Source organism: Pezoporus wallicus, unplaced genomic scaffold (assembly GCF_028554395.1).
Source record: "Pezoporus wallicus isolate ANWC-B61680 ecotype Strahan unplaced genomic scaffold, APGP_CSIRO_Pwel_v1 contig_4847, whole genome shotgun sequence".
NCBI lineage: Eukaryota > Metazoa > Chordata > Aves > Psittaciformes > Psittacidae > Pezoporus > Pezoporus wallicus.
In genome coordinates this window covers 545,082-617,170 of record NW_026642717.1, presented here as the reverse complement: position 1 = coordinate 617,170, position 72,089 = coordinate 545,082, and the positions used below count along the sequence as shown (strand labels likewise).

Sequence of the window (72,089 nt, the reverse complement as noted above, 5' to 3'; positions counted from 1 at the left end):
TATCATGAATTCATTTAAAGACCTAAAAGCTCAACTGTAGTCTAATTGTGACATAGATATCAGTAATACGAAATCTGCTTTTGCAATGCAAATGCCTGTCTATTAGCAGAATCTTGTACATTTGATTCTGAGTTTGGAGCAGCAGCTGTTTATTCAGTTCGCAGGTTTCTTGTGGCTTGTGGTTTCTTGTGGTTTAAACATTTGCAGGGTGTAGACACTAACGAGAGCACTGAATTGTTTACGGTGATCTTTGAAGCAGCATTGCAGATTTGTTACGACTTTTTGCCGGGCCAGCAGAAACATATTAGCCTCTCCTTATGCAAAGTCCCACGTGCAGAGTAACTTCTCTAATCCAGCGCTTCAGGACCATGCCACCATGCAGGTCAATGAGAGTTTATACTGCTGCTGTATGGCAGTTGATCACACCCTTTCTTCAGCTCTTTCATTTGGAGGTTTGTCTTTTCCCCAAAATAGGCCATTCAGGCATAAAGGGGAAAAAAAACCCAACCCAAAACCTCAAACCAACTAAACCAAAACCTAATTTTAAAGTGCTAGCAGCAAAAGCCCATGTAAGATCATTGGACAAGGAAGCAAATTAGGTCTCATCTCAACAACTCATGAACCAGCTCTGTAAAGCCGGCTCTGCACCAGGAATACAGGAACACCCTCTCCTAGTTGGGAACCCATCTCTTACAACAACAATCTCTTACCAGAAACTGTGAGGCAGAGCTCCCCTCACCTTTCCTGTGTACTTTTGTTGGTAATTCCAAGCCAGTTCCACCACTGCCTGTTTTCCACTTCAGTAGTCAGCAAAATGACTTTCCAGGAGCCTGTTCACTTCATGAAAAGCTCCCTTGCATGAGCTCTTGGGAGAAGGGGCTGTTTGTCCCAGACTCAGAGAGTAAGTCATTAGACTTGTCCTAACAACTCCTAACTTGATAAATATTGATTGCAGAGTGGTCCACTAGATCGTTGTTGCCTCCATTGGGAAGGAGAGGAAGATTTAGTTGAAATACGTTGGGCAAACCTCTGGCGAGATATAATTGTTGAAACAATATTGTACTATGGAGGAACAGGAAAAATTAATCTCACATTCCCCTTCTACCTAATTCTCGATTACATGCAGTCTTCCTTAGGTATATGGCAAAAGGGAGCCCTCTAGGGTAAGAATTGTATAGGAAGGACTCAGTTTTCAAGATGTTTCACAGCTGGTTTTGGTTTGTACTTCAGCAGTTATGAAGGTTCATGAAATATGATGATTTATGTTGTAACCTCCAGCTCAAGGGAAACCCAAGCTGCTCACTGAAGGCCAGGACACTGCCAGCAGAAAGATCGCCGTGTCTATGCCATGCTTCTCTAAGCATTCGTCAAAAAACAGGCTGGAAGGGCTGGGAGTCCTTTGTAACGGCTCAGACTGGCCCTTCTCATGCTCCCTAAAAGAGAGCGATGGAGGATGAGAACAGCTGAAAGGAGCAGGATGAATGTGATATTTAAAAATACAAGATCTTTGTACTTAGCAAGTTAAGTAGCTTATGGCTTATGTAGGTTCTCTTCCATGCTATTGACTGAATGCAAGACTCAGACCTGCTCTGGTCCTGTCACCGCAGCCCCAAGGACAGGAGAGCGCGACATCACCTCGTGGGATGGATGTCCTTCAAACCTGACACAGCAGCAGCCTTCCCGTTGCATCCAGCTCAGAGGCAGCACAACTGCTGGGCACCATAGCCTCGTGCTGTTTGCTCAGGCAGGATTTACTGTCATGTCTATAGTGTAATAATACTCCCTCCATTATCCCTGCCATTTCACTAAAGCACATGGCCATACCTCAGGTAAATTACAGGCCCTCAACAGAAATTACTGGGTGTAACTCCCTGGCCTGAGTTAAAAGGATGGTAGACTAGACCTGGGGATTGCAGAACTTCTTCCTGAGCCTGAGAAACCGTGAATTGCCTTGTGAAGCCTGTGGCTTTGCACAGTACTGCAGAGTCTTATTGTTTTCAGTCCATTTTGTTTACCACCCCAATGGCAGTGATCTTACTGGCTTGGGCAGCTGCATTGCTAAAGGATCATATGACTGTATATTCTCTGGCCTTTCCTTCTAACACAGAAATACCATAGACAGTAACAAATTCTTACTGAGGAATTGCTGTCAGGGAGGCAGTGTAAAGTATTTTCATTTTAACAGGATTTCCCAATTCTTTTTTTTTCAACCCTCACACCAAAAAAATGAAATAAGTAGTTTTGCCTTGGGTGCCAGCCTATGGTGGTTCGGTGGTTCCTCTGCCACACACAGCAGCTCAGCACTGTTCTTCCACTGGGAATGAGGTTTCTGTGCAGCGCCTTACTTCAGGCAATGAAATATGAGGTGAGAGTGTTTGGGTGAGGCAGCTGTTTGGGTGAGAAAGGCACCGCAACTCATGTACTACTGTGCTTCTTAATATTGGAGTAGAGCAAGGGTAATAATAGCAAAATCCATTTCTGTTTCTTTCCTGATCAGATTCCATGGCAGTGTCAGAGAAAGTTATGTGAAAACTTCCTCTCAGACCTCAGTGCTGACCTGAAGTGTGCTTTGGATTTCAGGTTTTTAATTCCTCTAAAACTTTCAGCCAGTTTTGAACTGGCTTAACTGGGGTCATCCCTATGTTGATTTGCCCCTCTGCTATCTGCTGGGGTGCCATGAGTGCAGTGAGCATTCTCTGCAAGGATGCTTCCTTCTCTCTATCTCTCCTATCATTTCTCACTCTTCCATCTGACTGAATTTCTGAAGTGCATCCTGGTAACAACAGAAGCAGAGGGGCTTCAGGCACGGGAGCATGGCTCACAGGAGCAGGGAGGACTCATGGAGAGATCCAGCTGGAAGAGAAGACAAAGGGAGCAGTCACCAGCAGGGCAAAACAATTTCAAGAGCTATCATATGGCACAGTGCCCTTACCTTCCCCTGATGGGAACAGCTTGTCTTCATCAGAGAAGTATGAAGGCTTCATCTTGGGTCACCAAATGACATCAGTCTGCCAAAATACCTTCCCTGTTGTAGCACAAATCTGGTTACTGGGTCAAGTATATTCAATACCCAGAAACTAAAACAAGAGTTTGTCTGTGACAGATGCTGATTGCAAAAGGCTTCACCTGGTAAAGAACTGCTCAATTAGTCTATGCGTCGCTCTGAAGGAACAGAGAATGGCAAAAGACCGGATTCTGGGTAATTGGCTGCCACCTCTGGAGTGACAGAAATCAGTGTAAAATGAAACACACAGGTGAGCTGCACAGTGTTTGCAGCCAATATCCCGGTCTCTGGACCAGAGAGGGGAGGTCAGAGCATGACTCTTTTTTTTTCAAAAAGGCTTTTCCATCCCAGCAAGCTCAATGTTCCCAACACTGAATACTTTTTATCCAAATACTCTGTCCTTGGAAAAAAAATCCTTTATAAAGGATTTGGTCAAAACCCAACCCACAACAACCAAATAAACTAGCAAGCAAAAACTCCAGGAGCTCCCTCAGGATAACAATTATGTTGCCTCTTGAACTTGGGAGAGGCATTTCCCATGGTAAATGTGTCTAGGCAGCATGAGGCCACTTGTAAATAAGTGTCATCCACTGTATTACAAAGAGTCAGACTCTGGTACAGATGTAGTAGCTCCAGAGCATTTATGAGACAAAGGATAACTTAACAGCTCCCAATTAGCTTCTAGAAAAGAATACATGGCGCTTAAGGTGCTCCAAAGAAACAGCATGCAACTCTTCTGAAAAAGCAATGCTGCTACTCCTTGTGATGCTTTAGCCTCCTGTGGTGCCAGATGTAGCTAGTGTTTTACTATATTTCTTTCTTCAAATAGCAGTGCTCAGGGGGGATAAACTTTACTTAACCTAATTAATTTTAATCACAGCTTTCAAATCTCATACTGTGCAAAGAATTACAAATTGGAATACATTAATAGAAGCCATGGTTTATGCTGCAAGCTAAGAGGGAAGTGTGCATTTACATTTTCTGCATGAGTTTGCAATTACCATTAAAGTAAAATTCAGTTATGTCCTTTTAAATTACTAAAATGTGAAGAGCAGATTGAGCTGGTCCCATTTGTTGTAGAAAATGACTTGAAAATGGCCTTCATTTCAAAGAATTAAACGATTCTTACTGAATAAGAGGTTTTAGAAAATTATTTCCAGTTGTCTAGAGTTAAGGTGTTTCCAAGCATTTTGTTTAAACAATCTTTCTGTTAAAATAATGGATCACTTAATGTTTCCTACCTGCTTCAGTACAGGTTCATGTAAGGAACAAAGAGAGTTCTCCCACGAAGCCTCACCGATGTATTCCTTTAGGAGTAAGCCAGAGAAACAACATCTCAAATGACCACATCCAAAACATAACTCCGAGGTACCACAGCACTGAGGATCTATCAGTCCAGACAATTTCCTTCCCAATGGGGAGATTCCTTCTTATGTTATGAATAATGGGAGACGGAGGTCAAAAATACCCTCAAAATATTAAAATGCAGCAGCTCTGGGGTTTCATTACAAACACAAAACTCTTCCATGTGTCTCTGAAATTCTAACTCTAGTGGGACCAGGCTAAAAACTTTATGTATGCCAAATGATTTAAGAGCCTTTGTCCCATTTTAAAAAAGTATGGTCTTTGAAGACTGATCCCTTCAGCCACTGGTGGTGACTGGGGGGCATTCCCCAGTGCCCAGCTGTGCCACTGCTGGACCACTCTTAGCAACACCTACTTTTGTATCTGGAAGACCAGGTGTTAAATTTCAGTGGTCTGTGCTGCCCCAAGTGCAGAGGCATCAGTTCCGAGGAAGACAGAGCACAAACAAGGTGGTCTTGGCCTTGCATCTATTGATGCCAAAACAACCTGGTTAATTTTACAGCACTGTGATACCAGATCAAAATGATCTGGCCAACTAGTGCTCATCTTCAGAAGCAACTTGATCTTGTAAGAAACTAAGACTCATTGACTTAGTGGAAATCTAGATACCAAGGTGCCAAACATCCTTTTGAGCATGCAGTTCAGATAAGTAAGTCATCTGGCTCTTTTGAGAAAGCGTTGTCTTCCTAGAAAAGGCCTTGCTTGCAAGAAAAGTTGAATCTTTCCGAAAGGAGTGTTGTCCTCGGGAGTGTATTCTGTGCTGCAGTCTGACAGTGCCCAAAATTGGTTTTCATGTAGTGTTGAAGACAATGTCTGCAAGAGTACAGCAGTGTTTGTATTTACTTCCCTGTATAAACCTCCTGTAACTTATCCTTTTTATTTTTTTTAATTCAAGATCATGTAAAGTGAGCAGTGCAAGAGGAAAACCACAGTCTTGTCATAATTTGTACAGACACAGAAACAGTTTATACCTTTGTATAGCAAAAAGGTCAAAACACATGGCTTTGGGGAAAACAAGCAGATGTATCTATTATAGATGACAACCTTTAGCTAAGCTGTAAACTTCATGCTTATTAAATAATTGATAGTACATCAGAGCTTCAGGAAAGCCATGCTTAATGTGCTAAGCTTAAATAAAACGGCTTGTGATAATGATATTTTGTAAAACATAATATAAAGTACAAATTGACATACAGACCAACAGGATGAAACATTCCAATTTTATTAAACAGATTATTATACCTAAAACAGCACTGAACCTCTGGAAAAGGAAAATTAACCATGTTTTCACTGTGAAATATCACTTCAAACTTGTATTTGCAACAGAAAGCTTGTTGAGGGTTTCTTATCTTTAAAAATGCAGCTAAGATGCTCTGTAGAGTGCTTATAACCACAGAATGATATAAGTAACTTTAAAGGAAATGATGAGCTGATTCTTAACTGATGCAAATCACCAGAGGTCTGTGAGAGTAAGTGGAAACCTACTCAATGGACAATTTCAATTTTAAATAAGATACAGACTGCAGATCTACCAAAATAGTTTCCACATACTTTCTTTAAATTGCAACAAGAGGAGGAAAATCCACTTTTTCACCAAGCCAGTTTCCGTAGGTGACCTTGAGAATACATACTCATCTGGCAGAAGGAAATGCAAAACCATACCTTGTTTTCCTTTCTGTCATGCCCAGGTAAATCACTGGTAAGTTTAGAAGGTTGCACTGCTGTAGAAAAACAGAGGCAGGCTGTAGCTGAACAGAGATGCCTCATCTCCAAGTGATTTGTCTGCATCTTTTATGCCAGCTAGCAGGATGAGTGGTGCAAATGCCACACTTCTGCCTTCAAAAGAGCCCTGTGTGCTGCTGAAGCAGAAGCTGGACTCCAACAAGCACTTTCTGAATCCTTTCAGGGTTAAAACTAAGAAGCCACCATGGGTATGAGGCTTATGCCAGGGTTTACCCATAGCAGTCACCACCTGGAGCAGAAGAGCTCTGCACTTGTCCTTCTCCCCTTTGTTGGCTGCTGCACATACTGCAAGCATCCTCTGGTTGCTGGAGTCATTTCAAAGACTACTCTAGTAATTAATCTGAGTGACTCAGGGACTGTGTTGTTTTTTCTTTTATTTATTTATTTTTAAATGTGGAAAATCTTAAATCAAAAGTACCACCCAAGGTGTTTATTAATAGTAAATAAAGGCTAATTTCTTAACTGCTACAATCCAACTTCCTTTTTGTTTCTAAGCCTGTCCAGCCACCATCAGAGTTAGCCTGGGACTTAAGCAGGCTCTTTGTAGTAGCTGCAAACCCCAACTTTTCCCCAAGCACACATTTTCTTTGCTCTTCAATTATTAACAATGTCTAAATCCAGACACAAAACCATTTTGTACCCATTAGAGAGGCTTTGTGCATTGAACAGGCTCCGCTCAACGTTCCTTCCCAACAATTCAAATTCCAGACCAGAAGGAGGATACCATACCACTGCAATTCCCATTTCCAAGCTGTAAAGCCACTTTCAGCACCACAGATGATTACTTAGTGCATTTCAATTAGCTCAGGAATGTTCCCAGGCCACGGTGTTGAAATGAATTGTGCGCATAACTGAAGACTCGCTCATTGACAATCACATTTTTAAGTTACCAGGCCTGTCGTGTTCTCTCTGTGGAGCAGAGATGCTTCTTCAAAAGCAGTGATATTCCTCTGGGGGCAAGGGGAAAAAAACCCAAGCCATATTTTTGCATAATCACAGCATTCAGTAGTACAAAATTCACTGCTCTGTGGGAAATGGCAAAAACAAAAAGCCTCAGTAAGTACTAAGTGCTCAGTGCTCTGACTTGTTAATGCCAGGGAGAAATTGCCTTGCACAGGTGAGAATGTGAGGCCTACTTTGCACCATTTTTCTGCTGCCATGCCTTTATTCAGGGTCTCATCACAGTTGCAGAGCATAACGTCATGGTTTGAAGGCCTCCATGAGCAATACTAAAAAGAAGCTTTCTTCTGCTGCTCAGTCCTCCTTCAGCAGAAGTCCTTCAGGAAACCCAGGTTATACATGACGTAATTTAGCCTCTGCTGGCAGTCTCAGTACTGTTTAATTAACTGCTTCAAATTTATTATGGTTTCTTGCAGATCCAGCATAAATGCTGTGTCTTGGCTACCACAAAGCTGACATTGAGAAATTCTCCAGAAAAACTGCATGTATTTATTACCACTTACATAGTGAAAATATATTGCTCCTGTCTGCTAGTATGCACAATAAAAAAGGAATAACACATTTTTCTTCTTCACTTTGCTTGAATTTAGAGGCCAATTTGTATCTACCATGTATATTGGCAAATAAGGTCAGCAAGCAGGAAGTTTATAACCCCTCTATGCCCATGTCCAACATTACATCAGAGACTGCAAGTAGAGGATGACTGCGTAAGACCTCTGTATTTGCCTAAATTTCAGTGATGAAGAGCATGGGAAAAAGAACGCTAAGCTGGGCATGAAGAAGCCATTGAACACAAACTGTAACTGATTGTGTCCCTCTTAATTTAGGGTATTGGTGGTGCAGATCTCGGGTACACTCCACTGGACGGGCGTTTGCCTTGGCTGGCTTCCTGGCTGGGGCTGGCAGCACCCTAAGCAAAGCATGTATAGAGATTTCTGCAGGTCTCAAAAGGCGATCCCCCCAGCAAGAGACGAGTCAGGTCTTCGCTAACAGCAACGGCATGCTGAGAGCAAACACAGAACACGGTGCCATCCTGGAGTGTGCTGGGCTTTGGCTATGCCCTCCTGAACTCAGCTGTATTTTCCGGATCACTGAAAGAAACTCTGGCACTGATTTTTATTTATTTAAGGTAAAGAGGGTTTGGCCTCGTTTCTCAAGCCAAGTAGGCCACAGCTCTCTCAAAATGATGGGCCTCTGGGGGGCCAGGAGTAACTGAGCTAGTCAAGAGATTAGCAGAATTTATTATTATGTAGCACTTTAAAGGTTTTCTCCAGATATAAGTGAAACATGCACTTAGTTAAGTTTTGCTTGCTCGCTCACTGGTGTCTCGAGAAAGTAATGCTTTTTTCTTTATGCCTATGCAGTCACTGCTGGATTTGTGAAAGGCAGCTGATCTTGCATTTCCTGTGTTCTACATAATAGAAAAGAAAGAATTCGAGCCTGGTGAGGAATTCTTTCTTCTGATGAGCACTGCATGTGGAGATACAGCTTCAGGCACATTCCTTCCTAACTCCATAGCATTTTAATGCAATTAAGCACAGTCACTTGTAAGGACAATCACGAAGCTATACCATCTCTGCTTAACTCTCTTTTGTCTTTCAACAAAAAAAATACCATACTTTTTAAATACTTTTACAGATTTTTTAACAAGTAACAATGTGTTTGGTTTAGAATGTTTTACCCTCTCCCTGAATTATAAAGTTCTTTAGAGCATTACCAGAAAGTTGTCTCTTAGATAGTTGCATTTCATTAAAAGTTATGATCCTGAACAAGATTAAGCAGAGTCAGCTAGTCTGTAGCAAGCCCCATGGTCTTTAATAAAAGCTTTTTATATGTAGGAGACACATTATCTCATGATGTAATTTCATCATCCTGCTATGCATATCCAAAAGATGTACCCATTCATACATTTCTATCCTACTTTCACAAGAGCTGACCTGGTTTGTAATTGTTTTGCTTCCATTTGTACCAGTTTAATGATCTTAGCTGCAAAATCCAGCTAAAAATAATAATAAAAAAAAACCGAGTTAAAAATAGAATAAGAAGTATCCAATCCTTCTTAAAACCAAAAGCATGAACTGTCTGGCCAAGCTAGATCTAGGAAACCTCTCTTGAAATGTGCTGTTTAACTGATACTTAATCAGCAACAAACTCACTGGGGCCCGCTACATAAATTACTGGATGAACAGGCAGGAAACTTCAATATTACCCCCAGATAAGCTACGCACCTTCTGGGAGGTCAGCTATGATCCCTTGGGACTCTGTTTTCCTGTAATCATGCTTTTTGGAAAGTGATTTGAAGCCTTCAGGTGAGAAATACTTGGCAAGTGTTACACATCAGTAATAAAAGTAGGCCTAATGACCACAACTTTTTCCCCTGCATGCTTCCCATGGGGCCAGAACCACCCATGGAGACTGTTCCGCAGCATTTTGCCGGTGTTTTTACCCTATGAGTTGTTGCAAGATGGGCTCCAGTTGCTGGTTTATCATTATAAGCCTGTACTGGGACTTGTGGATTTAAATACTGATGAAAATCCAGTCACTGGTGGAGATTTTCTTATTACCTGTGCTCGCCACATTGCCAAATAAGCTTTTGACTCCTGGTTGCTGTGATTACATTTTTTACAAGATACTGCAACCTGTGAGACTAGAAAAGTGTGCTAATGACCCCATGTCCTTGTTCTCTGCTTCCCTTGCTTACGCCTCTTGTTTCTTCACACTCAAGTAAGGAAAGGTATTGAGGTTAATATTCCTGTCCTTGAAACGGAATCTATCCTTGCCCCACAGGGCAATTAATGAAAACAATTTGGATACAGAGCCTTTCATCTCTAGGTCACTGGTTTATTTAGTAGGAGTCAACAATGACTCACACCATTCATTTGCCTGCTGGGTGGCAAACACAGGAAGAAATGGCTGTGCTAGCCTAGATTATAGGCTTTTACCTTGCAAAAACACTGCCACAAGTTAACACCCCTGCTGCTCTTTGAGGTGAGTTGCGGTGGCTACAAGACTTCTTGTACCACAGGTCCTCCTGCAGCCTACCTGCAGGCACACACCAAAGCTACACATGGCCTGTGCTGCTTTTCATACTACTAATTCTAGGCATATTCAGATACACCCAGCTATTATATGTCAAACACTAGCCTTCATTCAAATAACAGGGAAAGTTATGCTGTGCACTTTTACTGGGAGAACTGCAGGTCAATTACATATTTGTCTATGAAATGATTTTAAAGTCTAGAACATGTTCAATGCACAAACACAACAGATGGGTCAAATGGATGTAGGTATCATCTCTGGTTTTCCTCACTGGCAGATGCTGCCAAATAAAGAGTTCTTGGGGTATTAACATATGCTGAAGGCATCTGAGAGTAATTTCTCCCAGATTCACCTGTGTATCCTATAGGGAGGCTAACTTGCAAGGCAGACACATGTATGTTCTGTGTCATCTATTTCAGGAGCCTAAATATTGAATTACTGTGGAAGAACACGTCTCTCCCTTGCCTGTAACACAAGTAGGAGAAAGCGTCTTTGTGAATGCTTCTACTACCCCTCCAGTTACCTGCTCTGAGCTCTGAGAAAATGGTCGTTAGGGGAAGAATAACCATATACTGCATAGACAGCACCATACCCTACAACCCTGATCCTTGTTATAGGGCAGGCTGCATATCTTCAAGCCCACAGGAACTTCTTCCATTTGCAAGTAGGCTATGGGTAGGCTTTCCAACTCTGACAAGCACACTCAGCTCTTGAAAATAAAGAGAAACCTGCAGCTTTCCTTCCCATGTCTCTTCAGAGCAACTCAAAAGCCATCACCAGAGTCAAGGTTTGCTTACAGTCATGTTGAAAATTTTTGAACTCTGCTGTGTCTGAAAGAAAGGGGAGGCAGCATTAGTGCATTATCATCACTCACAGAAACAATGATTACGTCTGAACAGATACCATGGGGAACATTAGTCCAAGTAAATATCAACTACTGGATCATAAAGGTTCAGGAGAGCTCAAAGTGCTTAGTGTTCATCATCTGATTCTTAAGGGATTTGTATTTATGCCACGTTAGTAAGTGAACATCATAACCCGCGATTCATTGCCATACTGTACAGCAATATTTTATGCATCTGACTGCAATAACACTGATGTGTTGCAATTTTTAACTGGCTTGTGGAGGCAGCTACTTTTCTACTTTGGACACTCTCAGGCTGGAGCACAGGGCAGACAATGGAGCTGTGAGATTTGAGAAATCTCCTGTGATGATCTTGCAATAATCCTCATAACATAAAGTGCTGCTGTGGTGGCTTGAATACAGATGAATAAATACCTTGCCTGAACGCTTCTGTATTTAAGGCATATTTTCGAGCCACCGCACGCTTGTCCATTACACAGCAGGAGGGGCACTGAGGCAGAGCATAATCAGTCAGCACTTTCAAACTTCTTTTAAGCGCTTTTTAAAACATGCATTTATCCTGCAAACAAAAAGGGCTCTTGGAGCCTGGCAGCACTACAGATAATTTTATATTGCAGTGGACAGCTCTTCTAACAACCACCACCACCAAGATCTTCAATATTAATTTACAGATCACCTTTTAATTGTTTATGATTTCTCTGGGGGGGAATAAGTAATTCTGAGAAATGCTGTCTTTTGGTGCAGGAAGAAAATTCAAACAAAGAAACCTTAAAAGCAGCAAGTTGCTTATCACTATAAACCATTCCCAAGAAACTTGGCTATTGCTGCTGCTGTTGTGACAGTAGTGAGACTTCCTTGGGAAATGTGGAAGAACATACCCCTCTTCCTGCCCCTGCACATGCCGTTAATGGTCAAGGGCTACCATCCTGGGAGCTTGATGTTTGTTAAAGAGCGAAGAGCACAACAGTGTTTGTGGTTGTGACAGAGAAGGGGTCTCAGCCAGGCATGGTTTGCTGGAAGAGTAATACCTCTCAGGCCAGCTGACAGAGTTGGAAAAAGCCATTATTTTTGCAACACCATCATCATCCTGCAGGTGTGAGGGTAATACAACCATTTGCTTCCCTGCCCAGCCAGTTATAGACACCTGGATTAACATGCCAAATAGACTGTAAATTCACTTTCCACATGACAGTCTCCTTAATTTTTCCTGCAAATTTTGGAGATCTCTGCATTCTGTTTGATTTCAGAAAGGGACTTTGCAGGTTCACTTCCTGTGAACCCAAAGCTCTGCTTTCTCTCAGCCACTTCAATACGCAGACTAGAAATAAACACTCAAAGACATAGCACTGCTTAAAAACCTGTAATACCAACACCTGCCATTAGTCTGATGTTCTCCCTACTAAAGATACTCTGAAAATGACTCTCTGCATTGTTACAAACTGTGCTCCCAAATAAATCAAGTAAAGGCTAAACTTCCCTAGAGCAATCTTCTTTGTAATCAGATTTCATGGCTTTCTTCAGCAACTGCCTGATCTCTGTACATGAGCCTCAGTGGCAGAACTAGATTTGTAGGAGCTGAATAGAATTCAGACAAATGTGCGATGTGTTGAATCAGCTAGCTCCCCTTCCAGCTCTGAGACAGGGCACCAGAGAAGGAAAACGTCCCTAGAATCTGAGCTCTCAGACAATTAAAACCAAGTTAGATTCTTAATGTTCATTCCTTTTCTCTTCTTTCTTTCATGACTTACCACAATAGGATTCTGTTAAAAAGAAATCGAGTTCTTAGCCTGAGGTCCAGCTCCGGAAGTGGTCAGATAAAACAAAAATGCTCTATGGAGAAGCAAATTCGCCTGCTCCTCCACCTTGCTGAAGTCACTGACTTGGGGAAAAAAAAGTTGCTGCTGCTGGTAGCTCTCACATGAGTTTACTGGCTCCTTCTGCTCATGGAAAGGACTAGCCCATTCACCTGTACCTGCTCAAAGCCAGCCAAGGCTGAGGTGCAGCCCAGGAGGTGCAAGATACATGGTCCTAAAACCACTGACTTAGAGCAGCTGAGATTGAAAACTCAGTTTGACCTATAGCATTTCTTCGCCAAGGCATGCCATAATATGCCAAACAAACAGGCCAGCCACATTCAGATCCCCAGCTGTGTGGTGAGGCTTTTTCCTCTTTTACTCTTTCAGGTCTGAGAAGTCAGAGCACTCAGGAGAACAGCCACAAAAGCTGCCACCACACCACTTGTTTCACTGCTTGGTTCCTTTGGTAGTGCACTCAGAGGGCTTACGCCAATACTAAGGGAGGCTTCCCTGATCCAGAGATGTTGAGATAGAGTGCACTCAATGATCAGCACACTTGGTTTTTTTTTCTCCAAAACAAGTAACAAAAATCCCTCCTCAGCCATCCCTTGGTATCTACTGTTTTTGATGAGCATAATGACCACTTCATCATGATGATCATTTGGTGATCACCTTAAACCTCACACTTTGCTACAGCTTCAGCGTGTTGCCAGCATGCAAGCACATCTGGATCAGTGCCCGGAGTCCTCTAACAAAAGCCAGCAGCACGGCTCTCACCAGCAGGCTGGCTAACATTTGGCCATTGCACTGTGCTCTGATGTAAGGAACAGCTGCACAGACCAAAATGACTCCTTGTGCTGTCTCTGCCTCTTAGATCCTATCTGAGCACTTCATTGACAGAAACAGTTTATGCCTGACAGACCTCAGAGGATGAGCTAAATTAGCTTCACCTCCTACCTCACAACAATTCCCAGCTATGCTCTAGACACATTGCTAATGATGATATAATAGGACTCTGATTTCCATGCACCAGGTTTAACTTTTCGGAGACAGCTGTTAGAGGAGTCTTATGGTGACAGGCACAGGCAGGCTCCTTTGGGGCCTTGGAGAACAAAGACGTTCACAGGAACATTTCTGCAGTGGTGGCTTGGCAAATATGGCCATCCTTGGTTGTCAGGACACTTCATTCCACCTCTTAGCTTCATCTTTGTAACCTAGTCTGAGTAGTCTTAAACATCTATTGCACTGACATCAGCAATGCTGCATCAGGAGGTTCAGTGCAAACAGCTCTCCTTTTCTTAAGCAGTTTTTTGGCCACCCCTTTTTTCACATTGCAGGAGCTACCAGGACAGTCACAATGGCTCTCTGCGCATTGCCCAAAGGTGGCCCAACAGGTCCACCTTGCTACTCCTCATGAAAAAGAAGATTCAGATACTGCTCACAGGCATGTCTACCTCATCGTATGATCTTCAAGACTCCTACAACTAGGAACTGTTTTCTTCTCATTTTCTGCTATAAGCTAAAATCGTGCCACATCCCACACGCTCAGCCCATGGGTTATATGAATGCAAGTTACTCCTTGATCCTCTGCCTAAATAGCACATAAGAGCAGCCTACATGCAGCTGCTCCACAGCCTCTCCCATTCAACACCAATGTTGGGAGGGAAAAATGCAGCTGGGAAAAGGGAAAACTATGGCATTCCCACCAGCCTACACATCAGCGTTAGCGGACTTGTATTTAGACAGGGAGCACTCACTGCTTAAAGGACAGGAAAAGGTCTGAGGGAAGCCAAAGCACTCCATTCCATCTGCTTCCAGGTTTCCCTCTCCCTGTGCTTTTTGCTTCATGAGACTGGATAGCCTTGAACTTGTTGCAATGATCTGCACCTCTTTCTATCTGTAAAAGGCAATAATTCCCAAGTGTAAGAGTAACTGGGCTGCCTTTGTCCAAGTTAGAATAGGGGTATCAACAATGCACGTGCAATTGTGTGAACACAAGCCTTTTTTATCCCATGGAGTATTTAAAATGTTTAGGTACTTAGTGTAAAGCACACAGCTGTTAATAAAAACCTTTTTCATTAATACTTGTTTAGTATTAAGCCCTAGGATTGGCAGTGCTCTTCAATTATTTTAAGATACAAATTAATAATTAAACCCAAAGTATTTAGTCTAAATTCAGTTCTGCCCTCTCATTAAGGGCAAATCCATGACCCACAATCAGGATACAGGTTCAAAGTCAAAACATTTCCAGCAAATCTGTCCAAGTGCAGTAGAAGATATGAATCATCCCTGCAAGTAGAAAAGCGTTCTGCAGGCACAGAAAATAGCTGATGCACTCTCATGTACGCGCACCTATATTTATCTGTCTCTACAGAACTCAATCCTCACAGGCTTAGAGCACCACTCACCTAGTGACATTAAAGCTAACTATTAAAGCTCAGATTTTGGAAATAGAGACATTTATCAATTCTGATTTGATACATCCAGCTCTCTATGCCTATGCACGTAAGTACATAACACCATGCGTACGTGCGTGTATACACATACACAGACTTACTTTTGTAAGATCCTCCTCTTCAACCAGTTCACCACTGGACAATCTGTATTTTGAGGATTGAGTGTGCCACACCTCTTTTTGCACTTACCCTTTCAAACTTCCCTGTTCGGAGCAGGGCACCTGAAACAGCTTAGTTGTTCAAAACAACTCAGAACAGATTTGAAGCCTGATTTTGTGTTCTTCACAGGCACTGAGAAAGTTAAGGAGGGATGTCTCTGTCCGTGGTATGGCAGTGGAAACTCTCAAGCAGTAAAATCCATTACAAACAAGATAGGGAAGTCCCCTGGAATGGAATTTGTCTGAACTGAACAATGAAAGATGAGTGCTTATATTTTTGTGGAACACGCATACGAAAGATGCTGAATTCTTAAAATATCTTGATACTCAGTTATGAGTAAGACTATTCATCCTACACCCTAATTCTGCACACAGCAAGGGAAGAGCTAACAGCAGAAGAATTTTCTTTTGGTGGTGGGAACAACTGCATGATGATTATTCCCCACCCAGTGTGGGATTCCATTGGAGATCAAGGATGCCCTGGCAAGTGCTGGGGCATTACTACATGTTTGTGGAAGTCTCTCAGCTTTTATTAATTAGATTCCTGACAACACAGTAAAACCCTGTAGCAGAAAGCCACACTCTTCATTCCTGAATCATATGAAATCATTCACCATTTTATGTACAAGTTTTGAATTACAATCTTCAACTTCTTATCAGAAAAAAATACCCAAACACCTAAAAAGAATATTTTGGCAGAACTGCAGAGTGTACAGAAGCATACTTTCAATTATACAATATCTTACAGAACACATACTGTAACAAAAAGCAGAGCCTGTTACCTTTTCTGAGAAGGCAGTGCCCAGACAAAACTAGGTGTTTCACCTCCATTATTAGAGGAGCAGCTTTAACTGGACGAAAAAAAAACAAAACCCCATGAAAAAATTCCTGAAAACTCCAGATAGTTTAACACAAAAAGTACATTTGTAAACAACTTTAAAACAAGAGCCTTATGAAAATACTAAAGGTCACTGAAAGTCAAGCTGTTAAAACTGTTCTTAGCCCAAACCACTATATTCTACCCTTATAGGATTTTTTTTGCTAATGATACAGAGACTTAGCCACACAGAACACTTCACTGTGAAACCTGGGCAAATAATTTTTCAACTTTTGGTAGAATTAAGAAAGGGACCATTTGGAGGCAAAAGTTCAAACTCCAAATTCCCTTTGAAAATTGGAACAAGAGCAATATAACCCAACTACCGACTGGAGCAGAGTTCAACAGTGCATGTAGCATAGCACTTATTTTACAATCTGAGACCCTTTTCAATGTAAACCCTAGCAAGTCATAAGCAACTGCTAGAAAAGACTTCTGTATTATGTACCATCAAGTTAGCATTGCTTTCATTACTCCAAGTTTGCCATAAAGTGATTCTTCATATACAATAATGATTTACCTAAAAACAGTGTCCGTGTTTTACGACAGAGCAAACTGCAAAAACTGTCCTGGGAAATGATTTTGTGTATTATCTACCATGCATGTGAAGTTGAGCATCAGTATTTATGCTGCCTTACTTCATGCTTCAGCATGTGTTAAGTAAGCTGCTGATCACTGCGTGTGTCCATTTTGGTAGAAGGACAGATGTATGTGAACAGCAATGCTCTGGATAACTTGTGCTATTCCTAATACTACAGTTATTTTCTCTGCCAATTACATTTTGCTATAAATATGTGTGCCCTTAAGTTGATCCCAATATCAATTTCAGCTAACTAATCAAATTATCTGCTAAGGTTTTAGGAATGATAACCCTTCCTTTATTTAAATAAAATGAGGGAAGGGTTTCTGACTCCCAAGGGTTTGCCAGTGATAGATTTATTTTCAAGACAGGATGACACTGTTCAGTAAACTGTTCGTCATCAGTAAACTGTTCGTGCATCCACAGATAAGCACAATAGTATTGATGTTTTTTGTCCAGCAGGTAGGAAGGGGAAGAGAAAAATAGTGTGAGGTTTTTACCCTTAATATTTTTCCAAGTTCTGCTCACTGGCTTTTGTGAGTAATTATTAATTTGTAGTAAGTCCAATTTCAGATTGCTTCTCTTGTATTTCAAGAGCTCAGCAGCTATACGGCAATTTTCTGTTTTCCTTTTGCAAGACTGTTTGTTAGTAAAACCCTGCCCACAACTGAGCATACTGAGAGCTTATGTAAGGAATAATTTCTCATTATATTTAGAAGTGCCTCATTTTTGCACCAGTTAAAGTTAATTCATAATCCAAATAACCAACCTGCAGTGTAAACAAGTAGTTATTTTCTCCCACATAATAACAGTAAATAATGACACTGATCATTACATATTCTGCTTGAGCTCATTAAAAGCAATTCTTCAGTCATGAAGACAGCAGGCATTCTGTGATGGACTTCCTCTGAACTATGTTCAAATGAGTGGAATAACTGAGATTCCTGATGGAGATCTAAGCCATTTCCCTCATTCTCTTAATAGCTTCCTCTATTTGCATACTCAACTCCATTTCATAATTTGATTTAAAATAAATTCATTTCCCCAAACCCTTCTCCTCCCTAGCTAAACAAAACTTATTTACATTTATGGTAAAACTTATTTACATTTATGGTAAGTGCTTTTCAGCAAATAAGGTTTAAGAAAAAAAAACCAAAACAACCAAAACCCAAGAAGTGGTATAAGTGAGGGAGCAAGTATTTAAAGGTTTGTATTAATTTGATTTCTGAATTTTCTTCCAAAGATGCTGTAGGGACAAAAGCTTTAAAGGTCTTAAACACACTTTCACACAATTTTGATTCTCCCTCTCTTTTATAGAAGCGAACAACTTTGCCCAGTAAATCTCCTTCCTAAATTTTGCCCAGTAACTGCATGTCATTCCCCCAAGAAAGTAAAGAAAATACAAATTTTTACTTCAAATATTTTATGAAAGCAAGATTACAAGAAATATATTAGTCAAAATGCAGGGCTTATCAAGCACTGAACCAAGGATGCTGGCATCAGTCTGCCTACCATTTTGCAGGTGGAAAAAATACACTACGTTTAAAGGTAAAAGGCATTATTAATGCATCATGAATTACTCTAGTCGGCCAGCATCACCTCTGCAGCTTGATGCATGTTTAAGTCCTGAAAATAATCGTCATATTAATAGTCTGAGATGAGACACTGGAACAAAACCATTCTTAAACAGGGAAGTTTTTGTTTTGCTCATATCGAGGTAATAACCAAAAACTAAAAACAAGATCTTAAAATTTAGCAGCCACTTTAACACTTGTTAGGCTAGCCTTCACACAAGGAGCATGCATACAGCCACTGTTCTTGCTTTAAATTGAGTGCTGTTGGTTAATTCAAGTCACTGTTCTCTCACCTTATTCGATTAACCTGTTGAACTGGATGTCCACCATAGGAAAAAGAAAATTAAACGATGGTAAGTGTAGCAGACAAATACAGATCACACCAAGAAGCTAACACTCATGAGTTGTCATAATAAGGGATAATAATAACAATAAAAAAAATACAGTCTTTTCTGTGCATATTTTTCATTTGAAAGGTCCCAGGAAATCATGATGTGCCTGGCCGTTTCTGTTGCTGATTTCTGATGACGTCTAATTGTTTTTTGCATTGCTGATAGTAAGTTGAGAGACTTTTGTTTTCATCTAACAGCTTTTTATGTTCTTGTACCAGACGGGAGGTATTTTGCTGGTCTTTTTCATCCTGGTCCAGTTCCGCTATTAGTTCTTGTCTAAAAGTAATAAAAAAGTAATTGTTATTTAGAATATATTTCTATTTGTAAGATGACTTTATGCGTTTCAAATCGGTATTTGACTATCAATCTGAACTCATGGCTGGCGGTATTTTGTGCAAAAAAATTTAAAACCTTATTCTTTACTGTAGTCTGGGGAAAAAAAAAATCTCTTCCAAATCAAATCCATATTTAAACTTTAAAATAGCTGCTTGCCATAGCCTCAGTCTCTGAAATTGTCTTTTATATAATGTCTTTCAGATGTAATTCTACAGGTCACAGTAAAACAGCTAAGGATCCACACAGAACTTCATCAATTTATTCAACTCTAAATTTGCTGAACTACATGTATATTTAAAAATTCAAAAGGCAACTTAAAAAGACAAAATTGCAGTAATTTTGGTAACTTTTTACTGAAGTGCTGTTCTATTTGGACTTGAACTTCTTAAAGCAGTGGAAAAGCAGAATCAAATAAATTATTTTTGTAACCGTCATTTCACTTAATTTATGCCATAAGTGCTCAATATGTTTTTTTAGCAACAATTTGAGAGGAACAAATACACTGATAAACTTACTATAAATTATCCTGCAAAACTGATGTAGCAGTTTGTTTTACTATTTGTTTATGAGGTGACAAGAAGGCAAGCTGCCAGCTATATTTTAGCAACAAAATAGTAGAGGAGAAAGTTCATGTTAATTAATTGTTGCCATATGGTTTGTAATTACAGTTAAAGAAAACTTAATCATTCTATAAAGACTGAACTAATAACTACTTTAACCAGCATTGAATTCATCAATCACAATACTGTTTTTTTGTTTTAACACCTATGGGCAATTATGGTCTAAGAAAAAACAGTTTGGGAGAAACATGTATGCAAACTTCCTAGAAAAAAAGATAAAGTAGGAATCTAAAGGTAACAAGTCAACAGTTCTGAAACAGAAATACATTTTAATATAATTTATTGACCTTTAGAGACAACGGAAATAAAACCAAATTGCAGATCTTCAAGCCAGCTTCAGGATCTCCTCATGAAGTCTAAAAATTCTAGTTGCACTTGAAAACTAAGGATGCTAAGCCAAAAGCAAATAGATGATAGGTCAATCTCACTGTAACTTCCCCCCCCCTATTCTGCATGCTATTTCTAATGTAGAAGAGGTTTATACACTCATTAGCTATTCCACAAACACCAACGCAAGCTCCTCATTAACAACTGCTTGCCTGCAGTGGCTCAGACACTGGTGGGTAACAAGCTGATTACTTGGTCTAGCATGGAAGTATATATGACCTCTCAGAGCTGCTCTCAGGCATCATGAAACAGAAATTATAAGAAGCACAACTGAAGTTCTGAAACAGCTATAACTTTGGCCTTAATCCAACATTACATGCAGTTACTTCACTTATAGGCAAACAAAATCTAAGAGGAAAGAGTATTTCTGGTGCACAAGGCTGAGAAGGTACATAATGGCTTTTAAGTAGTAGGTCCTACACCCCCAGTAGAAAAACATCAGATGCGTGTTAATAATATAATTGTAAATGCAATGCTTGAAGTCAGATATAACTGAGTAAAATGAGTAACTTTGACATATTACTCAAAATTCTATAATCCATCAATCAAGTGGTTATCTACAAACTAAAACTGAAATTCTTTTACTGGACAGTATTGGAAATAAAATTCCAACATTCCTTGACAGTCCAGATTCTTCATTTCAGATGATACAAATACTACTAGCATGTCAAATACACAGATGCACCACAGACTTTGAAGTAGGATTTCTCTAGAAGAGTCCTGATATTGATTAAAACTTCCAATTACCTTCTCTAAGCATCTTATTTGTACTGAACAGCTCAGTATTTCTATGAAATGTTACTTCATAAAGCCAGAAATAAGTTACAGATAACAGACTTGGTGTAAAAGAAACATACAGAAGAACAGAAAAGGTTAAACACATTTAACTTACTTCCTCTGCAACAGCAATGCGATTTCTGTCTGAACTTTCATATATTCTTGTGCCATTTTGCAGTGCTGCTCAAACACAGCCATAGATTCTTTGGAGTTCGGGCACGGTGCTAGAGGCTGAAAATAAATCAGACATGTTAAAAACTAATGAACCGACATCCTAGTATACAGTATGTTAGAATGTCTCTGCAGTGTATTTATAAAGGCTTTTCAAAACCAGTAAGCTTTTAAAAATAAGTGTTAAACCATGCCCTGCAAAATGTTACTGCAATGATGTCAAAGTTGACTTAAACCCCAAATCTATAGTTGACACAATAGTCTCTCCATCACAAAAGTCAAAGTAGTATTTAACCTCACACACAATAAATAAGGTATATCCAACAATTTAATTCAGTAACACTCAGCAAATAATGTCTTATTTTGACAGTCAAACTCAGCTTGTATTTGGTTTTAGGGATCATGTTTCCCAGGGCCTGTTTTTAATAGCTTGATCGAATCTGAGTCAACCAATCTCAGATTACATAATATATTTTTTTAGCCTTGGTCGAAAGTTAGACAGAATATAAACACAGGTAAATATGTAGCACTGTATTTTGCAGCCCAATATTCACACTTTAGAATAAACTAAAAGATAAAGAATCTAATAAAGCATGTATTTATTACCTGTAATTGATGATCTAATGTAAGATATGCCATTGGGATGGAGTTATCTGACCCATTGGTCTCTGTAACAATACCAAGAAAATGTTAATGTATTTTGAGAGCTAATTCTCTTCTTCCAGGAAAAAACCAACCCAAGAATTCTAAGTAATTTCACAATACACAGTCTGAATGTGAAAAGGCAAATGGTAACAGCAGTGCTCCAATCCCAAGGCAGATGAATCATTTTTTCTGATAAAGTTAAGAACTTCAAAAGTATGGTCTGTCACACCAAGAAGGAATAAAGATTAATGTTATCAGCCTACACTTCTAAAAGCCATGTAACAGCACACAGATTTCTTAAATACTATTTTTATACAGTTTGCAATCATGCTCTCTATTTATAAAAAAATTGTCATTTCATTCTTGTTTATGAAAGATCAGCCAGCCAGCCCATGCATCTAATGAGTTTAAAATTAGAAGCTGTGCAAATCAATTCTGCCAAAACAAAATAAGCACAACCTCCTGCTCAGTTTTGAAACCTGCTCCCAATGAAGTCTGTTAGGATCTTCCTCACAACATGCTCTAGGGCATCTTCTCTGCTCTGTAGAGATATTTGTGGGTAGCAAGGAACCCAGTAACCAATCTACCTCCTGGGCCTGGCTGCTCTCTTCTTGTATTGCAATTACTCTGTATTTCTCCAGTTCTTTCATTCCAGATTTAACATGGTTCTGAATTCTTAGAGACCCTATCTTTTGGTAGCCCACAATCTGGGGATTACAAGGTTACTGTTAAGCTTTAAGAGATATAGGAGTGAAGACACATGGAGAAACTACTGATTTTACAGCTGCATTATCGCTACTAGAGGATTACACAGAGGAGGGTAGGTGGGAAAAAAAAGGGGCTGCTTACCCATACCCCAATAGCACCTGCCACAGAGTAGTCGTGGTAGAGAAACTAAGGTGTTGCCCTCAAAGACTATGCTATCCTCAAGAGCAGCTTCAAAAGGAAACAGAAATAAGAGGGTAGAAATGGAGAAAAAGCGGTTAAGTGTACGCTTGTAAGGAAACTGGAAGGTGGTAAAAAAAAAAAGAAAATAACCCTAAAACCAGAGACTTAATCACTGCTGTATCTTAAGTGAGAACAGTCTAAAAAGTCCTTCTCTACATGAAACTATTACCATATATGGAATACTGTTACAGCAAAGGAATTAGTGTAATGCTTCAAATATATCAATACATGCAAAATACTTCAAGATGACATTCCTGAGCCTTTCACCACTGCGTCACAGAACTGTAATCCCACCTGCGATTGACCAGATTTGGCCGCATCCCGATTTTATCATTTTGCCTCATTAACTTCAAAACGTACCCTCTTCTACAGAAAACTAAAATGACTTCCTTCTTTAGAAATTCAAACGATTCTTTGTTCATGGACTGCATAAACCTAACAAGAAAAAATATACATGTGGTACATTCTATATTTACCCAAGTATAAGGTGTGTAATTTCTGTGGGTCAGAAAGCGGACCTGACTTTTAGCTCTAGTGCAGTGCTGCACATAAGGCCAAAGACTTGGGGCAAACTGTCTTCACACTGGCATACAATCAGCAACTTTCAGTTCCCAATGAACTATTGACTGGGTAAGAGCTTGTTGCCACATAAGGCAGCAACTGCCGTTAAGTGCTCACTGCCCAAAGCAACACAGGACCCATGCAACACAAAAGAGGAAATAGGGTGGGCTGTAGCAGTGGACAAGAGTTTTGGGAAATTATAAGTGATGAGGCATAGCGTGTGATCAGGTAAAGTGACAACAGACAGAAAGAAAGAAGCACAGAAGCAAAATACAAGAGTATGTTGCTCCCCCCCACTAAAACAGGGTAAGGGGAAAGTACCCATCTTACGTAATCACCTTATATTTGGTAAAATACAAGTGTGCACATATAAACACATGTGTATATATATGCTTGTGCAAAAGTCAGTCCAAATGAAAGTTTCCATTTCACAGTTGGTTACAGGAAAATAATGGAAGAGTGATCAGCCAAAGATGACGCAGATCACATGAAAGAGATTTCAAAATTTGAGGCACTATGAGGTACCAGCTTGAGTTTAAGATTGAACATGTACATTCTAGTGACAAAAATGTAATTCTTATTTGTGTTTCTAAAAAGAAAAATTTGTGGGGACCCACTGTTTTCATACAGTACAGTACTGGTTCTTTTCATAATGGAGTGCATGATGACTTTTAAAATTAAATTGTACTATGTAAATTACATGTATCCTTAATGCAATTTCATAACAAAAGAACAGTGATGCTACGGAAATATTTACAATACTTCTGCAGACACATGTTAATTCATTTAAAACCCAGTAAGATTGTTTGCATGTGTACATTCTGCATAAGCAAAATTACAACACAGATCAAAAATAGAATTAATGAAGCTGATACTCACCTACACAGCATTTCACTCCAGAAGTCAGAACAATGAAAGCTTTAACTGTGCATTCATGCTACAATTGCACAAGACTAAATACTCTAAAATCTCTTTCCTTAATTCCCTAAAACCACACTACAGTCAAAAAACTCATGCTAAACCACCTGCATTACTATCACAGTATGTACAGTACTTTAAATACAAAATGCTTGCAATTTTATGTAACTTAATATAATCTGTGCAAAAAAAGTCCTTCAAGCCAGTGTGCAAAACAAAGCAGTAATGTTTTAATTAAAGCAGAACTAAAACGGACTGCAACTTTCAGTGCTTAATTTTGTTAAATGCCTAGGCACACATCCCATGCCATAATCTAATATTTCCTATTTTTTAAATGCAAAAATTAACTAATGAACAAAGGAGTACCTGCATCATCAGGTGTCCATGGATTACGAGTTGGCTTTTCAGAGGTTGGTCCCGAGGTAGTGATCATTCTCACACTAGGACTAGATGATCTACTGCTGTTTCTGCTCTCCTGAAGTGGTAGAATAAAATGACAAAAGTTAACAGAAAATTTTTTTTTTTAAGGCTTAAAAACCCAACCAAACAAAAAAACCACCAAACAACCAACACACAAACCCTAAAAAAACAAAAAAACTGCAACCAAAACAACAAAACATTAATAACAGAAAAATAAATGTGAAGAAACCCGAACCTATAGTCCTACCAGACACTCCCTTCCACAAGCTTTTACCCTGAAAGCTCTCCAGGTAAGTTTGATGAACTTCACATGCATTGCATGGCCAATTCCATCTCCCTTTCTGCTTCATCTTTACCACAAAAAATAAATTGATATAATTTTGCTATTCAGCATAATACAAAGCAGTGCTGAACAGTATGTTTGAGATCTTTATATAAATGTGTGACATGACGTCTAGTCAATTTTACACTTCCATTCAATGAAATCTAGCAGCTTTGTAACATTACGAAGAAATAAAGTTTGTTTCGAGTGTTTAATCAATGAATGGAACTAAATGAATGCAGCTTAGCAGCTATACTAGACTTCAGTATATGAATCTACAGTTTTCTTATGGTTCTTAAGTTAATTCAGGGGTTCTGCGACTCATCTCCAGAAAACATGAAAGACAGTATTTAATCAATAAGGATCAAGAAATCAAAGCAATTAGAAAATAAGTACATTATCTCTCACAAAGCAAATCAAGAACCAAGATAAAATTATGTAAGAAGCTCCTTTATATACACAGCTTGACTCCTCCAATCCCTTCATTTACCAAAAGTGCAAAAACCTATCATGAAGACTTCATTATCCTACTGAGCTGCTTCTTCAGAATTATTAGTTACAGTTTCTTGTATTTCACATACCCCCTTCACTGACATAAAAGTAACAGAGTAAAGGACTTCAGACTACAAACCCCATTGAGTTTTACAGGGAAAAAATGAAATAAAAAGATGCTATTAAAACATACCTATTTTCAATATGGTGTATTTATAATAAAATTATTAAAGATCCTGTTTTTCAAAAGAACCACTCAAATATACATTACCTACAAACCGTGTTTCTTCATGACTCTAATTTCCAAATATCCTATCTTAATTTGACTTCTAAAAGTCAGGATTTCAGGCAACTAACAATCCAGAGTAACAAGATTTTACACACTTGAAATATCCATTATTTCAACTGCATTATGCCTGTCCTGTAATTCTTATTAATCATTCAGTGTTTTATGTCAGTAGACAGAAAAAGGGCTATAAACTATTGTGGAAATAATCCAATGGATGATATTATCAGGATAATGGCATTTTCAAAAAGCTTTTGTCTTGAAGTCTTTTTTAATATCAAGCAAGGTTTAAGTTGCTTACTGTCATTGTCCTGAGTTATGAAAGAAAAACACACTCTGCTGACGTGAAAGGTCAGAAGACAGAGCATTTAACAGCATGTAAGTCCTTTAAGCACAGATTTGTTGGGTATCTACAGCTGATAGCAAAGGGCACCTGAAAAGTACTCTAGTTACGGTAACTTCTCAATGCTATACCAGATTTCTTGCTGTACCAGATTGTTTTGATTCATCAACAGGAGAAAAACCCTCTTCCTTGATAACATTATTTAGACAAAATTACTAGAGATAGATACAAAAAAACAGTATCCGAAGCATATATAAAAAGCATTGCAAAATTCAAGGAAGTTCCCCAAAGTGAACACCTGTTAGATTACAGAGTTGAAGTATGTGTTAAGTGAGCTGCTTTAGGCCTCCTAGACACCAGCCCCTCTGACAGATAAACCAGAGCCTGTTCTTCAGCCACCCGCTTCTGCTACACTTCTACGGGTATCCTTCCACCCTTGCCTCCTCTGGGTGTCTCAATACACTCAAACAGACTTGTTTTCAGGTATTCTCAAGTAATTTTTGCCAGGCGGCCAAACCCACATGACATTGTTAGCTTCCATTTCCTCAGACTTCCAGTCTTGAAAAACTGCCACACTCCAAGGAATAATCTTGCCCCAGTTTAATTTAAACAGGCAACCCAATTTAAAGAAATCATTGTTACTAGCCCTCCTCAGCTAGGATTTTATCTCACTGTGAAAGGGGATGAAATAAAGTATATCTGTGACCAGTTCTGAAAATGATGCAGACAGAATGATTCATCTGTATAATATCAGATCCCCTAAAATATCACACTTAGGCTGTATGCATGTGGGCATGTACATTCTAAGCTTGCTTCTCAACTGTTCAATAAAGTATGTGTTTTTTTTTTAAATATATTTTTATTCCACTTCAAAGTAAACTGTAAGAGTTATGAAGGCCCAGCAACAGTTACTAAAAAAAAGCATGAAAGAGGAGATAGTTTGGTATTAACTGTAGTGCTGTGAAGGAGGATGTACCAAAACAACTAACCCAATAAAAGATTCACAGGCAAGGACATGGCTACCTTACTAGACACCTGATCATAATCTGCACTACTTGAGTAATTATGCCAAATAATCTCAGTACCTGTATAAATATCAAATCCTGTAAAGACTCTATTCAGGGTAAATAGCAGGTTTCCTGTGTTTCTTCAAGCCCCAAAAAGTTTTTATGGCTGCAGTTCAGAGTCTGCACATCTGCTTCTGTGTTACAAAGGTGTTTAGGCAGGAGCAGTAGTGCTGGACAGGTGGCACAACACAATGTTTTAAAATGCAGGTACGGGGAAATAGAAACGTGGAAGAAATAATTCACTGAAAAAAAAAAATTTGGTGGAAAAAAATGAATAGAGAAACACATGGATGGAAACAAATGGAAATGTAGCATTTGACTGGACAGCGACAGTTGCATCAGCGCTGCTCAATGTCACTTGGAGTAATGTACAGTCTAAGGCCACCAAGCACTAGAGAAGTCCGTGAAAAATCAGACTTAAACACGCTCTCAACACCAAACCACACCAAAAGCTGATCCAATGACAGAAAACCTTTGGCTTCACGTATTTTCCTATCCAAACTGTTGATGTAAAAGGCTCAGTGGAGTAGTAAAATCATCTGCAAAGCACTAGTACTGTCTGCACTTGATAACATGAGTAAGAGCAATGGTGGAAAATGCCTTCGGTGTCTCAACAGCATGAAAAAAGTGATAACCAGCCACAAAACCCCCACAAAAAAATTTCTTCTAACAGTACACAGAAATAAAATACACACACTATCAGAAAACATTCATGAAGGTCAGATTAAAACAGACCAGCAGTTAAGGAGGGAGACAAGAGTCTCGGTCTACACTTTCAGGTAAGCAATCCAAACTATGGTATATTTATTATTAGCAGTATATTATTGGCATTATTATGATGAGGTGTTTTTCTCCACCTTTAAAAAAAAAAAAAAATCCATACCAAACTGGAAAAATCTTCCTGATTAAAAAAAAATAAAAAAATTGGTTACAACAGAATCATTCCCTACCAGCACAGCAGCAATTTTCAGGAAAATCACATTTAACAAAAAGATTTCTGATCAGCTTTCGAGTGTCAATCAAATAGTTTAAAAAAAAAAAAAGTGGCACCACTGCAGTCCTTTAATGTTGAGCATGACAGGGGCTTACAAGGCTTGCGTGCGGGAGCAGAGGCACGCAGTGAGGGGAAGAAGGATGCTTGCAATGAAGGGAGGGAAGGGGAAGAGGATATTCCATTAGATGGGATAACCTATATATGGTCTGGTGTGTATAGGAAGACAGGATAAACTCACCAGAGCTACAGTACTCACATTTTTTTCTGCTCTGGTTAGTAGATTGCTTATATGGATGGCATTTCAAGACTTTTAATAAATTCAAGGCAATGCAGTTCAGAGCTACAAAACCCCATAAAATGTCATCTTAAGTATTTTGCCACAATTACATTGTGCTTGCCTTTTTCATTTTTTCCCTTTTTTTTAAATATACAAACCTATGTACATCAAAAGTAAGCACTAGTTTCAGCAGACTTTTCTATTTCTTCTCACACTAAAAAAGGGATGAAAATACATTATTTGTTTATAGAGATAGTGCAAGAATTTCTTCCCAAGAGCATTTTTCATGCCTGTTAAAATATTCTTTTCTAGATTTTATCAGAATGTTTCTAAACCTGCAAGATAGAAGCATGTAATTCCTATGCTTAGATCTCCAATATGTACACATCAGAAGCAAGAAAACAGAATGTGATGCTAGTACTTCTACAGACCCTCACCAGAACTCAGTGAGGTAAACAAAAAACCTTTTCTGCATCCCCCTAGTCACAAGAGCAATTTAGCTAGAACATCCAGACAAGCAGTAGAACAGCTTTCAAATAAAGAGTATGATAATAGTTATTAAAATCTAAAGTAAATGCTGATACTATATATTTTAAAATATTAACTATTCATTAAAATTAACAGAATGAAAAATTTAGAATAAAAAAGCTATAATTAAATGTATTCATACATCAATCAGTGCCATTTGGTATAACTGATGTACTGTCACTTTTTTTTCTTATGTCGTGCGTAATTTTAGTGCTACAATTAACTGAATAGGCTAACCTATTCGACCAAATTTTGCAGTTGCATTTCTTTCTAACAAACCTGTACCCTCTGAAGATATTAAGATGTGTTTAGGACAAATCCTTTATTTTCTGATAGCTGTACATTGCAAATTCTAATAATACCTGGGGAATTGATGAGGTTTCTGTGGCACCACACTCCACAGAAATAAAGGAGGATCAAATGTTGATCTCCTGATAACTACATGTATTTTACCCCCAAATTATCAGGTATTTTAGATTACTGCAGAAGGTTGTTTAACATGGAAACCCGATTAACCTGATGAATATTCTAAGCTCCGGTTTTCTACATCTAAATAACAGTAGGGATCTCAAAATTGCCAATTCATACTAACGATCAAATAGCCTCTGTGAATTACTGAAACAGACAACAAAGCAATTAAAACCCCACAAAATAAACATATCTGAATGAAGCATTAGCTGTACTTTTCTCATTTAAAGTTTTCTTAGTTCAACTGTTCTTAGTTTAATTTCAATTTTATGAACTGTACCACTGGGTCTGTTACCATGGCAGTTACAATACCAGATGAGAAGTTATGTTGTTATAAAATAGCCTATTGAGACAGTCTTTTTTTAAACAAAACTTTGTGACAGCATCCTGTAAACCTTACAGTATATCTCTCAATTTCTTGTGAAAGTTACAATTCAGGGTTCAGAGATTGGTAATAAAAACATTTATAATAATGATGTACATGTGTTGTATTTTATGGAAAAAGTGAGTCTCATGTATGTGTAACTGCTTCAGAAAATTGTAAGTAGCAATTACAATTGTTTCCTACATGGAGAGAGGTGAAGAGGCTTTCCTGCACAACATTTGCCCTTCACCAAATTAAGTGGTAGACAAAAACTATGTATACATAAAAAAGTAAGAGCTATACAGAAAACACTTCTCATCTAAGGCTCATTCATTAGATTATCCTCATGGAATCTCATTTAAATACAATACAAATGACATTACAGTCTGCCAAGCATCCACATCATTTCTACGAAAGCATCAAAGGTGAAGATTTCCAGACCAATCTCCCTGTACAGATTCAGTGTTGACTCTACTGAAAGATAAGAGACAAGAAAGACCTTACCTGACTGGACTCTGTTCCAGCAACACTCAGATCTTGAATGGATCTACGCCTCTGCTGTCCGTTTCCTGCTGGGAAAAAAAACAAAACAAAAACAAACCAGTGAAATCTATTCAGAACAAAATAAGAAGGGTGCGACTGTTGCAGAGGAGCTTGGAATTTGTACAAATCCACAGAGAGAAAGTGAGAGAGGGGGAGAGAGAGACAGCTGCAGAATTTTAACTCAAAACATGCTGGCCTGTCAACAAAAAGTATACCCTAATACAATAACCACTCCTACCACATGAATAGCTGCTGCACTCTACTCCACCATCTTCTGTCACATGTATTTGGTCAGGCTTAGTACTCAGGGCAGGAGCTGATGACGACATCTATTTCAAGTGCGTTACGTTATGGGGATTTCTAAAACCTAGACCGCGAAGATAACAGGCTGCCAGCTTTAACCTGTTGCTCTTTGGCATGCTTAAGGAACACAGCAATGACTTCTGGCCGTGTGCCGCTCCCCTCACAAAACTTAAGCAGCGAAAACTGTTCCTTCTGGTCTTAGCTCCCTTCTAGGTCCTATATTCATGCTCCAAGAAGTGTGAAAAGGGGACTGCTCGGCTGAATCACATCTCACCATCAACCTACTGAGCACAATGCTGTAATCTTTTCCTTTTCCACTTCCACCTGTTAGCAATTATCCACCAGTGACAGCTACATAAAACAGTTTAAATTTTCACACTGACACGCAATCAAAGGCATTTCCAGGAAACAGTCTCCTTAAAAATAAAAGGAGATTATGCAACAGAATCCCCCTTGCTACTTTGATTTGTATTACGGTGATTGTTTATAGTGCCTCTTGAGAGCAGGTCAGCTGTCCAAAAGGAAACACCAAAACTTTCTGAGTAACAGCTGACAATGCTCAAAATTCTTGCTCTTAGCTCTGCATTACATAACTTTTCTGCTGGAGGGGAGCATCCGAAACACGTACTGCAGCCGGGGCAGCCCCTCGCCCAGCGACCCTGCATGCAGCAAACAACCCACCTCTAACAGGCATCGCAATTTTAACCTTTTAGATACTTCCTATCCGGAATCACTTCCATGACTCCACAGCCTATCATGACAGGTGTTTTGATTTGCAACAGTTACTACTAAAATGTAAGCCTATTTAATAGCAATCAATACATCTAATGTCATCATACTTTAAATTTTTAAATATAGATACTCTTACATGCAGGAACACATTACTACAAACCAGCAATACAAAATTCTCAGTGTCACTTTAACAATTTGTGGCGACATTTTGTAGTCTAAAATTTAAAGAGTACTATCAGAAACAAGCATATGAGACAATCAAAAAGCATCCTAGAACAGGAATATATTTCTTTGCCCTGACTACAAATAAATCTGAATTGCAACTTCTCTGTGGTCTTGATCTTTTGCTTCTGAAATTCAGGCTAAGTATATACTTACCTAAGCAACAATGTCTATATTACATATAATACTTTGATATTAGAGATTGTTTGAATGACAAACCTACATAAAAATTTCTGAACTTGTTCATTTGCGCTGAACTTTTTCATTATCTTATCATTTAGCAAATAAGACCATACATTTAATAGAATTCTGTGCTGTTAACACTTCATCTGGCTGCCACAGCTCATCTCAATATTCAAGATATGGGTGATCCACCCATGACTGATACAAAATTATGTGCACATTTCATTCAACAACACTGTTATAAAATTAGCTCAGCTGAAATAGGCTTGCAAAAATATCTGAAATTCTCATTTCAGATTAGCAACATTTGTGAATTTAAAGAACCCAGGACATGTGTTGCTGAAATATTAGACATGGCTGCCAAAAAGTTAAAATAATCAGGGTGGGGTGCAAGAAAGAAAAGGAAACGCTTTGGGGGCGGGGGAGGGGAGGGAAGGAGGGGCCAAAATTACTGTGTTGTAATAAATGAATACCTTTAAATGAAATATCTTCATATTAGTAGCATGAGAGAAGAGCAAGCTCTACTAGGCAATGCCATTTTAATTAGTATAACTACTGCAGACATCTGGCAAATAGCTTAGACAAAGCAGAAACAGACTACGAATCAACAAATACTTATTGCTCCAGATTCAAGGCAAATTTCAATTGCAACATTATACATCGTTTTTATTTGAAATCACAGAATCCTAAAAATGATCACTGCTATTTATCTATGCTCTCCTTTCACAGTTTTGATTTTGTTTTTACCTCTATGTCTCCTTAAATTTATTTTTTTTTCTTGTTATATAAACTAATAAGAGATTTGCAAATGCACAGAAGTTACGATACGGTAGCTTGATGCACTGTGACAGGATTTCAGTGGTTTACAGGAGTTTAAGATGACAAAAAAAAGATGATCAAACAACATAAACATATTTCCTGGCCTCAAAAAAAACCCCAAGCCCAACAACCAAACACATTTCACATACTGTTATTTTCCACAATGAAATTCAAAAGGAACAGGAAACTTCTACCTTGCCTTGCCCTATGTACTCTAGACAAACCAAATTCTATGACTTCTTAAGGCTTCTGATCACTCCCCCTGCCAAATAGTCACACCAGCCAAGAACTCTTCTCCCTGCCCTTTAGCAGATGTTTGCGTCTCCCTTTACAGTTTCCTGTTGGTGCACCGTACTCTCTCTTCCTCATGCATCTACAAGGCCCAAACTTCTCTCACAGTGCAGGATGATCAGGGAACATAACAGTGCCAGAAGACATTTTAAAGTTAAAACATGGGTCTGAATTCCAGAAGAATGAAGTGATCTGTGGAGACAAAGGTGGGATTTCTGGCTTTTATTGATTTTAAAAGTAGACAGAAAATTTACAGACCTAAAGTATCTGCAATTCCTATCCACTTTCTAAAGCCACTCAAAAAACGTGTCTATTCTGAGTAATCATTTATGCAGTCTCAATGCTGTAAAAATTTTAATGCCATAGCACAGCTTCAGATGACAAAATTACAATGGCAAGTGCATGCTATATGCATGAGATGTCTGATGTTGCCAGTGAAGAAAAGGCTGTACTTGAAGGTGTTATTTGCAAGATATTGCTTAATTAGTTTGTATCAAAAAGGTGCTCTGATTATTTTTTTTATCATACTACAAATTATACTTGATTTTTTTTCTGTTTCTTTAAACATATACCTACTTAAGTCTTCTGTACTTACTAGGGTTTTTATTTTTCATATATATATATATAAAAAAATGTTGGTTCTTATTATCTGTATTATATATTTTATATACTATAAACCGAAAACCAGCCAACCAAAAGATGATACTTCACTTTGCCATCTGGTTGTAGAATATCACAACTAAAAACTCATTTGCCAAGTTCTTACACCAAAACAGAATTAGTTGATCTCTTTTTCAGTTTCTAAGTTTCGCAAGCTAGTAACATAAAATAGCATCTTGAATGAACGGAAGCTCTAAACAGGTTTAAATAAGGGTGAACAGAAAAAAGATCAAATAGATATTTAAAAAAAATCTAGTTCTGTCAACATTTTACCTTCAACTGATCAAAATTTGCATTTTATGACCTTGGTAGCCTATCAGTTCATGGATGAAAAGCAGCTGAGGCAACACATTATGAAAACCCCCAATGATAGCAGACGCAGTACTCATACTTCTAAAATAGCCCTGCCCCAAAGCAGCTGACTCATGGTAACATGCCTGTGTGGCGCCTCCCCTCTCTGGGAAGCAGCTGCTTTACCATGTGCTCAGCAGAACTTCAGGCAGCAGGAGAGATTAGGTCGGCACTTGTGCTGCTCCAAGGAGGAAGATAAGTTGTTTGCTTCACTAACAGACATACCCAAGGAAGATCAGGGGAGCTGGGTATGTGGCAGTAGTGCTAAGGAAATTAATAGGGTGGGATTGAGATGGAGGTGCTTCTCTGGGGGGTCTTGGAAGTATAACTAAAAGGGGAAAAGCATGTTAAAAAGGCCAAGGCTGAAAGCCTTGTGCTGAGAGAGTATGGAAAGGAGAGGTGAGAAACTGGCAACACTATACTGTCTCTAAAAGAATAACTGAGTAATGTACTCATTAATAACTGCTTTAAGTATACAGAAAAATATAATTTAATGGGCTGATGATCACATCCCTGCCACATAACTATTAACCTCTTTAAACCCTCTTAAACCTTGGGATTCTTATGGAAAAGCTGTTCTGACAACCAGAAAACTTTAAATATACAGCCCACACTTATCTGCAGACAATTTATATATTTTTTTTTCTTTTCTGTAGTGCCAGTACTGTCTCTTAGCTTATGTAGTTCTCTCTTCCTACTCTCTGGCTGCAAATTCATCTATAGAAAATAATTATTCATTTCCCAGGTTTCATTCTATGGGCTAAAAAAGCTATGCCTTCACATTCTTCTTTTTACTGTCCATGCCATCCTAGTAGCTCTTCTTGCTAATATTTCAGAGCACACGTTTCTTTCATATGGCTGTTCAGAACAGTATGTTGAATCTGTGATGAAATCTCAACAAGGGCCTGTAAATAGCATTAAGACTTCCTTATTTTTCCTGGAAATGAACTCTAAGATTTCAGTTTTTCACAGCTGCATTACATTAGTGACTTATACTACCTGGGATTAACCTGCATGCATCTGCTAAAGTCCCATGTTATCTTATTAAAAGAATTGTTGCTAGTGTATGACCCACATTGCATGACCCTGAATTTTACCCTATTTCTGTTTTTTCTCCCCAGTCACAACAAAATTCACTCTATGTGATACTAGAAGTCCTCCTCTTTATGAATAGTTGCTTCTGATAAAGCATTAACATTAAATTTCATTATTGCTTATGTAAGAATTAAATACTTTAAGAGCAAATTTTGAGAAAATTCATTATTATACTTGCTCCAATCCTATACCTTCTTTCATTTCTACAGGTTGCTATTTCTCTTGTATCTTTTTCCAAAAGCACCTTGGAATTCCCGTCTTGTCAAATTCAATTAAAATAATCCAGGTAAAGAATAACTAATTGACTTTCTCTGCCTAAGTAAGTAAAACCGGTACAGCTTATTTTGTGAAAACAACGTGGCATTCCATTTCACTTCCTAATTATTTTCTGAACGTTTCAAGGTTTATTGGAAGCCTCAGTGCTGTTACATGCAGCAGACTGTGCACAGACCAGAGACAATCAGCTTCTACAGTTTATTTACAAGGCTCTCAAATGCTGGCACCGCAAAACTTGATGGATCTCTTCACTTTCCTTGCTCTTAGGATCTTCTTTATGTCATGGCAGGCCAGGACTGTTTGAAAATTACAGTGGAAAGCTACACTGTAAATTAGTACACTAGTAAACTTTCTAACTGATTTGTTAGCCTTAATGTCAAGTAAGTTTTCTTTTCATGGGTAGTACTATTGCTCTTTGGAACCCGTTTTGTTTCTTTTTTTTACATTCTGTGTCTTTATATGTAAACTTCAATAAAGTTATTTACAAAATAAACTTGTTTTACAAAATAAACTTTTGGAAAAAAATGTATTTTGCATTCTACTTTAAAATACCAAAGAATGTCAAGATTTACAAGGAAACTTCCTCAGATTACACAAATTTAGAATAGGGTTTTCTACAGTTTTTAATGTATCGCTAGACTAGTGGTAGATAGTATTACTTGCATCTCCTGCCTCTGACAAATAATTCTGAAGCAAGTTGCATACTGCTAATGATATATCAGTTCAGGACTGATTATATTTATTTTCAAGGCTTTGAAGGAAATAAATCCACTTTAATTGTAAAAATAAAAAATAATAATAAAAAAAAGAATGCAAAACGAAAATTATATGCTGCTAACTAAATACAGACTTGGGATATATAAGAATTATTCATATATGCCCCAACTTAAATTATCAGTTATGGTGCCTCATTACACTGATTTTCTTCCTGACAGAAGCCTCTCCTAATAATTCTAGTTTGCATTAACTTAAAAAAAAACAGAAATACCTCATGCAGGCACATTTTAGCTCTAGAAAGTTGTAGTCAAATATAAGAATTACATGGATTACAACTTAATTTATTTAATCACAAGTTTCATGTGAATTTGAAGTTCTATATGTAATGTATTTAAATTGTTCTATTGGGGTGCTTAAACACAACAAAAATCAGGGCAAGATAATTACCCAGAGAGGCAATTTTCAACCTAAGTCCATTTTCACCAACTGTGGTATTGTAATAAAAGACTGCATGTATAGTTTTGCTCTGTAAGACGACTCTGAACAAGAAGATCAGAGAGGAAAAAATCATTCATCAATAGAAATAAATCTGAACTAGAAGACTGAATCCTGATAAAAGTAGGTTTATAGTGAAATATCATGCTTCTCTTCATAGAGACATTATTGAAAAAAATTACTGGAATGATTCCTAGTTCTGTCCTAGAGCAACTGGAGCAAGAAGTATTTTAGCAGTCTGATCATTATTCCGGCATCTTAACCAATTGACCCGTTCACCTGGTCTGCGATACCTGGTATGATGATCTCAGGGACATCCAGTATGTTGCCAAATGAAGCAGTTTTACGATGGCCTCGTTTAGGTTTGGAATAGGCTGAAAAAATACACATATACAATACACATGCAAAACACTAAAATAGCAATAGCAAAATTATTAAATTCCTAATATTGCATTTTTCATAAACTTGGTTAAACTATAGTTCATGCAAAAATGTCATGCAGAATAAACTGCATTGCCTTCCACTCATGCTTACACATAGTAAAGCAACTGTTAAAAAGCAAAAAATGCAGAACTAGCCATCATTACAACACTGTGTAATTAGTTATAGTTAGCAACACAAAAGTCAAACACAGAAAGCAGCATGGCAATAAGGAAGGGAAAACCAAATGTAACTATCCAGAAAGAGAACATATTAAATTATTTCAGATCACCTGCATATTCAGAATAAATTCTTGATTGCCTGAATTTATTTAACATTTTCTATTTTGTGTTGGGTACCAACTATTTTATAAACAATATTAATAGTTGGGTACTTCTGTTTCTTTAGATTACCTCATTTCAAATGAAATCTCATCTGTCTCTGCAAAAGTGCATACTCTATAATTACATTTAATAATTCCTGCCTTCCATTCTTTTGACCTATTAGTGAAGATTTTTTGTTTTGCAAACTGGGTATCACTAGCAACCTTTTAATTTTTGAATGATGTTCGAGAAACGTCATCTATTCTGTAATAAAATCTAATAACACATTTTTTATTTTGTTTTACTACTTGTATAGATTAAGATAAATAGTTCCCATTTTGAGAAAAGTCTGAATACATCTCCCAAAGTTAGAACGTTGCAGCGTATCCATCTCAAACTTAAGTACTGGTTATGTGCATTATCTGATTTACTTTTACACTTAGCTATAGATGGAACAGGAAGATTAAATAATTCTTGATCTGATTTACTCTTAACAACAGCTCAATACTCTCCCAACCACACAATTTTTTTTTTTCAGGTTCACAGCATATTATTTCTGTCACACAGTTCACAAGAATAAAAAAACCCCAACAAAGCAAAATCAAGAGTGCTGTTTCAGCTCTTTTTGAAAAAGTTATAGTCAGATGGGTGTGACCTCATTTCTAGTAGTCCACTAAGGCCTGAAGCGATTTCTTAAAACAAAAAAAAACTCAATTTAGTACACTCAGTATATAATTTTGTTTCAAGAAAAAGAAACCTTACAGTTATTAAACTAGATGAACAAACCTTAGCAGATTCTGAAATAATAATTACTATTCAGGACAATGTACTTAAGGAAGACAAACCAGGAAAATTAAAAACTCACACAAAGGAGGGCTAGTTATCTCCACTAAGGTAAAATCTTATATTGACTTTAGAGTGTCAGCGACCAAAGCGAGTCCTGACACATTTGAAAATAAAACCAGCATGTTATTATCAGGTAAGTACACAGTTGCCTTCTGTGTTAGAAAACCCTTAGATATATTCACGGTGAGATGTGCTACACAATCATCCAGTCAAAGACTGACAATACAAAAGACAAATCTCGAAATAAGGCTTTAAAATAAGAACATGAAAGTAAAAAGTGTTTTCAGGCTAAGATAAATATTATTTAATGAGTAACTTCAGTATTTAGTAAAACAAGATTCTGGAGTAATCATAATACAACGGACAAAAATAGAACAGTTGTGGTGTACAAGAAAGCTAGAATATGATGTAAATTTCCTTATTACTGCTCCTTGATTACCATAATTTTCAGATTTGTAGGAAAATACTAGAATGGCTAAATAACCCTGGACTAACCAAAGAAATTTTGTTTCTTATTCTGTGGTTATATACCATAACAAAAAAAGAAAAAAAAAGCTTCATAAAAGAAATTTATCACCTGGAGTTTGCATAGATTAACAAACAATATATTTGATGAAGAAAAGAGACAAGAAAGTGTTTGCCAAGTATACACATTTTTATTAACTTGCTCTTTTGGGAAGAATAAAGATTTTCACCATAAAAGAATGTATTTATACTTACACATCAATTCCAATTCACTCAAGGATTCGATGTTTAGACACAACAGTTTATAAATATCTGAAGCAAACCTGGCAAAACACCTGTAGCTTTTGTTTTGTTTTTAAACAAAAGATAATGACACTTTGTTAATCTGGCCACTAAAAAATTTAACTATGTTTCTTTTCCTAAAATCTGTCAAAGTGAATTTTAAAACTTATCTGGGAACACGCTGAACTTTAAACCCAACTCAATTTCAAAATATTATAGGAATAACCTTGAAGGAAATGTTATTTTTGAAATAATTTACCCTAGCAGAAATGGTATAATATGATTTCAGATACAAAGGAGAAAGTTTTGCATTTGAAATAGGACTGATATTTACAAGTCTCATAATGATTTTTTTTAAAAAGCTGAAAGTCTAATTCAGCAAAAGTAATCTCTTCCACAACCTTAAAAGTATCCAATTAAAATACGCAACCTTGTCAAGCATACAACCATGAATGAAGCTATTTTTCCCCACAATTAATAAAGGACAATAAAGACAACACGTAAAGTGAATGGTATTTACATTCTCTATGAATATGCACATTCTGCATCTTCCTTTCTCCTTTCTTTCCTTCCAATTCCTTAGTCTATCCCCCAAACATCCTTTAATTTTACCTGTGATGGAAGCTATTCTTGCTTCTATTTCAGACATGTCAGCACTCATCCTTTTGGCTTCTCCTGAAACAAGGGATGACTGTGGTCGTGCACGAACATCTGACAAGCTCTCCACACTGCTCCCACGAGATGGGGGTAAACTCAAGCGGCCAGCATCACCCTGTTTCAAAAGTTACATTTTTAAAAAGAAAAAAAACCCAAACCTGCAGAAGCCCCTCCATGACATATGCACAGTATGTAGGTTAAAATCTATTTCTAATAATGTGCTGGTTAAAAGTGACAAGATTTAACATTTATAATTCAATAAATGGTAATAATACAGCTACTAGTTGCAGGAACCAACTATCTGCAATGTTCTGAAAAGTCTAACTTTATGCAGATAAAAATAAAGTAGAATTAGGCTGATACTGTCACAAAAGAATCTTTGTATTTTTTCATCCCACTTGAAAACAAAACGTAGTATTTTCAAAATTCATGTAACTTTAATCCTTTCATATTATACTAATACTTTCATTCTAAGTTAAGGCAGTAATTTTCAAACACATATCTTTATATATTTAACGTAAGGAATCCCTTTAAAATTAAGTGGGTTTTTTATTTCATTTGAGATGATGTTAGAGACTTCCAGCTTACCTGTCTGAAATCATTCACCACTTTTCATCACTTTTCATGTTCTTTTCTTATAACTAACTGGCTCCAATTTTGTATTTTTGAAAGATGTTACAGCACTTTTGTCTGTGGTTCAAAACTGCACATTGGCTTACCGGCTGCTTAGCTGTATTTTTCATTTGTTGTGCCAATTTTGACTCCAAACGTTTAATAGTATCATTTGTAGAAGCTCCTTGGAAGTCACTTGGTTCCATGTTAGCATCACTCTTGTTACTTGTGTTTGTAGAAGTAATGTCCATGAATGAACCTAAAAATCAGTAACATGGAAAAATATCTGAGAATTTCAATTAAAAATACTAAAGTACATCTCTTCACTTGAGCATTCTCAGAAGCTTAACTCTGCTTTAAAGCATGACTTTTGAAAACTGTTAATGAAAGGCAAGCTGCAAGACTGCAACAGATCCATTAATGTAAAAAGAGTGAAAAAGAATACATGAGTAAGTACTGTAATGACATTCCAAAGTCAATCTTTAGCTTGCTCTCAAATAGTTTTGGTAGATGCTATAGTAACAACACAGCCAGCAATCTAATTCACAATTAATGACAAAGTCCCCCGTTAACCATAAAGGAGCACAGATACGTGAAAAATAACAGGCAATACATATTCACAGTTTCAAGTGGTAAATTGTATCTTGAAGTCATGTGCTGAGGGCTGGAGAACAGCTAGCAGAGTCAGTACAATGTTACAGATGAAAAGATTTTGAAATATATAGGTCACTAAGTTGCAAAATAGCCAAGGAAACTTCAACCAAAATAACAGCGATTTGTCTGGAGATGATTAAAAAAAAAAAAAGCACAACCAAGCAATGGAAAGTAAAGACACCTATGATTAAAAACAACAGAAGTGAGAAAACTGTACACTAAAAAAGTGAGATCAAATAATTTTTATTTCCTATTAGTAAAAGAATTCCTCTGAGGGCAGGACTAACCGAAAAAATCTATCCTGCAATTTGTTCCTTTCTCCTTTCTAGGGATTTCCTTGCACTTATATTTAAATTACTGCATTTCCTGCATCTGAGCATAAAACGACTGCAAGTTTAAATTGTGGAGAACATAACTGAAAGCAGGTGCAGTTTTCAAAAATGGCAAAAGATTTAAAAATGTCAGCTCCTAATCACTGCACGTGAATGAAATCATGTCAACTGCTAGCAACCTTGGGGGGGGAGCGGAATAAAAAGGGAGGACCTGGACATTCAGAGACAGCTTTTATTATAGGTGTATTCTCCAGTAATGGAGATGTAGCACTGAGGGGGCTGAGTACCATAGGTGACACCGACCTCAGGCAGGCTCACTCTGGGAAAAGTGAATGACCCACTTCTGCAGGATCAGCCCAAAACTGACTTCCACAGCCACAGCGTGTGGGTAAAAACACCGTTACTTTGTTTAATCTCGCACTGCAGCCTGGCTCCAGCTTTAACCATCATCTCCCTAATCAAAACCCCCAGCTTTTTCAATTTGCACGAAAAACGCAGTTTAGAGCGGATTTAGTCACGAGCTTGCCAGAAGAACCAAAGCACAGCATTTGAAGGGTATATCCTCCAAAGCCACCCTGCCACCAATTCCTGCCAGCTCAGGCAGCTGCCCACAATGTCCTGTTGCATCTGCGGGCTTATCATGGAATCATAGAATACTTAGGGTTGGAAAGGACCTTAAGATCATCTAGTTCCAACCCCCCTGCCGTGGGCAGGGACACCTTACGCTGAATCATATCACCCAAGGCCTCGTCCAACCTGGCCTTGAACACTGCCAGGCATGGAGCATTCACAACCTCCCTGGGCAACCTATTCCAGTGCCTCACCACCCTAACAGGAAAGAATTTCCTTCTTATATCCAATCTAAACTTCCCCTGTTTAAGTTTTAACCCGTTAGCCCTTGCCCTATCACTACAGTCCCTAATGAAGAGTCCCTCCCCAGCATCCCTATAGCCCCCCTTCAGATACTGGAAGGCTGCTAGGAGGTCTCCACACAGCCTTCTCTTCTCCAGGCTGAATAGCCCCAACTTCCTCAGCCTGTCTTCATATGGGAGGTGCTCCAGTCCCCTGATCATCCTCGTGGCCCTGCTCTGGACTTGTTCCAACAGTTCCATGTCCTTTTTATGTTGAGGACACCAGAATACAATGCACACAATACTCCAGGAACTGCACACAATACTCCAGGTGAGGTCTCACAAGAGCAGAGTAGAGGGGCAGGATCACGTCCTTTGACCTGCTGGTCACGCTCCTTTTGATGCAGCCCAGGATACGGTTGGCTTTCTGGGCTGCAAGCGCACACTGAAGCCTGCCCATGTTCATTTTCTCATCAACCAACACCCCCAAGTCCTTCTCTGCAGGGCTGCTCTGAATCTCTTCTCTGCCCAACCTGCAGTTGTGCCTGGGATTGCTCCGACCCACGTGTAGGGCCTTGAACTTGGCATGGTTAAACTTCATGAGGTTGGCATCAGCCCACCTCACAAGCGTGTCAAGGTCCCTCTGGATGGCATTCCTTCCCTCCAGCGTATCAACCGAACCACACAGTTTAGTGTCATCGGCAAACTTGCTGAGGGCGCACTCAATCCCACTGTCCATGTCAGCGACGAAGATGTTAAACAAGACTGGTCCTAACACCGATCCCTGAAGGATGCCACTCCTTACTGGTCTCCAGCCGGACATTGAGCCATTGACTACAACTCTTTGTGTGCGGCCGTCTAAGTCAGAATCCCTCCTAGATGTTTGATGTTGTGCTGTTGTGTCACTGGTTGCTCGAGATTGACCCAAGAGATGACAGTCTTGCTCAGAATGCGTGGGTAAAGCCCTTCCAGAATCTTCATTAGCGAGGACAGGCCTTCCTCATAGGAGACTGAAAACTCCTAACTTCAAACCCAGGCAGATAGACCTTGTCTAGCTTTGTAAGGTCTTCAATCCAAGAGAAGGACACTTACAAAACCTACGACAGAGGATTTTGCTGTCACCATCCTAGCTAGCTAGGCCATGGCAGATAAACCTCAGGTATAAAGGGTGGGGCCAGCTCTGCGCACGCTGTGCCTCACCTAAAAAATCCACTGCACAGGCTGGAAGGGCTTACCCTTGCTTGTCTGTATGGACAGGCGAGGGCCGAAATGGCAGGTGACACATAATACTGACACTGTAGATTATTGTTACCTTCAAAAACTTCAGGTGCCGTCCAAGCAGATCCAACCTTGCATGCAGGCAACTCTGGTTGCTCGAGATTGCCTCAGCAGATGACAGTCCTGGTCAGAAACTTCCTGATTGCCTAAGCAGCCTTTTTTCCAAACAGACTTGCCTATTCCACATGCCCTTAGTCAACATGCTTGTAGTAAACATGGGTAAAGATCTTCCCAAATCTTCGCTCGCAAAGCCAAGCCATCAATTCTCCAGTAAAGGTACACTTCATCAAACCATTTGGCTGAGAACACTAAATACGATGTGGCATGAGGTCTTAAAAAAAAACAATAGATTTTTGCCAATGCTTAAGTTTTTGGAAAGGTTACCTTTCCCAGTTTGAGCTCAGAATCAGTATGAGAATGTGCTTTATAATCCATCTGCATAATTTCATGTTGTTGTTCTTTTATTTATACAAGCGTACCTGTACTAGTGGCAGAGTTGCTTTGGCCTTCATCTGAATACTGGCAAGGATACTGCAGAGGTTCATCAGCTCCTGGAAAGTACTGTGAAAAACCAGCAATGATTTGATAAAAAAAAAGTAATTCAGAATTGTTTTGAAATTATTTAAATAGCAACTCATAAAATTTGTAAATATAAATTACATCTTAATCTATTTAGAAGAGAAAGAAATTTACTTATTTTTAGTAATGCATTTAAATACATCTATGACTCTTTTTATTAATTTCCCAAAATCTATGATTTAGTATACTTCTCCCATAAACAGGGGAATGATTTCCCTTTTTTATTGTAGTAATTTGATAATCTCTTATCAAAAAGATAGGAGAAAGAAAAGATGCAAGCCCACTTTTTGAGTGCGATAAAAGGCATGCCCTTTATAATTCAACTTTCAAACTTCATAGATTAAAAAATTACTAAAATACTAAAATTTTTATACCCGCATCAAGTGTGTCATTATTTTAACAATTTCCTCCATGGATGGTCGTTGTGAGGGATCCTTGGACCAGCAGCGGGTCATTAGACTCTCAATTGGTTTAGGTAAGTTTTTGATCAGGGGTGGCCGAGTACCTGTAAGTTAAATTAGAAAAAACAATTTGTTAAACTATAAGATGACTGACAGTGACTGATCTCTCTCTGGTATTTTGATAAATAAATATAGAAAACAAAACAGTTAATTGTGCTCTGAAAGAATTGGCCGGTACTTGATTTTCTCTCTTACAAACAAAAAACTGACACAAGTTCTTCTGTATTTCATACAAGTTACAATTACAACAAATAATAAGAAAATTAAATTTTCCTTCAGTAATGTTTTGAATAAATTCATGACCTGACAAAATACAACATATTACCATGGCTAATGAATAAGTTATCATTTTCTAAAGAATAAAGCTTTAGACCAAACTAGGAATCAAGTAGCAACTTCTTTCCTAATGCCCTACAGGAAAAAAAAAAAAAAAAAAAAAGAAGGTGTGTATTTTTAAGGGCTGATTTTGTTCTTAAGAACTTCCTGAAAAATTATTAAGCACTGAAGTACCAATTTCAGGTGACTTTTTCACAGCCTATACACATTTTTGGTTTTGTTATACAATGCTTAATGTAAAATACTATTCAGCTGTGTTTTGGTTCAAGTTTCTACTCTTTTTACTATTTCAACAATGAGTACAATTGCAATGAGTAGATACCCAGTTGTGTTCAATACATGAGTTATAGTGACATTTTGCATAGAAAGCAGCGAGTATTTAAAAGTGTATTAACCACAACAAGTAATACAGAAAGAAAAAAAAAAAGTTGTGGGAGGGGTAAAAAAAGAGAGATAAGTTTTTAAAACAAAAATACAGACAGACAGGTGATTTGTCTTCCCCTAAAGGATACTCCCACACCTTACCAAAGCTTTCCAATTTATGACTACTAACTACATTTATGCTTCCTTGCACAGGTAATGCTTTTATGCAATGCGCTCATCAGTCTTAAACTCAATGACTCAGTAAAATGGAGAATCGGTTTCTTCGTTCAGAAGTGCCATTTGCAAACATCTATCTTTGTTTATTATTACAACTGTAATGCTCATCCAACCTATCACTGTCTGCCTAAACTCGTGTGATCCCTTACCAACCTGACCTTTATTTCCTGTAACTCCGCTAAAGTGATAACCAACAGTGGCGGACATATTGGATGTGTCTGGTTATGATGACTGCAGCTGACTCAAAGTGGATTCAGGGAAGACTGGTAACACCACAAGAGCCAAGGGCTAATTTAAGCAATGCACCCACCAACCACAGTGTTCGTCAAGGTGCAACTGAAGTTCCAAGTCTGGAAGAAACCAACATCTGTAGTCAGTATGCAAATATCACTATGAGTCAACTATCTTACTCCATAAGTAGTGGACAGTCCATGGCTCACTGAGCTCTCTTGCATGGCAGAGGGCTGTGTGCCAGGATCTCCCCTTGAGTAGGGATGTCTCTCAAGGTTACTCCTTGAGGTTGAGAGAATCCTTATGTCAGATACTTGAAGAGATGAATTGGGAATAAGTGTGTTGAAACTTTTTAAATCTTAGCTAAGCAATATAAAGGATTGATTGTGCACATATAATCTTTTAGACATAAACCATTGACCAAGTCTGGATTCAGCCACACCTAAACTCCCCTCTGAGAAGCAGTTTAGAACACAAAGAGGTCCTTTCTGAACCTCATGACTCAATGGAATGTCTCCTTGACAATTCTGTCTGACCCTGTCCCTCTATGCGGTAAGTAATCGAGTGTACTTTGCAAATGAATCTTGTTAAACCACTGCTGTATTTAATAGCAAACTTTGTTAAATAAACTGGTTATATCAATAAACACAATGCTATTTTTCTCTTACATGTGAAGTGCATCATTACATCTGCAACAACTGCTCCTTTCTCTTTTTCATCAAACAGGATGCATGTGCTCACATTATGCTTTTATCCTTTAGTACTGAAGCAATGACACTTAGGCAGAGTGCAGGCCTTCACTACTTATTTGTTCATTACATCTTCCAAACAAGTCTGTGCTTTCTTTGATGTTGATTTCACAAATGGCAGAAACTCTTTGCAGACATTCACTGAACTACACTATCATTACTTTTCTGAAAACTGCTTTGCCATGGTACCTAAAGCCACACTATTAAGAAAGTTACACCAATAGCATGAAGATAACTATGGCCTATTATTCTGACCCACATTGTATCACTGCTTTCTTTTGTCCATTTTAGTCCAACAATTGTCTCCTGTTTATATTCTAAGCTTCTGAGAATGTGTTCTGTATAGTACCTAGCACAGTAGAGTCCTACTCCATGATTGCAGGTACCTAGATAAAAACCTAAAACAATTCAAACAGCAGGACAAAGATAAAAGCAGATGAAAAACAAAGTAACATTTTCAGTGCCTAGTGGCCCTGCAGGAGTTTGACGTTTTCTAGCATTTCTAAAGACAGGTCAAGTTACTTAAACTCCCACATTTACTGCAGATGCCCAATTAGAAAAACAAAAGGAAAAAAAGACAAGACAACTTGGCTACTAAAATATTCACCCAGACAGGGGAGTTGTGGGGGTATTTTTTAGCATATGATTCAGATCACTTTTAAAATGCAGCATCATAAAAAAAAACAAACAACATGGCTTGTTTTGCTTGTTTGGTCATACACTAGTTACAGGAGCAGGAAACGCAAGCATTGTAGCAGGCAAATAACATAAACCCCACACTGACACAAAAATGGTGGTATCTAACCATTAAGTCATTATCAGAAAAATGCATATTTTAAGCATAAAATACCTAGTAATTTAAAGCTAGACAGTTAAGAGTGTTTAGCAAATGTATGGGTCAAATACACAGGTTCAAATGCAATTAAGTATTTTCAACTCACCATTGTGAACTGCCCACATTATGCGGAAAGCTGGACCACCAATCTCATCAAAAGGTTTCCTACGGGTTATTACCTCCCAGAGAATAATACCCCAACTGAAAACGTCACATTTTTCACTGTAATTGCTACCTGGAAGAAAGCCATTGATATAATTTGTCTTTTTTATATAACACATTAAAAAGAAGAACAGTTTGAGCTGATAAATAGCTCTGTATATGCTTCCTTTCACTTGTCATTTGTTTTGCTGAGAAAAAAAAAAGTTTTTTAAAGACGGCTGATTCATGCTAACTTAAATCTGAAATCATTTAACCACAGGATCATTAAGAATGCTTATCTCTGGAAACTTGGAAATCAATCCTCTTCACTTGGAGTCATCCTGACATGATAAAATGTGTCAGTTTTCTTATAACATTTATTAAGTTTCAAAGTTCTCTTCAAAGATAATTGACTATGCTTGCTTCCTCTAAATATTCTTCAACTCACTTCTTCCATGTTAGTTGCAATATCCAGCCAATAACATCTCTGTCATATCCACTGCTCTTTATTACAAGTCTTTAGCAGAACTAGTAAGTTAACATATGTACAAACTGGCAGACTCCTCAATTCCTCATCATCTTATTTCCTTCCTGTTTATTACTCTTACTCTTTTTGTCATGTCATTACTAAAAGTTCTTCAAGAAAAAGTACAATATTTCTAAGACTCCCACTGAAAATGCAGAAGACATGTAGGTATATAGAATAATGAATAAAAATGTTCAGACACTGCAAAGCAAGAATGTATGCTCTGTAACCATAACTTATGCACATACTAAAAAGAAACGTGAATGACATGATAATAAATGTGTGAATGATAACAGATGTGTGCATGTGATAGAGATCTGTTCATCTGTCTTCAGAGGAGGATCAAATTGGCATCAAGTGGCCAGGAGATTTTTTTGTTAATACATAATCAGAAAGCATAAAGACAATTTAATAAATAGCAGAATTAAAGAAGCCTAATTTCATGTGGACATGCACCATACAACATTCAGTTGCAAAAGCCTGCACTCTACCTGTAAGCCATCTTCCTCTGCCTCCATACCTCTGACAAACTGTGCAAAGAAAGCAGCATGTTCTCAGGCCAGTTCTTGCAGACCAGCCAGTTTGCAAAGGCAGATAGAAAAGATGGGCTGCAGCATAAATCACAAATTCTAAGGCACTAACGTCTACTTCTCCCAGCTAGTGTTTTTACAAAATCGTTTAAGAACTTGGCATCTCCAAAACTCCTTACACCTTTATCAAACTAGATAAACATGTGAAATGCTATTCTCCTATTTAAACAATGAAATTTATTTTGCTGATGAGAAGCCTTGAATTAATTCTGAAAACTGAGTCCAAAGGAAGTGAAGGAGTATTCTGTATTGTTTCATTATGTAACAGACCATGGTAGGATAGACACAATGACACAGCCAATCCTCAATTTATCTTATTATCCCAAAGTAATTTTTAAATATTTTTTTCTAAACAGAATACCCAGATTGGACACTTGCTCTCTTTCACTTTATCCCAATCTAAATATTATTTTAATGTAGATAGTTTGATCTGCACAAGTCTTTAGGTGCCCTAATATTTAATATGGGGGGGGGGGGAGGTGGTGGTGATTGGGCCTCGAGGGGTAGGTGGAGGGGAACAAATCTTAATATTAGGGCAACGACTTCAATGAACCCTTTACCACCTACAAATGATACTTGTTGTGCCTTTATTGTTCTTACCTAAAAATGTCAGTACTAGAACAGTACTGAAACATTACCATTTATTCCATTGTTGAATTCTGATGCAGTAGCACAAGCAAACAAATTTTAACAATTTTGATATTTGGCGTGATTACTGTAGTAGTTTAATGACTGCTTCAAGAGTAATTTGATATGCTACCTCACAGAAGCTACTAGATTCCCTTCTTTCTTGTTCTTGTGTAAAGATTTGTGTCACTATCAGTAAAAACTTTCAGATAAAAGTACATAAAACCAGCTGTAAACTGAAGGCTTTTGCTCTGTCCAACAATAAATTTGCAATACAAGAATTCATTGTTCTGCCTTACTGAATACAAAAAGTGGTGTTCCGGAGAAAACACCTCCTACAACTGTGTATGGACATACATAACTCGCTGCTCCTCTCCAGAATAAGGACAGTAAAAGAGGCCACTTAGATCCAGAATCTGGGAAACCATTTCTGCGCAGAGGCACTTGCCAAATATTATATCAAAGCCAGGATACCTGCTTCCTAAAGCAGGAAGATGACTTCTCCAGGCCACTCTGCTAATTGCAGTGGTAATTTAAGGTACTGACTGGCTAAAAGGTGTTTAATTTGCAATCTAATATTGACTAGATTTTTTTCTCTGATAATCATGCAGCAATTACACCTATTAATTATGAAGTGTCATCAGCCTTCCCCAGCTACACTCCAAAAAATAACTTATTTTCCCACTTAACTAAATTAACTGTTAACATCAAGTTCCTCAGTATGCAGGAAAAAGGAAGCACATCAAATCTCTAGATTACACCAAAAGAAGATGAAGATGGAGTTACAAGAAAGTAGAAGACTGAAAATGAAGTCAATTATGTTCAATTCAGAGACACTAACAGGAAAATTCTAATGATAAAAGCTGATCAGAATAGGGAGTTAAGGTAATGACAGTATATTTAAAATGTCAGAGTTTGTGCTATTTCTGAGATTCTTAAGTAATTTCAATCATGGGGAAATGGCCCTCTGGCTATGTTTTACTTACTTATAAAACAAGAGCAGCTGTCTAAAGGTGTTCCTTATGTAAATCTCAGCAATAACACAAATAAAAGTTCCACATGTTATTGTAATTAACTAATACTAACATGATAAGAGTCAATTCAGTGCTGCTCTTCTAAACTCTGCATCATGATTTGGCAATACACAATCATACTGATTTGTAAATAAGTTCTGCCAAGACTCTTTCAGCTGTTACCTCAAACTTTAATATAAACTGACAGAAAGAATAGAAGATTACATGATGAATTTATTTTCTGCACCAAATTAATTTACAGTTGCATTCCTAGAAAGGATACCTAATATTGACACTGTGGATTATTGTTACCTTCAAAAACTTCAGGTGCCATCCAAGCAGCACTTCCCTTATTGTTGGTCATGTGTGTTTGAATATCACAGGCTGTACCAAAGTCACAGATTTTTAGAACTGTCCCCCCAGCTACCAAGAGCAAACTGTCAAAGAAAAATAATAAATAAAAATTTTTAATCATAGCATTAAATAATCTGGTAGTAAACCAAATTTCTTTACCCCAACGATTATATTCTAATACAACTGAATATCTATGGCTTTGCTTTTCAGTGCTTAGCTTCACAATTTGAGAAATAAGTAGGGTCACTTGTGCCTAATATGAACAGATTTTTAAAATAATCAAATATGTTGTAATTTATTAATATTTCTACATGCTAGATTTTTCAATAAGTATCTTTAGACACAATAAATCACTAAGCATAAATTGACAAAATTAGTCTTTCTGATGCCAGAGGTTGCAAAACGACAAGAGCTGTTAACAATTTTACCAAAAGAAGTGCAATCAAGGCTCTCATTAACATCAGTTAACGTAGCTATTTATTTAAATGAAAGCACTTGAAGTTACATATTAACAGCTCTCTAAATCAAAACTGGGAATACAAGAAAGAATTAAAGGGTGGCTTCACATTGTAATTTTAACTGGTAATATCTGCAGGCTACCACCAAATGGGAATGACCCTGCTGATCCCCAAATCTGTTTCCGCCTAATCAGTGGAGCCAGATCTGAAGCTGTAAAATCAATCAGATCAACAAACTGCCTGGGCACAAAACTATTTATTTTTCGTTTGGTAGAAAATGATGGGAGATTCTGGCAGGGGTAGTGGAACAGGCTGACAGAGAGGACTGAAAAAGATGTCATGTGGGGAAACAACTCTAATATATCCAATTAAATATAATGTCAAAACCAAGAAACCAAACAACTGCCCCCACCTAACATTGAACACCACAGCCACTGTAAATTTTGGGCATTTCAAATGCCTCTGATTAGAAGCCCTACCCCTACCAAAATCTTCTTCCATGATGCAGGGCAGAAGCAGGATGTTTTTCCTGCTTAACAGAAAATAACAGTACAGTTCATTTCCTGTAGTGTGCACCATCACTCTGTAACTGAAGTTTCAAATGCACAGTTTTCATTTAGAATACAGAATCATAGAATGGTTACGGTTGGAAAAGACCTTAAGATTAACTAGTTCTAATCCCCCTGCCATGGGCAGGAATACCTCCCACTAGCCCAGGTTGCTCCAAAGCCCCTGGAGCCTTGGAGGCCTTGAACACTGCCAGGTATGGGACATCTACCACTTCTCTGAGCAACCTGTTGATGAGTGCCTCATCACTCCCATATACATATAGTACATCCAAAAAAGAGAGTATCAACTGAAGGTATTTCTTTCAAATGCAATGAAATTATTCTAAATTATCTTAAATTCCAATTGTAAGAAAATATGAAATATGAGACATAAACCTACTTTGGTGGTTTCAGGTCTCTGTGAATTAGAGCCTTTGGTTTCATACTGTGGAGATAAGCCACTCCTTGGGAACACTGTAAACACCAACTCATGGCATGTGCAGCAGTATAATGAGGCAGAGGTTCAGCACCATGCAGCACTGCAAAACAAAGGCACAAACTAAAAAGAACTTTATTGCATATTACAACAGATACAATGGAGTTAACAACATACCAGTCAGAAAGTTCTACAGGATCTAAGTAATTATGAATGTCTCAATACTGAAGCTGAAAATATCCTTCTGCAGACTGTTGAAATACTATATCAAAAATATTTTCCATTTTTTAGTATGTTATTCATATTATTTATGTTAAAATTCAGTATGAAAGGAGTTGCTTGTTCTCAGCTATCCCTGGTAAAGTCAGTATTAAGCAAATGCTCAGGGCTTTACAAATTAAGGAGGAATCTTTCAGATGTTCCACTGGAAAACCTTAAATGAGTTGCATAAAATATAACAAACTAGTATCAAGAAACAAATCAGTGGACTCCAATCTCCTTAAAATTATTTTAAGAATTTTAAAGAACCGCAGAATGGTTCGGGTTGGAAGGGACCTCTGGAGGTAAACCAAGCAGGATCAAGCAGGCCACCTACAGCTGGTTGCCCAGGACTGTGTCCAGGTGGCATTTGAGTATTTCCAAGGATGGAGACATATGTATGAAGTAACATATATTTTAGATCATGCTTGCCCTAATACTAGCAGAAGTCACTACGTTGAAGCGATACTCACCATTGTATAGAGAGCCTCCTTCAGCATACTCCATAACAAGACACACCTTGGAGAGGGGGACAAAAAAACCAGGAATGTTTTAAATGTAGGGGCAGAAAACAGCTTTTGCAAACTGAAAGGAAAAGTTCTTTAGGGGGAACTGCAAAATCTCTGTATCTAAGCTAATGGAAAATTTATCTATGCGATAAAGAGTCAGTTTGAATGGTACATATTTACACATAAGAAACAGAAATCAGTTTTATACTTAGTACCCACTGTAAGTTAAGAAAGAATGACCTCCCTCTCCTCAGGCTTGAAAAGCAAATGCTGCCTTCAAATGGCAATTCATTAGCCTATACTTTAGTGGCTTACAATAGACTTTAAACACTATGTCAAAAGAATACCACCAGTACTAATTAAAAAGGGATGCAGCATTACTTTAACCAATTAAATCACCCATACTAGAATAGCTACGGATACATCTGGCCTGTCACATCCTTGCTTTTCTGCTTTGAGAATTTGTGGGACTGCTTGCAGCTGTGACAGAAAGAAAGCAAATCCTGAAAATTATATATGTAAGAATAGGAACAAGTACAAGCTATGAATCATGTGTTGCTAATGTATTTTCATATTGCTGATTTGCAATTAATAAGACTGCAGATATGAATGACACTACGTATTTAATACATCAGATGCCATTCTGACAAACTGAAGTAAAATTGGTACTTAAAAATAGCTGTGGGGTTTTCTTGAAAGAATTTACTTCTTATAGCAGGGGAAAGAAAAAATAAAACCCTGAAAATATCAACCAATCTACGTATCTGGATATTTCCTTCTGATGGCTAAAACATACTATATATATATATATACACAATATACAGTTTTTTGTATATAAAATACACATCTTGTACAGTGGTGCTTGCATATGTTGAACTAGTCACCTTTGCCATACTGACAAAGATATAACTTACTGGGTTTAGACAGGCTCCATATAACTTGACAATATTGGGATGGTTTACTCGTGACAGTTGTCGAAGCTGCAATACAAATCACACTTCATTTCAAACTATGGAAAAAAATAAGCCTAATGCTTTATTTTCATATTTGTAATTCAAACATCACAACAGCAATTACAGTTTTATACATATGCATAACCCTAGATGGTGATTTTAGGTATTACTATTTGCATTTTAATTTGTGTAATTAGGGTTGTGTCTAACTGGAACTGTATTTGAAAAGAAATTCTGAAGAAATTAAATTTAAAGAAAGTATTTTTTTCATGGTGTAGTAAAATCACTCAAGTCATAAGCACTGTGCAACTATGACCTCTACGAGTTCTGTGCTCTTCCTGGAGCCTCCAATTTTGGAATCCTGACTGCCTGACTACATAAAAAATCTGAATCATATTGTCCTAATTCACAATATAGAATACTGTTCTAGAAAAAAAAAAAACAAACCCAAAAAACCCCACACCAAACAAACCACCCCACCAAACCCAAACCCCTGGAAAATAAGCCAGACAATTTGTTACTAATGTGACATAGTTCCAAGAACCTACTACTGCTTGTACTAATTGACAATCTGACTATTTTCCACTGAATTTTTCTTTACCAGTAGGTAATAGACAGGAAAAAAAAAAATCAGAAGGAATTTTTTTTCCCCCCTTTATACAGACTTCTGAGGTAGCTTATGCTGTTTGTTGTCTAGGGAGATAATGCTATTTTTTTCTGTATACTTCATAAGTTCTAAAAAATGGAATGGAGTATTTCAACTGATGCTTGCCCTGTGTACAGGATCCTGAATGCCAGTAACTACTGAAGCATTTCTGGGATTACCTTCTCAGATCTCTAACAAAAATGGTAATAGACTGATTAGATCTACTCAGTATCAAATTAGACTCAGATTAGTAACATTAAAAACTTTCCATGGTAATGAACAACATATAAATATTTACACAAAGGCTTATTACAAATATGCTTCCTTTAACCCTTCAGTGCGTCACACTCTTACTTCCAAAATTGAGATTTTTTTAAAACGTATTTTGTATATATTGAACATCCTAGACCCTCGCTGACTAAATACCAAGCAGTATGTCATAATATATCTCATTTAAATTACATGTCTAACTTTTGATTTCATAAAACGTTGCATATCTTGGAAAGTTTATCAGTATATCTGAACTACTCAAGTTCTTTCTGAAGAAGTAGACATTGAATTAAAAAAGTGATTGCCCTTAAGTGAGTTACATGCATTCATGAACTTGCACGTAAGTAAAAAGAATTATTAGAATTGTTGACAAAACAAAGAAACAGCTTTAGGTATGGCCTGGAAGTGTTAACCACTGAGATTTTGGTGAGTATTTCAGCTGCACCCTGAATTGGAACATAACTTAGGAACCAGTGTTTCCCCAGCAGTGTGCACTCCTCTCTCCTCTCTTGCTTTCCAGTTTTTATGGGAAGCAAACTAAAGCAGCTGCAATGTGCTCCGACAGCTGTCCTGTTCTGTAAGACAAGGGGTTCAGGCTTCTACTGGGTACCACAGGCTGCGTTTATCTTGTAATACAGACAAGATAAATGTCTGTAGGTGGGTGTGCTGAATGCTCCCATGAATTTAAGAAAATACCAAACCTTGTATTTTCCAGCAAACTTACTGTACCTCTACAATGAAGGCTTTTCTTTCAGATTCACTTTCTATTTGCTTAATGGCTACATCTTTAGCTCGCCATTTTGCCTTGCAGACCACACCAAAGGCTCCTCTTCCAACAACCTAGAACAAAACATGAAACACTTGAGTTATAACTCGAAATGGTTTCATTAGCTACACAGGACTTCAGGGACGGAAAAGAATTTAACTTGGAAACAGCACTTAGGTAAGCTTCCTCCAGAGATCATTTATAGAAGAATTGGAAAACACACAAATATTTTATTAACATGCAGTAAGAGAATGTCAGCAAAGGATGACCTTAATTATTTCAAACAAAATTTGCTCAGGAGAAAATTAGGGGAATGATGGCAAATTTAGTTTTATAGATTTGACCAGTGAAATTACATCTATCTACTGTATTTTTTATTCTTGCTAATAATAGGAATTCAAACAATTGCACAGGACTCTCATACAGTCATGATGAGGTGCTCAATGTGATCAGTTATTCTTATAGGCTTACTAGTGAATTCACTCCTTACCAGGATGGCTTCTTAAAAGAAAAGTGATTTGCAGGCAATCAGTGAATGACCACACATTCCCAATGCTAAAACAATGCCAACTGCCTGCTGTCTGAATGCTTATCCTTTGAGGGAATAACATTTAATATTTTATTTTTAATGTCACCCAATATAGTAATAATCTGGAACATAAATTAACAGTGCTGATCCAGAGAAAGCAACTCAGTAGCTAGGAATGTACAAGCACCAGACTGTACTTGTCAAAGCTCCATGTCAAAGCAAACTGACTATCATTTATGTAAACCATGCTTGGGTTAGGTTCCCACTACATGCTTTCCTAATGAATGAATAAATAAATAAATAGCGAAGCTGATTTCCCTTGAGAATGGGATGGAAAAGTCTGCAGGTGCATAGTTCAAGACCTGCTAAACTTTCACGACGAATATGAGAAAGCCTGCAGTCAAGGGCCAAATTTGAAGACAGGTAAAAAGAAAAACTGAAAAAATAATCAAGAATTTGCATTCAGAAAGATTATAAAAGGCGAAGTATGCTCAGTATTTCTGAAGGGTTACATACAGATAGGAGAGACAATGCCCAGCAATGGCGATCAGCAGCATTTTCCCCTTCTGGTTTCCTTACTACACACAAATAACAATTTTTCTCTTCTACATTACAGCATGCACTTAGCCTTCCAGGAGTTCTTGGCTTCTCACCTTTACTCTCCACAACAGGGGTTCACAGACTGAGTCTACCACAAGATATATGCAGCAGCTCCACAGAACATGTTCCATTCTGCCTAATGTAAAAAGACACCTGAGTGTAACCTGCCCCCCATCTACAGTAGAGGGCCTTGACTCTTCACTTGTATAACACACACCAACTATTTTCTTGCAGTCCACAACTGAGGCTGGAAACACCAAGCCATACGAATGATAGTCAAGCAGCCTACAAAAATAGTACATATAAACAAATTGGAAACAATGAGTCACTGGAAGACCTAAAAGTCCCAAGTACAAATAGTCTCCCTTGGTATTTCCTCTTCTCTCTCAGACCACAGTTTGAATAAAATTGCCCAGTTTCTTGGGTTTCACAACCCCCGTGCCCCCAGCACAAAAACTGCTCATTACAACCCCTCTATCCACCTCACACAGAAAATGACCAGACCTACAGTTCAAGAAAAATTTCATCATTCTGTGTCTGTGCCGTAAGTCTGCATTTCACAGCAGTGCGATATACTGACCACATGGAAATTATCCACCATGCAAGCACACGTAACTCAGATGGCATTCTGCTCACACCTAGGAAGTACTAAGACTAGACAGTTAACATGAGAAGGATGCCACAGAGGAAGGATGCCACTTTGTCGGTGGGACAAAGTGCACTGGCAGCAGCAATTCAGTTCCAAGACAGCTGCTCCCCTACAATACAAAGGAAACCAAACTGACCAAGTAACTGAAAAACTCTCCCCTCCACTTTGGGAAAAGGAGGTGTGCATATAATGATTTCTCCTAGCTAGGTACAATTGGCCTTATGGTACAAGGCTGAGTGAGACTCCTGTTAAAGATTCAATTTCTTAATGTACCTTTTCTTGTACTCTTTCATGGGTTTTGACTACAGCCCAGTTACATTTAATCCAGTGACACTGGTCTGGTAAATCAGGGGTCACAAGTTCTCCTATGAAGATAGGCTGAAAGCTGGGGTTCTTCATCCTGGAGAAGAGGAAGCTATGGGGAGACCTTATAGCAGCCTTCCAGTGCCTAAAGGGGGCCTACAAGAAATCTGGAGACAGACTTTTTACAAGGGGATGGGACAAGGGGTAACAGCTTTAAAATGACAGAGGGGGGATCTACATTAGATATTAGGAAGAAATTCTTAACTATGAGCATGGTGAGGCACTGGAATAGGTTGCTCAGAGAAGTGGTGGATGCCCCATCCCTGGAAGTATTCAAGAACAGGTTATATGGGCCTTTGAGCAACTTGATCTAGCAGGATGTGTCCATGGGGTTGGAACTAGATGAGCTTTGAGGTCCCTTCCAACCCAAACTGTTCTATGATTCTATACTCAAATTCAAAATTCAGCCCATAAGCCAATATAATTACATTCGGTTCCCCTTAAGATGTATCCGTATTTGCAAGTTTAATACCAAGGAATGGTACATGTATTTCCAGTTCATATACTAGAGGAAATGTTATTTTCCAATTTTGATTCATTTTTAAATAACATTTCTATTCAATAAAGAAACTAAGATATACGAGTATACCTCCCAATGTAATGTTTTATATCGTGCCATGAATGTCACAATACTTGGGCTCTAGTCGAAAAGTATAATAAATTGAAACAATCAGATGTACTTTATGAAGTCCTGCCGATGACTGAAAATAAAACCAATAATAATAAAAAAATAACAAACACAACAACAACAATAATAATATTATCTATGTCAGGCATCAAGAGGAAGAGCTTACCAGGCAATCTAAATCTTAATTACGTAATAGAAAGTTGCAAGAGACCATCAGATATATAAACTTTATAGTTGGCAAAAAGAGCTTGATAAATGACTATGCAGTCAAGGTATCATAACAATTTATCAGTGACTTGGTGCCTGCTTAGGCAGAGGATTGAACTTGAGAAGAGGACACGAATGCACTGAATATTTACCTAGGATACAGGGAAAACAGAAGAGCTGTTGAGTAAAGCAGCTCAGCTCTTGGACAGCATACGAAAGGAACAACCGTCAAAAGCAATGACGGATCCAATCCAAACGTGGAGTTTACCATGTGTGAAAGCCCAATCTGTTTTTCCTACTTAATCTGGAAAAAGTACCTTATTCATCATAAAAACATACCTTATAATTGACAGAATACAGCTTATGGTGGATGTCATACTTTCTTCCTTTTAAGTTTTCACTAAACCAACTCCTTGAAAATTAAAAATCTTAGAATCTGTCAGAACAATTTAAACACTATGTACACTTCAACACCATGCACTGGAACTAAGTAACTTAATAGCACAGGAGGGAGGCACTGCCTGAACTTTAGTTTCTTCAAGCTCATTCCTTCTTGTCCCCTGCTGTTGGTGCCACACCATATGTTTGGGCACTAGTGCATATTCTGAATTATATGAAGCACAGTTAATGGAATTATTGACACAACAAATCAATAAACAGCAGTTGATCTGTAGCACTGTGTATGTTTGGAAAATGATCTAAAAATAGACACAATGTTTTGGTAAACGATTTTGGCCCTCTAAATATCTTCTAGGAGAAAAAAGAATAATACAGGGCAGATGACACGGTTAGAAATAGAACACCAGTGCTTCTACATTTCCACAGAACAGAATTAAGTTACTACTTACCACTCGGTTAGCACACGAAACAGATACATTTTAAACTGGCAAAAATGCTTAAAGAGCTTTGAAGACTGAAAAGCATATACAAATTTATTCTTCTCCCTATAAAACTCATACCAATAAAAAGCTATGTTTTACTGTGCAACAAAGTGACATGGTGAAAGAAAAGCGCATGTTTTCCAGATTATGTATTTAGAGTTTTATTTAAAGAATATGAACCATACAAGAGCCCTGGAACCAACATTACCTCTGCCTCTGTATACAAATAGTATCAAATGCTGTACATAAACAAAGATACATGATACTGACTTGCAAGTATGAAGACTATACTGACTGGTAAGTATGTTGACTAGGAATGCAGGAAAGACTGCAGGTACATTAAAATCTTAGGATGTATTTTATCCTAAGGGATGTGACCAATAATATCCCCCCCTCCTCCCAACAACAAAACCACATCTGTTTATTCAGATGTACCCTGTTCCCCTACCAAATGTTGAAACTCAGGAAGAATTCGTTTCACCTTTGCATTAAGAGCACAGGTTTAGTATTCACTCAAAAATATGAAGATGCAAAGTTTACATCTCTGTTCATGAAGTTTCCATGTTAGTTAGCTCTGCATGCTGGATACCTAGTACTTTTCTGTTTTAAAAAAACCTTGCTGGATACATAAGACAGCAATAAAATATAATAGCTCCTTAGTTAGCAGATTCTTTGGAGAATTACTACGATAATTTGCAGTACCTACATGCCATATTTGTTTACAATTTTGAGAAGCAAGACAAGCAGAGTTAAAAAAACCCAACATAACACAAACCAAACAAAACCCATGCTTCTCAATAGAAAGCAGTCTCTAAATTATCTTTATTATCAATATCCCTTTGGTATACTTGCAGATGAAAGGTTTAGGCAAACTGAACTTCGTGTAAGTTAAAAAGGTAAATAGATACAAAGTTCTACAATGCTTTGCAAAACCAGAAACATGTTTTTAAATTTAGTTGCTTCTACTCTTTCCATCTACCACAGTTCAAGCAGTACCAATATAGCATACTAATATTTTCAGGTTTTAACACATCTGCCTGTATAACACATGGAAAGGATATAGATAAAAGAAGTGCCAAAAGAAGCCATGAACAACCGTTTACCTAAAAATACATGCCTACATTTTCTACCATTCATTCAACCAGCTTCAAATTCCAACTTTGGTTCCTCTGTGTATGCTATGCTTTATTAAGCAGGTTGAAACAAATCGGCCCCATGCCACAAATGACTGTGGCCAATACCCTGGCAGCACTTTTACGAAGGAGTTCGGGTCTGCCAATTCTTACAGCTATGTTCTTTGACTTGTTAGATTTTTTTTGTACATTTCTAAATGTTGCTTTCCCTTTCTGGGATTCATACAGCAATGAAAAATCCAAACCCCAAAACTGACTGTCATCCCCCCTCAATCCATAAGCAATCCCATTAACTTTAAGTAAACTAAATAACTTAGATTGAGTTTCCAAGTTTCAACTTCAAAGTTATACAAAACACCATAGGAAAAAAACCCCACATTTCTTAATGAAAAAAAAAAATGTTATTAAAAAGAAACTTATATTCTCAACAAATATACATAACTTCTGCTTGCCACAAACTAATACAGTTGGTCCATATTTAGGGCATCATCTGTTAGGGTACAGCACTTTACAGTTATTATTTAGCAACTTGGCTATCTGAATGTAGTTCTGTCTTAAGAAATCGCTCTCTCTTCAACTTCTTCAGAACATGTCATAGAGAATCAAAGTACCATCATATATTCCTAAAATTATGGGTGTTTCCAGAAATTTTTCACTTGCTCTAAACACACGATCAATCCCCCTTGCACTGATAGCTTAGTCATTCTAAGAAATGTGTGCATCTCAAGCAAAGATAACAATTTATCAAGGTCATACTTCCATTCCAGCTTTTGCGTACTGATAGCCTTTTACACATCTGTCTTTAGTTAAAAACATTAATACAACACTTGCTTTATGTTCTAGTATGAATCCGTTTGTTCTGTTACAGCAGCCCAGACAAGAGATTCCAGTTTAAGACACAAAATATTGGGTTATGAGGCACTCAGGGTGAAAGACTCCGATATGAGCTGGTACAGTCTGGAAATACTGGTCTTTGAAAAACAATCATTCTGCAGTCAGTTAGTACAATACTGCTAGAATCCACTGGGTGGGAAAAATAAGGGACACACAGAGTTTGTTCTGTTGTTTTAGTTTTTTCTTAGGAAAAGGCCTTCTACCCCTGTTTCTGATCGCAGTTACACTGTCACTCAGTTGTGATCTTAGATGCTGCATTAGACATAGAACTTCATTTTATAACCTTCTCATAAATAACACGTCTTATTTTCATCACTAGAATAGAAAAGCCTGTGAGGTTTCTTTCACATACATTCTTTATGAGTAAAATACAAGTTTATTATATAGGATGCAGACTGGTTCATTGGATAAATCTGTACATGTAGAAATAAGTGTGAAGTCTTACATTAACAGTTTAACAAGCTTATTAGCCATCTTCTAACACTTAACTGCACACTACATTTCATCCACATGAAATTCGTGTTGTGTAAACCACCAGTATAAATTCACATTCTGGCTGACATTTCAGGTATTTTTCATTGTAGAAGAATGAAGAGAATCTTCCACTGGTATAACTAAACTAAATTTAAATAGTGATTTGAATTAAATCAGAGATGTATTTAGAGTAAAATCACAGAGGATTCTGGAGTACGTTTTCACCATGTACTAGCTTTTTGCCTTCCCTCCTGGATGCCCAACTTTGCAGCTTGAAGGCTTACTTTCTGAAAAAGGCTGAGAAATTGTAGAGGTGACTGACTTCAAACAAATTCCTAACCATCAGCCCTTCCTCTCGAAAACCAAGCCTTTTGTATTTGGTGTCAGATACCCAAGAATATTGTTCAGATCTCAAATCACACCTGTGATTCTCATCTGAACTTCAAGATTGGCATTCTACAACTGGACACAAACCCCCACGACATAAAACCAATGGAGGTGGTAACAACTCCATGCTCAGCAGCAACTTCAGCAAATGCAAATCTGCTTTACTTTGTAATGCAACGGACTTAATTAGTCACTGCATCTCATTAACTTTTTAAAAATTAACTACCATAAAGGGGAGCAAAACCCAGTCGTCTCACTGTATTCCTCATTCTCTTGTCTCTGAACTGCTCTGCTCTGTAATTGCAATGTACACATGCAGATCTCAGCACAGCTAATGAAATTATTGAACTGTTTCTAAAATGCCATAAATTGCATTTCCTTAGTTGCTGGCACCTTAACTAGGGCTTCTAAAATAAATATTTAGAAAGTTTGTCTGCTCATCTTCAAGAAAAAGTTACCCTAACCCCTGCAGAATTAACTAGTGTTGTTCAACTAAGATTGCTGAAATAAATTTCAATGTATACCAGAATACCACACTCTACCAGTAGATCGTTAACTAATTTATGCTTTCAGACTGTTTAAAAGTAACCTGCAATTACATAAATATGGCAGTGGTTTTCAACCTGGTGACATCAAACAGTCATGGGCAGGGCCACAGCATACATGACCAGACACGTATCTTCTGGCCATGCAGTCCAAGGCATACACACATCATGTGATAAAGAAGTCTGTGTTTTGGTCATGTATGGGATTGTTATCAAGTTACATGACCAAGAAAAGGCTGTATGATTTTCAGGAAAAAGTGGCAGGGAGCATGTTGCCAGAACAATCAAAAGCCATAGTCTGTTCATTGCTTAGATGCGCAAGCTCCTCTGGGAAGAAAAGGCAACAGTTTTTAGCCTAGATTTAAATATGAGATTTTAAAATAGGGCTGTCAGACTGTTAACTTGATTTCAGTGATATTAAGTTTTCAGATAAATTCTGCAGTTTTATTTATGAAGTTTCTAATGATTTGTCTATTAATACCTGAAAACTTCAGAGGTGACATTCTAACAGTCAAAAATTTCCACAGTAAAGTAGGGTTTGTTGTTGTTGAACACAAGTTTTATACTGTTTCTCTCCTTCTAGTTTTGAAGATGCTCCCATTGTGTCACACTGATTTTGATTTGACTCCAACTTGTTCATAATAATTATCTCTATATTTTACTTCAACCTAAGCACTTTAAATAATGAAAAGGCAGCTTGAAGTTGGAGACATGCTTGACTGGTAGGAAATAACAATACAGTACAGTTAGTCATGTGCATGGCAGCTAAAATGAAACATGGTATATTCTTGGATTTATCCAACAGAGTTCAACCAAACTTAAATGAAAGCACACTTATAGATCTCACATTTATTAGCAAGTCCTCAGGGCTTGCAACTATTCCAGAACTTCAATATCTATTAATAAACCAGTGGCAGAGTGGGACTGCTATCTGCTGACAAGACAGCCTTGATAATACAACAGCAAAGCTACGATTATACAAGCATTCATTACAGCTCTTAACAGTGTAGGTCTGTTGACAACCCGTTTTGAAACATCTGAATTTTGCCAAGCATATCAAAACCTGACCATTTTGAGTCCTTACAGCCATTTAAAAGTCATTGAAAACTTCCAAGCCTGAAGTGAGAGCACAGAAAACCCTCAGTAACTATGTGTTTTGTTATGACTGTAAAGTTGACTATTTGTGCTGAAATTGCATTATAAGTAAGAGGCCAACACCCACAGTTGAGAAAAGCAAGGCCTAAGTATGGTCTCTAATTCACCTGTTTTATTGTAAAGTAGATCTTATTTCTTCATCTGTGCAATGACTTTTAGACTGCGTTCAGCACTGCGATATCCCCATTGCCTACAAGAATTTCTGGGAGGACAGGTACCCCGAGTATAACTTCAAATGCTACATCAGCTGTCACCAGTTTCTCATGGAGCAAACACTTCATCAGAGCTCCGCTGCTTATATCCCATGAGTTTTGTCATCTCCAACAGAATACTACTTTGAGGATAATGCAACAATCATATTAAATAAAGCACAAATTACTGTTTAGGCATTTTCTCTACATACATTTTTGTGCATACAGCCCTGTCTTTGAGGGTGCTAGACAGGTATGCAGGCCACAGACAAGCTCCAAACACTAAGCCTGAGAATGATAAATTCTAGTTACACCAATTACACACTATACAGCTCCACATTTCCTGCATGTAAAATGGCAATATAATCCTTGCTAAGAGCCTTCCCAAGGGTGTCATGAGGATTAAAGATTTGTATAGCATTTTATTAATTCAAAGTTCTATGCCTAACATGTGCTACTCTGCTCTACGAGCCATCATAGGGCATGTTTTTTTATGACAGATAAATTCACGTGAACTTTATTTTCTTCTCTGGGTAAGAAAAGCCATTTCTCTCAAAACATGTGATTTGATCACAGTAATAGACATGTGTCTATTACTAAGTGTTGCAAAACCATCAAATGCAAAAATACCTTCGGTCCCAAACACTGAAATTTTCTCACTTCAGAACAGTTGAATGCACAAAGGGAAGATTAGACTTAGAATCAAATATTGTAATGATTGCCATTTTCACAGAGAGGGGAAAAAGCAATCTTTTGGAAGACACCATCTTCTGAGAACTTTCAGTGTCTGCTGCAGTGAAAAATCAAAGTTTCCACAACGCTACTTGAACACAACAAAGTGCCCTGATGTTCCATGAAAATACTGGGGATTCTATGTTCTGCAAACTCTCCCAGGCCATGTGAGCCCAACACAGTAATGACAAACAGTGTCTAGCAAACCCTTTTAAAAACATGAGACACTGTTTGTTATACCTACAAAACCTAGACCTCAAAACTAAATTCACTTCCACATAAACTTTTTAAGAAAAAGAGGGCAATTAATAATGAGAGAGAATTATGTCAATCTATGAATAAAAGCACAAAGGCAGTTTCAGCAGTCTTGGGTGTCTGTTAGGTCCAACATCTACAAGCTGGCCTCATCAAATTCAGTGTAGATTTTTGATGTCAGCAAAATCAGGATCTGTGTGAAGCAACATCATTCCTGTAGAGAATTTAACAAGGGAGGAAGAAATTCAACAGCAGCAATTATTTTTGTGATTCTGAGAGGTAAACAACATTGTGATATATGCATACCACTGAGCCCTTGTAGTAAAGCATGTAAGCTATCCTACATCACACCCATCCTACTTTCACAGGAAATCCAGACAGATGAGAGGTACATCCAAAATTCTGCACTTCACCAATCTCATTACAGCCTCGAAGAATTTAAAACGGCAACTTTACTACGAAACTTTCCACTTAAGAAATACTTGCTTCTAGCTATGTTATATGACAACTGAATGCCACTTCCTGGGTAACATGCACAGGTCACAAATGAAAAGTTACAGATCCATGACTGCAAATATCATGAGGCTATGTTAAGAAAAAAATAATTAAAAAAAAATCTGTATGTCCTTACATCTAAGAGACCTCTAATTTAACAAATAATTAACACCGGTATGATAATTATATATACAATGGTCCAGTTATGTGGTAGCAGGAGAAAGCAGGGGCATACAGAAATAGAGACCCAGAAGAAGTATTGGAATTAACAATTCTCCCTTAAGTCAGTGTTTGACAACAGCTTTTGCCATCCATACTAAAGTAGGTGGCAAAACAGGAGGAGAAACTTCAAAACTTAAAAGTCCCGAATAAATGTACCCCACTTAAACAACCCCCATAACCCAGCACCAAGGTTAGCAAAAGTAAGCTGGCACCTCGGCTCCCAGACATAACGCCTTTGTTCTCCGATGCCAAGTGCTGTAGCATCCGGAGGAGAAGGGAACCCCCACGCAGGCACACTGAGGGGTGTCCCAGCAGTCCCACACACTCAGGAAGCCTCCGCGGCCCCTTCCGCAGCGGGCGCCGGCCCTGGGGAGGGCCACCCCAGGGGCTGAGAGGGGGAAGCCGTGGCCCCTCCTGCCCACTAAACAGGCCGCGCCCGGGGAGCAGGGGAAGGCGGCCGGGCTGTGTGGTCCTCACTCACCTCTTCCACCTCGATCTCCTTGTAGTCGATTTCTTCGAAGTTGAGGACCGGGGGGGTTTCAATCATTTCAGCGGAGGCGGCAGCGGACATCCCTCCTCTTTCACCTGGGGGAGGAGAGGCCAGGGCCGGCTGCAGGCGGAGGGCTCGGCGCCGGACAGCCGAGGGCCTGGGCCGGGGCTACGCGGGACGCGGAGGCGGCTCCTGCCCTCCGCGCGGGCGCAGGTCAGGGGGGGCTTGGCCGAGGCGCCGCCTGGGCCGCCGCTCGGGGCGAGGCCTCATCCGCGGCGGCCGCGGGCCTCAGTGGCGGCGGGCGGAGGCCCCGCCGGCGGCGGCACCGCTCCGCATCCCGCGCCCTCCCGCACCGCCGCGGAGCGCCGCGCCGGCCGCCCTAGGCCGCGGCCTCTGTGGAACCTGGGAGTCGCCTCGGCCGCGCGTCTACAGCGGGGAGAAAGGGGCGCCCCCGAGGCCGAAGCCGGCCACCTCCGCCAGCCCCGCGGCGGCAGCAGCAGCGGGCAGGGGGGCCACGGCGGGGTGGGAGTACAAGAGCCGCTCAGAGCCGTGCCGCGGCTACCGCCGCCGCCGCTGACATCAGAGCCGCTTCCTGCTACCCCGGCGGGGGAGGGAACACTGAGGAGGGGGCGGGAAGGAGAAGCGCGGCAGCAGAGGCTGCTACTGAGTCAGCCGCGACGGGGACACGGCCGGGCAGGGGCGGACACGCCCCCACCGCGCCCCGCCCCGCCGCCCGCTGCCGCCGGGGGGCGCAGCCGCCTCCCCGGCCGCGTTTCCTGTTTCTGCTCCGGTCGGCTCTCGCTGGCGTGAGGGAGCGGTGGAAGTTGCTGATGGTCGGTGCTTGATGCAGAGGCGGGCAGCGTTGCCCGACCCGGAGGCAGGAAGGACGCCGGCGTCTCTTCGCCGGGGCGGGCGGGGGGGGGGGCAAAGGCAGGCAGGCCTCCCCGAGGACGCACGGTGCCCCCACTCCTCAGGGGGCCGGCGGGGCCACGGAGCCCCGGCCGGGCCGATCCGCCGCCTCCCCCTGCGAGTTACCGGCGTGCGGGTGTGGGGTCGCACGCCTCAGTCCTGAATGTTCCGTTCTGTAATGCGTATTAAATGTGTTTCTCCAGGGGAAAAGTATACGTATGGAGGACACGCGTCTGGGAAAAAGGTTTCTCTGAAGGCAGAAGTGCAGCCGTGTGTGGCCTGCTCTTGTGCGGCTCTTTGTCGGGTGAGGTGTGTGTAGGAGGGTGGTCGGGAAGCTGAGGGAAGTTAAGCAAGTGGCACACAGCAGAGGGGTTAGGACTCGGGAATGAACTTTCACTGCTTCACTTCTTCAGTCCCCAGTTAATGGGAATCTCAGCTCATTCTTCCAGCACCTGAAGGGTAACCCATGGTGTGAAATCAGTGCTGGCGCAAGTGGATATAGCTGCTGTGTTTCAGTGAAACAGCCATGCTTTATTCTGATATGTTTAGATTCAGGTAGGGCTATATGTAAAAAGTTATTTTTTTCTAGAATGCTATTAACAGTATGTAATTTTAGTAGATCTGAAAACTTTCTCAGCTTTCTCGCCGCTAAAATGCTAGTGAAAGTCTGTACCTCCCACTGCAGTACTCTAAATGGGAGATACAGCTGGTTTACAGAGCTAACCTGAGAAAGCTGCTTAAGCAATTGAGCCGGAAAGAGAAGATCACAGAATGAATGTGGGAAGTGACCTGTTGTGATGGTTCATCTGCTATTAGAAAAGCTAAAGTGAAAGTGCCTCTATCGGAGCTACTACAATTTGACAGGCTGTTTTTTGGGGGTGTTTGCTCCCCTCTTGCCTTTTTCTGTCAGCTTCAGTGATTTGACCAGGATTTCCAGATGGCTGGCAATCTGGAAATCCCAGGCAAGCAGTAGTGGTACATGTATCAGTTGACTCTGTTGCATGCAAGACGAAACTAGTCTCCAGAACAGGTTGGGTTGGTGTAATTACATTGCCCAAACTATCTGTGCGCGTGGGGAGCAGACTTGTGTCCTGAATGTGTTGAGTTCCTGTTGCTTTTTGATTTCCTGATACGTGGTCTGGAAATATCTCTAGAGGCTTCTGTTAGGCTTGGGAAGGTTCCAGGTATCATGAAATCTGCTAATACCTGCTTCATCCAGCAATGGGATTATTCAGAGCCCCTAGTTTCCCAGAGGCTCTGTATAAGTTTGGATGTTCATACTGACCCTGGTGCTCTCGAGTCTCTGGAAGCACCTGCTTATACCCAGAGGTGTGTTGAGTTTTACTTTCATGAAAGCCACCATTAGTTCACATCTTGCTCATTCTGTGACATAGAGTCACAAAGTGCTGTGTTTGTACCTGGGCCTGATGAATTCTTAAAGGAAAGCATATCTCTTCTCTGTAAGCAGGTGCTATTGTCTCAGCTGCTGAGTGTGCAATGTACTGATTTTTGAAAGATTAAGAGTATGGATTTCTGAGGTATGGAGAAACTGTGTATCAGACCAAAATCACACTTTTCTCAGGTAAATTTATAGAGCTTTATGAATTGCTTCAGTTTTTGAAGCACTTTTAATATTCAAGGAAGCCAACACATAAAGTCAACTGAAGCCGAGGAAGAGGAGTGAATGAAAACAAAAAGAGGACGTGAAATTCTATCACTGCTGGTCTTGATACCTAGTTGCAATCTTGAGCATGGTTTCAGGCAGAATTCTGAACTTAAAACTTCTTTTCTTTTTCCTTTTTTTGACACATTACATATTGGGAAAGGTGAACTGCATCAGTGCTTTTTAGGAAGGTGGTCGGGTGGGTGGTGGTAGTTTAGGTGGCAGTTGGTGATCTCTAGTAAAAGTAACTTGAGTATTTAGCTTTTTATTATGTTGCAAAGACCTTTCCTGGGAATATACATCAGACAAGTGACAGTTGTATTATTTTATATTTTAGTAGTGAGATTTTTCTGTTGCCTTTATCTTTTTTTGTTCATGAGAATTAAGAGCGCAGAGGAGAGCATTCCAATTATAGTTGCTTGTAAGGTTCATTTCCTTTCAGAAATTAATATAGAAATATGTATCTCAAAAAAATGAGCTCTCTTTGTGAAGGCAGAGTCATCACTATCAAAATGTCACCTTTATGAAGATGAGGTGGGATTTTAAGGATGTGGAAATTTTGATATTAATTCTTTTTGGTTTTTTTTTGACTGACACAGACTGGGTATAACTTATACATCTCCAATATAGAATTTTTTAAACATCTATTAAACACATTTGAAGGGTGAAGGAAAAGCTGCTTCTGCCACAGACTGTGTTCAGTTTGGAGGAAAGCTGCTTTTGTGTTTAGGAGAAAACCCTGGGAAGCCCATGTTCTGGATTTCGGTCACCTGTCTCTTAGTGGAAAGAGGTTACACTGCCAGGAAGGTGACTACTTACAGACTATTGGAAGTCTCAGGATGCCATGGTCAGAGCACATGCAAATGCTGAAACCTGAGATAACTGCTGGGGAGTTGTTTGTAGCTCCTGTCATAGGGCAGGTTTACGGGCTATATTTTTTCAGAAGATGAGGCCATAGGTGTTATGCAAAATATAAAGTAAGTCTACATGGCGAGATTGAAAAACCTGAGGCTAAGCCCTAGCATCAGTATATCTTTGCTAAAATTTATCCAACATATACAGAATGTTACAGCTTAGAATTTGGGTACATTTTCACTAGTACTGACAAAGGTACAGATACATTATCCTGGCTACTCTCTATCCAGCTCCCTTGAAATCATTCTGTGTAACAGTTGTAGAAGTTTTTTAGAAGAGCAAACCAGCATTATTTTTCTCTAACTTAATTTAGAAAAAAAAAAATTCAGGTTGTGTTGTATTTTCAGTATATGCAATTTTTTTTTTTTTTTTTCTCTTGGTTTAAATATCTCACTTGAAGCAATGGAAGACTAATACTAGAAAACAGTGGTAGAAGATGTTGGATGGTCTCAGCAACTGGCATACTTACAAGAAAGGTTCCCTTCCAGTTCTCAGCGTAGGAACAGTTCAGGTTTCTGACAAGACTATTTTTTTCTTGTTAAATATTGTCTTATAAATATGAGGTTATGTCATTTCAGTTCATGGGAACCCTGTGTGATTGAAGTCCTTGACACCAACAGTAGAACTGATGGCGAGCCATCAGCCACATCTCACCTTTGTGTTGGAAAGTGTCTGAATGCACAGTGTTCATAGGAAACCTGCAGAAATTAAAATGAGAGGAATTTGTCTGGGTGATTGAATGACAAGAACTGGTGGGTGAACTGTCTTGTGCCCTGCCTTGTGAGTGTGAGGCCAATGCAGGTCTCTGCTAACCAGTAGTATGGAGCACACCATAAAACACGTGCTGTACAAATTCAGGTCCCAGCCAGGATTGACCACAGAGAAGCCCACTTCTTGTTCCAGTGCAGATACAATGAAAGTATCTCATGAGGACAAATCACCATGGTGATACTGAAAGATTGCTGTTCAGCGTGGCACAGTTGTTGTCTAATCCACTCTTCTCATGTAGCTCCTTTGGGTCTTGTGTTACAATTTCCCAAGAGCAAGTTGCAACATTTTGTGTTTCAGATTTCACTATGAATCTCAAATGATTTCACCAGTTCTGTCTTCCATTAGTGGTCTGCATACTCTTGCAAAGCAGCACAAGGGTGCCTTATGCCAAATACACTGAGATAGCAGCCCCAGCATGCTTCATGTTTTCTTATTTATTTCTTGCCTTTCTGGGAAAGCTTCTCCATGCTATGTAAAGTCTTCTAAAAGCCTATGAATTCTTTCAATTAGGTGTGCCTTATCATTTGTAATAAAATGCCCATGTTAAAAAACATCCTTGCAAAATAAATATATGAGCTGCTTTGATAAATAGCACACACAGCCTTATACAAGGAACTGTACTCAGTTTGCTAAAAGGAAAAAATAATTCTCTTGTATGAGTGTTACAGGAACTCAAATGGTTGCAATTATTTCTGAACCTTACTTTGAGAGATATAACATGCTGCAGATGAGGAGGTAGAGTTTTCCAGCAGCCTGAACCACCAAGATTGCTAGGAAAGAGGAGAAGGCAGCCACTGTGCAGTAAGGACAAAGTAAACGTGAGAGATGATCTAGATGCAGTCCTGAAACCAAACTAACGTGTTTCCTCTATTGCAGCTATCAGCAGCTGGGGTTGGCTGACTAGGTGACTAGTGGGAAAAGATACTAAAAAATTTAGCACAGAGAAAAGGAGACAGATGGCAGTAGAGTGGCTAATTTTCAACTGGGAGATCTGAGACATGGTAAATGAAGTTTCTGTTACAAGATGTGTTAGAGAAAGGCAGAAATATTACCAGGTAACTATAAAGTAGCAAATGTGTCTTAGAAAGGTGCAAAAACTGATCCAAGCATCTTAAGTATGTGTTGGTCTGCTCTCAGTAGTCTCTAAAATGAAATGCCTAGGACAAAGTAATGAATGGCATGGAGGTAAATGGAATGAAATGGCACATCTTTTTAATCAAAAGTAGATTATCTCAGATTAACAAAAGATCATTTTTGATAAATTCTGTGATATTTTTAGGCAAAGGGAATGGATATAACTATCTTGATTGTATTTGATATATTGCCCTGTGGGAAATTATTAATTAAGCTGGACATGATAAGAATCATTAAAAGACCTGAAAGTGGGTAAAGAGAGTAGGGGAGTAGTCAGGAGACTATAGGGACCATCAAAAGGGAAGTATTGAAATAAAGGTACTAATAGATTCCTGTCAAGATTGAATTTTGAGAGCAACCTTGCTAATCTTAATAATTTCATTAACGATGTTGATAAGAGAATTACGAAAGTGACAGTGATTTTTGGTGACACGAGTTTAGACAGCATAATTAATAGAAAGGAGGATAAGAATATCAAATGGGAGAAATTAGATGACTCCGAGGACAAGAGAAATAAAATGGCTAGTATTTAAAATATTAGAGTGCAAGTTCATGAATTCATTTGAGAACTCATAAGATCTTGCTATCCTATAACAGACTTCTTGGGAAGAGATGAATAAGAATACAACTTGCATGTTTTGACTGGTTTTAGGAGGACTATGAGTCTTGTAGATAATGCACCTGAAAAAAGTGCAAGGTTATATACCCTGAATGATGTATCCAGTGAAGCAATACAAGGTTATGCAGACCTCATTTGAAAGACTCTACAGCAGTGGTTATTTTTTTCCCAAGAAAAATGAGTTGAGACCTCACTAGTTGCACAGAAAAGTGAGAAAGATGG

General features: G+C 38.6%; 1 protein-coding gene across 8 annotated transcripts; it reads right to left on the bottom strand.

Moving 5' to 3' along the window:
* Nucleotides 1-18,249: 18,249 nt before the first annotated feature.
* MAP3K7 (mitogen-activated protein kinase kinase kinase 7) lies at nucleotides 18,250-66,124 on the bottom strand. 8 transcript variants are annotated; one of them, XM_057432104.1, is made up of 18 exons: nucleotides 65,848-66,124; nucleotides 54,990-55,100; nucleotides 53,306-53,371; nucleotides 52,356-52,401; nucleotides 51,589-51,727; nucleotides 50,141-50,265; nucleotides 47,038-47,166; nucleotides 44,094-44,224; nucleotides 43,620-43,701; nucleotides 40,133-40,284; nucleotides 39,369-39,528; nucleotides 36,714-36,794; nucleotides 30,238-30,305; nucleotides 24,539-24,647; nucleotides 22,595-22,681; nucleotides 21,707-21,768; nucleotides 21,045-21,160; nucleotides 18,250-19,085 (listed from the first exon to the last, which is right to left on the bottom strand). In XM_057432104.1, exons 1-18 carry the CDS (start codon nucleotides 65,935-65,937, stop codon nucleotides 18,905-18,907), a joined length of 1,935 nt encoding a protein of 644 aa, XP_057288087.1. In that variant the 5' UTR covers nucleotides 65,938-66,124; the 3' UTR covers nucleotides 18,250-18,904. The 8 variants fall into 8 exon arrangements, with proteins under 8 accessions (XP_057288087.1, XP_057288080.1, XP_057288081.1 ...); XM_057432097.1 differs by lacking the exon at nucleotides 22,595-22,681 and having other exon boundaries at nucleotides 65,848-66,119; XM_057432098.1 differs by lacking the exon at nucleotides 22,595-22,681 and having other exon boundaries at nucleotides 30,238-30,302; nucleotides 65,848-66,119.
* Nucleotides 66,125-72,089: the final 5,965 nt, after the last annotated feature.

What these genes read in the sequence shown, in the direction of transcription:
- MAP3K7 (XM_057432104.1), bottom strand. Translation starts at nt 65,937, where the DNA reads ATGTCCGCTGCCGCCTCCGCTGAAATGATTGAAACCCCCCCGGTCCTC. An exon ending in ATGGAGCCTGTCTAAACCCA is followed by an intron (nt 52,402 to 53,305) that starts GTAAGTTATATC and finishes CCCCTCTCCAAG; the next exon opens with GTGTGTCTTGTTATGGAGTA. An exon ending in AAAATACAGCTAAGCAGCCG is followed by an intron (nt 39,529 to 40,132) that starts GTAAGCCAATGT and finishes CTTTTGAAACAG; the next exon opens with GGTGATGCTGGCCGCTTGAG.